Here is a 72,089-nt window from a genome sequence, read left to right as displayed (position 1 = left end):
TTAGCAAATTCACATATGTATAATGATAAATATTTAACATCTATCATGGATATTATAACATGTTTTTATAATAATTTGGATAATTCAACATGTGAGTCTAAACATCGTAACATAAAATTTTGGATAAAAAAGCATAAAATTTTAGGTAAATAAGCATCATTGATAACATGAAGAAGTAATAACCAAGTTAGTCAATGTTAGTAACTTTTGTTTATCTATGATTACACCTCTGGGTATAAAAATAATTCTTATCGTGAATGTTAGAGCATACTTCAGTATTCATTATGTTAATTGTATTTTTGTTGTACTACCTAAAGATTGGATAAGCACACCCAAGCGAAGGGTTTGTGTGCAAGGGCAAATTTAATTACAATCTCCTATGGTTGCATTTGTAGAAGTGTACTACTTTTAGGCAACCTCGACCTTTTTAACTCTGAGTGACTGATGCATTTGCTCCTTAATTCAAGTCTGTATTATATGTAGTTTAAACCTACATGCTCGGAGTTGTATCATCTTGGATGCAAGATGCAAGCTAATGTCTTCTCGATAAAATTGTAGAATAATCATTTCTTACATGAAAATGTGGAATGGTTTATCGGGCTTGCATCATGGTGAATTCCAATGAACGCCCAGCCTTATGATGCTGGGAAAGGATTGATCAATTTGTGTTGCAGTGTACTAGATGAGGCTTGATTTTTTTTTAGGAGGGGGACAATCAAGTTGGGGGCTGCCTCCCTTGTGAGATTTAAACTGGTTGTGATAGTGTGACCTAACCATTCATCTGTCTTTTCAATTGTATCTGACTTGATTTGTAACTCTTCAAAATCTTAACTTTGTAAACGTAAAAGTTTGACAAATTTTTTTATATTTTTTTGCTATAGACATAGCATAATCGTGATGGGTTAGAGAAATGAAATAATTGAATGAGGTTGGACTCCATTCTTACTGGAATCATGTTCATCCAAATGTAGAAACCAATTTTTATTTTATTTTTATATTATCGTTTAAAATATTTAAATACAAGTTTTGAGATAAAATTAAAATATTTAATTGGAATGAGGCATCCATGAGTTCTAGAATCATCATGATTATTAGGAAATGATGGTTCTCAGTCTCGTTGTCACATCATGCTTTTGCACTGCGTTTTTGCACCGCTTCTTCATTCATTACCTGCTTTTCATGAAATGGGTTTTAAACATATGCTTGTTGTTTAGCAAATTCACATATGTATAATGTTAAATATTAAACATTTATCATGGATATTATAATATGCTTTTATATAAATTTGGATAATTCAACATGTGAGTCTAAACATCGTAAGCATAAAATTTTAGGTAAATAAGCATAAAATTTTAGGTAAATAAGCATCATGGATAACATGAAGAAGTAATAACCAAGTTAGTCAGTGTTAGTAACTTTTGTTTATCTATGATTACACCTTTGGGTATATAAAGGTAATTGTTATCGTGACTGTTAGAGTATACTTCAGTATTCATTATGTCGAGTGTATTTTTGTTGTAGTACCTAAAGATCGGATAAACACACCCAAGCGAGGGGTTCGTGATCGAGAGATTTTCTATGCAAGGGCAAATTTAATTATAATCTCCTACTATTGCATTTGTTGAGGTGTACTATTTTTAGGCAACCTCGACCTTCTTAACTCTGAGTGATTGGAGGTTCACATACGCTTTTGCTCCTTAATTCAAGTCGTATTATATTTTGTTCAAACCTACATGCTCGGGGTTGTATCGTTCTACCCTCTTTAAGGTAGGCCATAGTGTGAATGTGTTGCATGGCAGTATAATCTTTATTAGGGTAGTTAGCATTTTATGCCCTTGCTTTACGCGGTAAATAGACTCAATGGCCTTTATACTCATTTTAGGGCAATATTGTGAAGAATCCTTACAAACAATCAAGTTTTCAAATAACTTGATACTTCAAATACTCAATACACAAAATAAATGCACAGTGTTTATAAGCTTTACACAACAAAAGAAGTGCAATAAATGCACAGTGTTTATAAGCTTTACACCAAAGAAAGTGCACAGTGTTTATAAGCTCAAGGAGACAACTCCTTACTCTAATACATGCATACAATGGGCTCGCATAACCCTTATTTATAAGCAAACTTAAGAGTCGTTGGGCTATTCCCAACAGCTCTTATTAGAGATGTTGGGAATCAGACCAACGTCTATATATTTAAAACTGTGTACACAGTCAGCCATCGACTGTGTACAAAAACATTATATAAAAAAAAACAAAAATAAGAAATAAAAAAATTTACAAAAATAAAAAAATAAAAAGGAGGAATTACAATCATATTAAAAAACATGAATATGCGTAAATGTAAAAATGACTAAAATACCCCTACAACCAATACAATAAAGAAATATATATTTTATATATACAAGTAGATGAATGCATAAACATATATGAAATATATATATGTATATGTATCTTCTTTTATATATATAAAATATATATAGAAAATACATTGTCTTATAAATTACAATTTAACACCCGCTCAAACTTAGGGCAAAATGACCGAAAGTTTGCAAAGGAGGAAATTGAACCGCGGAGCACACAAAGCTTTGGTGAAGAAATCTGCCAACTGATATTCTGAAGTTACATATGAGGGATCTATAACTCCTTTCAGATACGCTTCCCGAACATAGTGACAGTCCATCTCAATGTGTTTAGTCCACTCATGAAAAGTATGATTTTTGGCAATGTATATTGTACTCTTGTTATCACAGCATAGCTTGGTGGGCCCTTCTATTGAGATCCCCATATCTTCTAATAGCTGATAAATTTATACAATTTTCATGATAGTAGCTGCCATGATACAATATTCAGCTTCTGATGAGGATAGAGACACTTTTTGTTGCTTCTTACATCTTCATGAAATCAGCGAGTCTCCTAAAAACACACAAAAACCAGTGGTGGAGTGATGGTTATTTGGGTCACCTCCCCAGTCAGAGTCAGTATAAGCAATTAATTTTAATTCAAAAGAAGAGGATAAAAATACTCCCTTGTTTAGTGTCTTTTATGTATCTCACAATCTGCAAGATGACACTCATGTGAACTGATGTTGGTGCATGTTGAAACTGACTTGCAGTATGAACTGCATGAGAGATATCTGGTCTAGTAATACTCAGATACATCAAAGATCCCACAAGTTGTCTATAGGGGCTTGGATCAGAGAGAGAAATATCATCATCAATCTTCATTTTGGCTCCTACTATAGCAGGAGTTTCACAAACCTTATCATCTGTAATACCTGACCGGTCAATAATCTCAGAGGCAAGCTTAGTTTGAGATAAAAAATACCCTCTATGAGAGTAATCTACTTCAATACCCAAAAAATAAGTTAGAAATCCCAAATCAGACATTTCAAACCTATTCTTCAAAATTGATTTTATGCTTTTTACCCCTTTAGAATCACTTTCGGTTATAAGCATATCATCCACATATAAGAGCAAAATGACAATCCATGCATTGGTTTTTTAAACAAATAAGGCAGTGTCAGTGAAACAGGAAGAAAAATCATTTTCTAACATTACGAAGTTAAATCTATCATACCAAGCCGTAGGGGCTTGTTTTAAACCATAAAGTGTTTTTCGAAGACGAAGCACTTTCCCTTTGGGAGACTTCATTCCTAGTGGAGCATTCATATATACCTCTTCATTCATATCACCATTTAACATGACATTTTTAACATCCATTTGATAGATGTTTCATTTGTTGATTGAGGCAACGGTAATGAGACATCGGACAATGACCATTCGGGCCATAGGGGCAAAAGTTTCTTTATAGTCAATCTCGTATTCTTGATTATATTTCTTTGCAACTAATCGAGCCTTATATCTCTCAAGAGATCCATCGCTCTTAGTATTTACCTTAAATACCCATCTACACCCTATTGCTTTCTTACCCTTAGGAAGATCTTGGAACTCACAAGTCTTTGCCATGTTGAGAGCTGAAAGCTCACATTCCATTGCTTTCTGTCATTCATCATTCATTTTGGCTTCTTCAAAGTTTTTGGGTTCTATATTGGATTGAATGGCGCTAAGGCAGACTCTATGTTTAGGAGTAAACGAATCATATGAAATAAACCTAGAAGGCATCTTTTTACTTCTCTCAGTTCTTCGTAGGTTTTCATCATTTGTTGAATTGGACCCCACTAGTTTCACTGAATTTTTCAATTGCACTCCTAAAACTGTTTTTGTCTCTATGGGTATAAGTTATAGGATCTCTCAATGCTCCTTCACTTCTATGTTGGGAGATAGGTGGATGGGAAGAGTCATCTTCTTTATCATTGGCGTTATTATGAATGAAATCGTCATCACTATCATCATCATGTGCTAACATTTCAAATAAAAAGGAGTAATCCATATTTTCTTCAAAGGGTTCACTCATTTCAAAACTATTAACATTTTTCAGAAAACTCACATTTCTGGAAACATATAGCTTGTCATTCTCAATATCATAACAATGAAACCCTTTTTGGGTTTCAGAATATCCAAGAAAAGCACAGCCAATGGCTTTTGGCAAAAGCTTGTCATTCTTGTCAGTAAGAACGAAACATTTGCAACCAAAAATTCTCAACTGACTATAGTCGGGTTCTTTGGTATACAATTTTTCAAAAGGCGAAATATTGTTCAAGTTTTTAGAAGGTAGCCGATTTATCAGATAGACAGATGCTAAAGCCGTTTCAGCCCAAAAACCTTTTGGGATGTTTTGAGAAACAAGTAATGTTCGAGTTGTCTCTATTATATGTCTATGCTTCCTTTCGGCTAATCCATTTTGTTGAGGGGTTTTAGAACAAGATCTTTGGTGAAGAATACCATGACTTTCAAGATAATTTTTGAATTCACTTGAAAGGTATTCTCCACCAGAGTCAGTTGTAAAAAATTTTAGATTCTCATTAAATTGATTTTTAATCATCATATGATAGGTTTTAAAATTTGAGAAAACTTCATATTTGTGTTTAAGAAAATAAATCCAACAATATCTCGTGTAGTCAACAAAAATGACATAATAAGCAAAGCCTCTTTTTGATAGGACGGGTGCCGGTCCCCATACATCCGAATGGATAATTTTAAAAGGTCTTGTTGTAAACATATCTTTTACAAAAAAGATAATTTTTTCATTTTTCCAAGAATACAGTCATTACAAGTTAAATCACTTTTACATAAACTTATAACAAAAGGTTCAAGTCTCTTGTGCCACACATTAATATCCTTTTATTGGACAACATTACAAAACGGGTTCTTTGGAATTTGAAGGGAATTGACATAGTATAGATCGTCCTTCCTAGAGCCTTCACCAATCAATCTCTCGGGCCAGCGATCCTGTATCCAACATTTGTTAGATGAGAACTTTATATCACACCCATGATTCGAGAGTTGAGAAACAGAAAGCAAATTTAAGTTTAATTTGAGTATAAATCTAATTTTTGGAATAAAGAACCCTTGTTTTTCAAAATTTCCTATTCCTTTTACTTCAAGAGATGTTCCATCCGCAGTTGAAACAAAAGATGGAGATGGATTTTTTTAGTATTCGGAAAAAGAACTAAAACTTCGGGTCATGTGAAAAGAAGCATCCGAATCTAAAAGCCAAGAGGTCTTACCGGGAGGAGAAAAGGTTGACATGGTGGCTCCAAAAATCGCCCATTTTAAAAGAGGTTGAAGTGTATCTACGATTTGTTGCAATGAAAGAGCTTCATTTTAAGATGACGAGCACTCTTCCTTTTGAGGTTGGGATGTAGTAGCCATGACAAGTAACTTTTTCCACTTTGGGCAAATAGGCTTGATATACCTCGGTTCCTTACAAAAATGACATAAAAGCTTGCTATAATCCTTTTTCCCTCCTTGACCACTTGAGTTTTGATTCTTGAAGTGAGGAGGCTTGTAGGTCCTTAAGTTGCTCCCCGGTCTTGAGATGACACTAACTTCTTCATTTTCTTCATTATAGGAAGGTGTAGCTAGAACACTTGAGTTGTTCTTGCTTATACCCATACGAGTCTCTTCCCCACTTAGTTTAGTAATTACATCTTAATGAGAGGGGGAAGTGAAGGCGGATAAAAGAGAAGATCGGATTTGTTCGAATTCAGGCCTAAGCCCATTCAAAAAATTAAAAAATCTATCTTCTTTCAATTGTTTATGACGAAGCTCTATGGCTTCTCCACTCCACTTGGGTTCGAGCATAGCAAGCTCATCCCAAATAGAAGAGAGTTCGGCAAAATACTTACTTATAGTCATCTCTCCTTGACGAAGAGTTAGAGCTCTCTTTTGTAGGTAATATTTATGAGATAGGTCCCTAGAGGTGTACATCTTCTCAAGGTACTCCTACGCTTGAGAAGTCTTCTTAAACTTGATAATATTGGCGTTAATTCTTGTTTCTACGGATGAGAAAATTCATGAGGATTTTAAAATTCCTCATCTCTCATTCTTCATGCTTTTTGGTGTAGTCTTCAAGAGCCTTGGCTCTTTCTTCGCCTTCAAGGATTTTTATTTCTCCTTTCTCCATCAAGGTTATATATGACTCCGGTTCGGGAATTGAGCCTTGAACATAACCCTAAAGTCTTTTTCCTTTAATATGAGTCTCCATATTTCCGGTCCAGATGTGATAGTTGGACCCATTGAGTTTGAAGCCAAGAGAAAAATGAGTCTTTTTCACCCATTAGAGATGAGAGATGATGAAAAAGAATACGTACCACAAAGGATTTTTAGACCTTTCTTGATAGAAGAGTCTTCTAAAATATTGGATGAACAAGCGAATCCACTTTAATCACCAAAAAAATTGAGGGCACGCTTTTTGAGGCACCTGAAAAAGTGAGAATCCACACGATCCTTTTTTTTTCCTCCAACCTTGCTCTGTTACCATGTGAAGAATCTTTGCAAACAATCAAGTTTTCAAATAACTTGATACTTCAAATACTCAATACACAAAATAATTGCACATTGTTTATAAGCTTTACACCACAAAAGAAGTGCAATAAATGACAGAGTTTATAAGCTTTACACCAAAGAAAGTGCAATAAATGCACATTGTATATAAGCTCAAGGAGACAACTCCTTACTCTAATACATGCATACAATGGGCTCACATAGCCCTTATTTATAAGCAAACTTAAGAGACGTTGGGCTATTCCCAACAGCTCTTATTAGAGACGTTGGGAATCAGCCCAACATCTATATTTTTAAAACTGTGTACAGAGTCAATGGCTGACTGTTGTACACTCTACACAGTTAGCCACTGATTGTGTACAAAAACATTATATAAAAAATAAAAAAAATTACAAAAATAAAAAAATAAAAAGTAGGAATTACAATCATATTCAAAAACATGAATATGCGTAAAATGTAGAAATAACTAAAATACCCCTACAGCCAATACAATAAAGAAATATATATTTTATATATACAAGTAGATGAATACATATACATATATGAAATATATATATGTATATGTATCTTCTTTTATATATATAAAATATATATAGAAAATACATTGTCTTATAAATTACAATTTAACAAGTATATGTGTCATGACATGATTTTTGTCCAACCCAATTCTCGTGATTTAGCACCTTTAGCCCACATGAGCACATCATCGATGAAGATAATATTAAAGATCTTTAATGTGTGGATGAGACTCTCTTACAATTGTGGGGTCACAACCCACCCATAGTGACAAGTATCGCGAGATTTATGAAAATCTTGCGATAATATCGCGAGAAATTGCTTGAAAGATTAAAACGACAATTTCTTGTGAGATTTTCAAAATATCATGAGATTTATGAAAAAATATAAATATCATGATTTAAACACGATATTTACATTTTAAACGGTTATTTATGGTGAAAAAATATGTATTTTTATTTTTAAATATTTTTTATTAATAGTTTTGCATAAAAAATAATTTTTTTTAAAAATTTTTTGTTGTCGAGATTTTGTCGAAAAAAATGCAAGATTTATGAATTTTTTTAAATTTCTCGTGAGTTTTTGAAAAACAAGAAATTGACGTTTAAAACGTTTGTCGCTATGAACCCACTCATGCTCACAAGTGAGCATTATCCAACTATGTTTTTCAACAAGTAGGTCATATTTCAGATAATATCCACATAAGTTTAATGATGTTCACACATGCCTCAATTAGGGGTGGCAATCGGGTCGGGTTGACGGGTCTGCTTACCTCAACACGAACTCGACCCATTTATTAAACGGGTCAGCTATCGCAAATACAAACCTGACCCATTTATTAAACGGGTAACCCGACATGACACGGTTAACCCGTTTAATAAACGGGTCGGGTAAACGGGTTAGCAGGCGGGTTGGCGGGTCGGGTTTGAGTAAACGGGTTGGCGGGCGGGCGGGTCGGGTAAACAGGTTGGCGGGTCGGGTAAACGGGTTGACCCGCTTGCCTAACCCGTTTATTAAACGGGTCAGCCGAGTTGGCAGGTTGGCATACCCCTAACACGAACCCGACCCGTTTAATAAACGGGTTAGGCGGGTTGACCTGTTTACGACACGAACCCGTTTAAGCCAAACCCGGCTAAGAAGCTGGTTGGTGGGTCGTGTCAGGTTTTGCCACCCCTAACTTCAATATCTCATGTCATAGCATAACAAAACATAACTTTCAATTGCTTATAAATGTGTTTCTACAATATGATATGTACTTTATTCATATTTTGGCTTCATGGCCAAATCGTGAGGCAACATATTACATGAATAATTACCATCATTATCACATGATTTTATGCATCATATGCCATTAATGTAAGCTTATGCAATTTTTTTTCAAAGCAAGTATGACCTTCATGTCATCTGCACTTTATCTTATCGCATTGTCGCACAACTTTGGACATTTCGTATGCATAACTTAATATGTTGCATTTAGCATAAACATAGACATTTCATGTCATATGACATTCGACACTAGTATAGATATTTCTTATTCATTTTTGACATATTGTATTTGGCATAAGCGTAACATAAGTATTTTATGTGCTATGGTCATATTATATTTGTCATAAGCATATAAGCATAGATATTTCATAGGTAATTGTTATATTCGTATTTGTCGTAATTATAGACATTTTATATGTAATTATCACATTGCATTCGGCATAAACATAAGCATTTTCTATGGATTTTATCATGTTTACATTTGGCATACACCATGAGCAATTTGTCATAATTGCATTTGGCATAAAATATTTCATATGCACTTATTAGAATTTTCATTTGGCATAACCAAAATTCATGTGCATGAGCATTCTTTAGCATAGCTCACTATACGCCCGATACAAGAATGTTTCAGTAGTTCACGTATGTATTGTAAGTTTGCACCAATGCATAGTTTTTACAAGTATGTGCATCAGTCGATTTTGCTGAGACACTTGAGCATATCATGTATATGCTGACTTAGATTATTAATCACACAGGCATACTACGTATGCTCTGCTGTACCAATTTGCGACATGGGGATTAACCCTATGCATTGTGAATTTTTAGAACATATTTTTTTTTATTTTTTTTTCTAACGGATTCATTGCCTTTTTTTCAGTAGGGTCTGGACTGTTGGCTGGGCTGCACAACCAGCGTGGGTTGGTTTAGGCCATTCAGGCAGGCCTGGGTTTAGACCCGGGCTGAACTGAGCCAATTAGTTTGGCCTGTCTGACCCAGTTAGGCGCAGGCTGCTTTTGAATTGCTTGGCTCGGTTCAGGCCGGTCTGGCCGACCAACCTGGTCCAGGTCTGAGCCACAATCGTGTTCAGACCTGTCAGGTTTGAGCATGGAGTAGACCTAGGTTGGGTTTGTCCGGCCAGGGTGAATGCCCTACTGAAAATATATGAAACCCATTTTTTTTCTTTTTTTCTGAAAATGTTTCATACATGGTTGGTATGTATATGTGACTTTTAATCTATGAATAATAGATATCACGTGGTTTAAGAGAGTTAGGTTTCAAACAAACCATATGATGTCTATGGTTTGTGTTTAAATAATAAGCATCCTTCCACCCATGAGTGAGCTTGAATCTACTATTCATGTGTGAGTCAAGTTTATTCTCATGTTTTATAATCACTTCTCTTTTTAAAAATTCGATATTGGTTACAAATCACCTTTTTTATCATGGGTGAGTTGCAAAAATGCGTAACCGAATAAATTTTGAAATTGTATAACACATGAGTTACTAACCTTTCTATCCATAAAATTGTTATAAAAATCACTTGTTTTTGTGGAAAACACAAACCTCAAGTATCAACCATATTCTAACCACACTAATTTACTAGAATGCTTAACATGTGAAAAAATCTCATATTCATTTATGAAAGAGTTGTGAAAATGTCATCAATAATGAGAATTACATTTTCAATCTTGAATGTGTTAGAGGGAGAGATATTATTCATAAAATACAAAAAATAATTCTTTCAAGAATGAATAAGCAACCAAAATAACATGCAAATCACTTTTGTTAATATGAAGCATGGTTTGAAATAATGGAGCACCATTAGAATTGGTGAACACTATTTTGGACCATGATTTTTTTTAATCAAAATCGTATGTGGGTCAAAAGATTATGCATATAGATGAACAATCATGGTTTAATCAATAAAGATTCATTCTCCATACCCACATACACTATGAAATGCATGTTTGTACGGTTGGGAGAGAGAAGAAGATGAGCTTAAATAAAAATAAAAATGTTAAGATGAAGATTAACTTACAATTTTTCTTGAAAAGATGCTTTTAATCTTACCATAACTTTGCTTCAACCACAAATAGTGTATAATAGAGTTTTTCTATTGCACTCTACACTAAATTTGAGTTGAAAAAGAGAAAACTCTAAAATTGTGGGGAGAGAGAAGAGAGAAAATCTCTAGAATGCTTCTCTTATATTTTTTGAGAGCTATTTATATAAAAAAATTCTTGAGTAAGTGAAATGTGTGGCTTAGATTTCATCTAAGAAGATGGAGGGTTAAGATTGGTCTAACTTTTTTTTAGAAAAATTCTCAATTATGACATTTGATTTTTTTCGGTAACATGAAACTTCAATAAATTTGGTAAGTTACAAGAATGTTATTATTTTTAGTTTTTTTTAGTTTTTATTTTCTTAAAGCTTTGTAGAGTTTCCACCTTATGATCTATGTGGAATTCGAGTGGCTATGCTAGGCCAAAATCGCTCCTTTGGTTAGCTTTTAGTTGGTTTCATTTCAACTAGTTATTTTTTTTTATATATTTTATTATTTACTAGTTTCACTTTTTCTTAATATTACTTTTAGGAACTTTAAATTATAATTTTTTTATATTGGTTTTTATTTTATTTTTAGAAACTCTAAATCATAAAATTTTTTATTTTGGATCTGACCTTAATTGGATACAGTGGATACAGTTTAAATCCAAATTAGATTCAAACTTTAGAGCGATTCTAACAATTTTTTCTTATTTTAAATTTATAGTTTAATGAATAGTTCGAGTGTAATTATTTACTTAAGGTTAATTAAACATGTTTAATTAACAAATAAACACTAATTTAATTAGGCTGACTCATTAATGCCTTAATTTTTAGTTCTTATCAATACTAATAAATTTTAATTAGCCAGGATAAATATTAAGTCAATAATTTCACAACTTTCATTTTTACATCAAAAATTCTTTTTGTTTTGATTAAAATTTTGAAACATTTTGTGGGTCTTACTTAATTAGAATGTTTGACAAATTAGATTTAGAAAAGTTATCAAAAGCTAATATGCCTATGCCTATTCAACATTTATTCTGTTGTGTACTCTCATATTTGATTGGGAAAATGCTGATTAGTTAAGGGGTTATCAAGTATAGTTTCAACTTTGGTTCCACCACGTATACTTGTATTTTTTTTTTCAACAGAAATAGCTGGGATTAGGCAGACCCCTACCAGTTATACCACCGTACCATTTGGGGTTCCAACTTGCAACGTCCCAACACATGGTGACTTGCACTAACTGCTCCTGCCAGACAAGCGGAGCGCCGGTTAGTAGGTATACGAAAAACTGGAATGAAAAAATTCTTTTAAAAGTTTTGGTGTCAAATTGATTTGTGCCATGGTAACGTGCTTGTGCTAGCACGGAGAGAGAGAGGGAAGCAGATCAGGTCATTCTGAACATGAGCGTTTTTGCTCATGCATCGTGTCCGTCTGTTTGCATTTTGGATGAATGCCACGTGGTTTTGTTGACTTTTGATCTTTTTAAAATGCAAATCGGATGGCCACGATGTCAGCATGAGCAAAAACGCTCATGCTCAGCATTAGGGGTGGCAATCGGGTTGGCGTGTCAGCATACCTCAACCCGAACCCGACCCGTTTATTAAACGGGTCGGCTGTGGCAAACACGAACCCGACCCGTTTAATAAACGGGTAACCCGACACGACCCGCCAACCCATTTAATAAATGGGTTGGGTCGGGTAAACGGGTTTTCAGGTTCACGGGTCGGGTTGGCGGGTTGACGGATCGGGTTGGCAGGTTGGCGGGTTGACCCACCCGCCTAACCCGTTTATTAAACGGGTCAGCCGGGTTGGCGGGTTGGCATACCCCCAACCCGAACCCGACTTGTTTAATAAACGGGTTACGCGGGTCGACCCGTTTATTAAACGGGTTGTCTTAAGCCCAACCCGAACCCGCCTAAGAGGCGGGTTGGCGGGTCGTGTCAAAAATTGCCACCCCTACTCAGCATGACCTGATCTGCTTCCGAGAGAGAGAGAGAGAGAGAGAGGGCATATTTTCAAAAAGAGGTCTAAGTTATAATCTTTAATTTCCACGTGGTGGACTAACATATGATAAAGATGGCCAACTCCCTGTACAATGCTTAGAGATGTTGGTCGCTAACGCATCATTGTGCATTAATATAAATTATGGCCGACGTGGATTAGATTAAATTAGTTTGTGCACATTTAGTGTCCATAGCTATAACCTTCCATATAATTTTGTAGCTTTCACCACCAATTTTTTTTTGCAGTTTCACCACCGACCACCCTTTTTTACAATTTTCCAACCAGAGAATTCGGTATCTAAGATTAGCATTTGATTCTTCAACATGGCCAGCACCAACACCCACACGAATAAGAGCATTTTAACATTCAAATGTATTCCTTTCTTTAAAAAAAAAAAAAACCATTCAAATGAATTTCAACATACCTCACGAGCATCTTTGCCATTTTCTAAAACCGAATAGCGCCAAAGGATCTTCCTCTTTTTTTTATTTGAGAAAGAAAACTGGGTGAGGTTGACCCCTACCAGTTATACAACCCTACCATTGGGATTCAAACTTGCAGAACTTAATAGCGCCAAAGGATCCTATTTTGGTAGCAGTAATTTTGAGAAAAGGTAAAAAAAAAAAGTTACAACTAAAGGAATCTATGAGAAAAAACACAAATAAAAGTATATTCATTTTAGGTATATAGAGAAAAAAGTCGGAAGAGGGCAATTTTAGATGGGCAGTTAACTTCTGCTTTTGGGTGTTTGTAAAAGAAAAAAACATTTTCAAAAAATTTAAGATCTTCCTTTTTCCTTACGTCAAGCAGAATGACCCAAGTAAAGTCATATCGGACCCAAGCAAGAAATGCCTAAACTAGGTTCAATGTCCACAATTTATGAGGGCTACTATTCTACCAACCTCCCCAGCTAAGCCTGCAACAGGCTCATCCAGACTGCTTGGGTTGACGTTTTACCCTTGGAGCGCCGGAGCTATAGACATCTCTGTTAAACATGGTGATCAGTTCACCTAATATTCTGATAAACTTTCTATATTTATAAAATCTAATATTATATTTAAAGAAAATTTTCAAATACCCCTCAACCCCACCCCCCTCCCAAAAAAAAGGACGTTTGGGTCTAATATGTGCACACCAAAAGTTTGAGAGTTTGCAAATGTCCACAAAAGTTTTTTTTATTGTTTAATCAAATTATTCCAATCATAAATTAACATGGGATTATTGTTGGGTTAACACTAACTCATGTTTTGAAGTTATCATTTGACCCTATAACTGGTGAAATAGAATACTAGTTTAACCTGAAAGTATGAATAAAATATGTTTGACAGTAGATGTATGGGGCTGTCAACGGAATTTGTTTAATGTAAAAGGTTTATTTAACTATAATGATACTTGAACTCTTTACATCCCTAACAAGAAACAAGACACTAATTAAAAAAACCATCAAAATCTGCTGTTCCCATATATTTAAATATTTATATATATCATGAAAGGGAGAAACTTGCAGGTTTTGCCTATAAAATCTAATTTTCACGTCCTTCCTCTATAACATACACCAAAAAAAACTGAATTCTACCCAATTATGTTTATAAATCAGTGGTTCGTATTTGTTACCTTGAACTATTAGCAACCATTGCAAATTGAAGCTTAAATAATGTCTTTTTTGTATGCCGCAGAGGCTTCATCAGACCTTTGTATGAGTCCAATCTTGCTTCCCGATTTTTGTTTCCCTCAAAAAAAAACAAAAGGAAAAAAAAATCTTGCGTCCAGACTTTTTTTTTGAAAGGCAAACTGGGTTTAGGCAGACTCCTACCAGTTATACAACGATACCAATGAGATTCGAACTTGCAACTTCCCAACACAAGGTGACGTGCACTAGCAGCTCCTACCAGACAAGCGGATCCGTCCAGATTTTATTGGACCGTAAAGCTTGTTACCAAACTTGACCTGATTATGTGGTCATATTTGGCGTGGCCCATCAAACCGAACTGAGTAATTCTGATAGATAAGCTACCTAAACCAAACTTTGACCATTTACATCCTTACCCAAGTTAAAGTATTCTGAAAATGGAAAACTCGGTTATCTCTCTCTCTCTCTCAAAACGTAACAAAGCACTTATAACTTTACCAGATAAAGATATTTGTCAAGAAAGAATTCATATTTTATTATCACGAAAGAAAATTGATATGTAATTACATAAGAGCTGAACTTAGTGTTATATCCACATTTAAGTACTAATATTGTTGGGGAAATTCGGAGTCGTGTCAAAACGATGAATAGAATGATACTTGATGCAAATGATTGGAAGCTTATTTTGAAGATTGCATATTTAATACTAAAAGTCAAACTAAACTACTATAAATAATTACGAATTAACTATCTAATTATTATAGGCAAACCAATTAAATATTTAGGGAGAAGGAGGAACAATAACAGAGTAGGATTCAAACAGTCTAGACCTAATTATTTCCTTCTCTGTTTATATTGATGAAATTTATGATTTAATTAATCTACTTGATCTTGAACTCCTACATGTAGATTCATTATACTAAGGTCGCTGCCAACCTTGGTCTACATCAGTTGAAAACTAGAGATATCAGTTGTGTGTTCTTTGACCTTTATTGTGTCTAGTCAATGGGTCCACCTAGTTTGGCTTGTGTCCAAAACTATATTCAATTGGAAATTATATCACCATGACTACCATGGTCTAAATTACAATTCTGTGCCACTTCTCCCCAGTCTATCTATAAACTTTCCCTTAAATTTTACAAATTTAATTGTTTGGTAAAAATAAAATCTGAGTCATGGATCTGATGTGAAAACTCCAGGGCGTTTGATGGCAGAACACATCAATCCTCAGGGACTGTTGCATCCCTTTTTCTGTGGACCCTACACTGGAAGCATAGGCGTCCCACCAAAATGGTTGTGTTGTGTCCCCATTTTTTGGGGACAAGTGTCACACCCCTAGAGGTGCGAGTTTTTGTCCAGGACTCTTTCCTGACTGACACACACCTTAAAAATTAGTAATTTAACAAACATTGAATATTAACTTCCATTTGTGGCCTTTTGTAGAATTTGTAAACGAAGGAAGAAAAGAACCAAGCACAACTCTCTATCAGAGTCTTTTTCTGTTTGAAGAGATTTTTTTTGTCAATCTAACATGCCTCAACTGGATAAATTCACTTATTTTACACAATTCTCTCCTCTTTACTTTTTATGTTCTCCTATGCAATAATGGAAATGGAGTACTTGGGGTCAGCAGAATTCTCAAAATAAGGAATCATGAAGACAGGAGTTAGGTATGCATCACACACATTAAAAGTGAAAATGAACTAGTTATGCATTGGATTATATTGGTTTAGGAAATAATTGATTGAAACCCTTAATCATTGGATTACTCTCCTCTTTTTTGAAGTGTACTAACTTATATGACCAAAATTGCGATATATTTTACATTTTCCAGTAAGGTTCTCACGTATATTTTCATGCCAATGGGTGAATATCTAGTGCACACATCCTCACAGAGATTACGAGGCGATAGAGCTCATCTACTCTATGCATGAAGAACTCAACCCCCAATTCTAGCTCTTCACACAATCCGTCCAATGTTTCCACTATGGATCTCATCTCCACCTGATCACCTGTTCCTGCATATGGGCATGATCTTTTCTCTAGCTGTTGGAGAATCCCCTCTCGCAATCTCCGGCAGGCCTTCGAGACCGCACCTAGCTCATTCATGACGGCCGCACTGGATTTCCTTCTCCGGCATTCGATCTCCGACTTGATCCCCTTGTGCAGCTCTTGCAACGCATTGCACCAAGGTTTGGCTCGCGCATCCAGCACGTGCGACAGGCCGCGCTTGGATTTGAAGGACAGTGCAATTGCGAGTGCACCACACGTGAGTAGTGCCATGGACTTGGATGCGCACAATGCTTCATGAAGTTCGGACTCTCGAGGGTCAATTGGTGAGTTCTTTGAATCTTTAGCACTAGCTGTTGTGTTCTGAACCAGCTTCTCGCCTAGCCTTCTGAGCATTGAGCTGCATGAGCCTAGCTCGTCACACCTCCTCTCTATCATCAAGCACTGCTCAAGCTCGGCACTGGCACGCACCAGGGCGATCGAACTGGGCTCGGTGGGGCCTTCCAAGCAATGCAAGGCGATGCGCAATGACTCGGTGTACTTGTTCACTACGTCGAGCCTCTCGCGCAAATTGTTGCATATATCAAGCATGTCAATGGCATCTTGGAGGTGGCTTTCAATGGCTTCTGTTAAAGGGCCATAATAAGAAGGTGGCACACTTCCTCTTGCATTGTCTCTTAGGTGGGCAAGCAGTTCATGGGTCTTACTTTGGGCTGCCAAGGTCACATCTAGCGCATCAAGCAGCCAAGCGGTGCCCAGAAGTTCGGCGCGGGGATGCTGCAGCAAGGATTCAAGTTCGTCGCTGACCCACCGGCCGAACTCGCTTTGCACCGGCAAGGGAGCCACCGGTGCAGAGAATTTCCCGACCAGTCGTGCGGAGAAGCTCTGGAGGAGGTTTGAGGGCTTCATGTTTGTGCTTGGAAAGCAGCACTGCACCAACCTTGAGCTATTATAGGAAGCTCACCCTGAATTATTCGAAGTAGATGATCACAGTGATGGTTTGTTCATTATTATATTTTCATTTGGCCTTTTGCTTTTGCTGTACGAGCTACGTCAAGCCACGTAGTTCTACACTTGTAGAGCGTGGAATGATTGGTGACACACCGTGAGCTGTTATTGTCTACCTGTCTCTTTTTTGTATCGACACTTATATGAAAAAATTTAACGATGTGGGTCCCACCTCAAATGAATTAAAAAGGCAATGACTTAATCATGAGGGGACAACCCTCAACTCCTCAATCGAACGTTAATGGAGTCCTTTCAAAAGAAAGATTTGTGGAGTGTACCATTGTTGAGAAATTAAAAATGTTGAAGGGCATGATGATAACCATGGCTCCATGGTGGTACAACCAACGGCTCAGATTTCGTGAGCTAGGATCAGGTGCCATGGCACACTTGAGTGTGCCTCTGCACTTGGCTGCTCTTTTGGGCCTCACAACTGTCAGCCAAAGATGGAGGGCAGCCAGGTGCAGAAGAATTACACTCAAAGTGTGCCATGTGATGCACTGATCCTGATTCAGATTTCATAGTTTTACGAAGATGCCATTCTTGAAGACTAGAAAGAAACAGGGCACGGATCTCATCATATGAGATGCGATGCGATGGGACCATCCTACGTTCAATTTTAGCCGTCCAACCAATGATCAAGATTGCCCCAAGGAGAGTTGGCATAGTGGGGTGCGGCCTTAGCTCCTAGACGGGTGACCAAGGTTCAATTCCCTTTTGTGTATGTCAACACCGCCTCAGGAATAAGGGTCTTAGTTTTGGAGTTTTATGCTGTCGGCATGACAATCGTAGGTATGATAGGCTGAGCCAGCGTCAACCAAATCTTCATGTCGAATTCGGCCTTTTTTTAAATTACAAACAAAATAAAAACCAATGGTCAAGATTGATCCACATTTCACCAAAATGTCGACCTAGCTTGAACCCAAATGCATCAGTTGGACGGCTAGAACGGACATAGATTAGAGAGAGGATAGGTTCCTTTTCTCGAAAAGCAGCTTGGCAAAGGTGCCCATGTGCTTTTCTTACTGTAAAGTCATCTTTTAAGGTATGAGTGACACATCATGAGGCATCCGATTACTAGCATTTTTTCAAGCGGATCCCAAGGAACCAGCTCCAAGCTTATGTCATCATAGACTTACTGATATAAGAGAACGATTGGCATTGAGAAAACTTAAGCACATGAATCCCAATATTTCTCTTGTTTCTTAGAATAATTGAGCACCATTAGGACTGTATTTTATATCATTACTGAATGATATAAAATACAATCGTTGAGTTGTTTTTTGTTGGTGAAATGTTAGGCAGGAAAGGTGTTTGGTTAGGGTTCGTACATGCCGTGGTTCAGTGTGTACTCTGTGACACAGGCACAACGCTCATGTCCCCTTGTCTACCACATGACGGCCTATATAGATTTCAATAATCTACCTTGCATTGATATGAGAGGCAAAACCATCAATTATAAACATGACACGATGACTCCAGCCTATTTTAAAGTTCAAGACAACATTGAATTGCTGCAAATTTTGAAATGAACAAGCTTCAAGGTGGACACAATATTTTTAAACAAAAAAAATGGGTAATTTTATGTATTTTTGTTAACTAAATTAGTATATGTACATATGTTGACTTGATTTATAATTGTGATATATTTGTCTTACTACACAATGAATTGAACTTTATAAATATATGTGTTTCTTAAGCTTATTAAGTAGTAAAAAAATCAAGAAGCGTACTATTCAATTTTTATAAACTCAAGAAGGAGAAAACCGTTTCGGAGAAAATAAGCCTAGTCGTTCATGGCTTAGCCCATGTTTGGTTGGCAAATAGCATGTTCAAACTCATAAAAAAGGCTCAGTAAGCTGAATATGAACAATAGGTGTGAGGCTTGGCTAGACTCTTGTAAGCTCGTTAAGTAGTAAAAAATATATTTTAGATGTATTTTTTTTTTGGATCACTATTTCTTTCATCTTGATTTTAGCTCAAACTCAACTTGTCTCGGGCTGATTATGAGCATGAACTCAGCTTAGCTGGCCACAAGAATGAGACAAGTATTTAGCAGCTTAGCTTTAAGGAGAAAAAGCAAATGCATCATCACAGGTGGCAGCAAACTGTGAGAAGCTGGCATTTGAAACACGCAACTATGGGTAGACATTGTGCCAGCCCGGTCCGGCAGGGCGGGCACTATAAGGGCCCAACAGGTCCGATGCAAACCTAGGCCCGACATGATTCTGGCCTGGTTATAATCTGGCTTGGGCTGGGCCCTTTAAGCCCATTTACCTAATTGTGTCGGACCTTGTCGGGCCTATGTAATTTCGAATTGGACGGGCCTGGTTAGCTGATCAGCCGGGGGCCGAGCCCCATCTTGGGCTGGGTACCTGGCCCAATATTCACCCCTATGAAAAATTAGTAAAAAAAATTCAGTAGTTAGATGCATATCAGTATTTGTACATGGGGTGTGTTCATCCTTAAGTTATTTACTTTTTTTTTAATTTATAAACCGTAAAAACCGCACCCAGCACAAAGACCTGGTCGTGCTTGCTCAGATTGCCATACCTACGTTCATCGTGCCGGCAGCGTAAAACTCCAAAGCTAGGACTCCTGCCCCCAAGGCTTATGCTATACATTGGCTTGCGCAGAGGGGTGACGCACATGAAAATCAAACCTTGACTGCCGGTCTAACAGCCAAGGCCTCACCCCACTATGCCAACCCCCTTTGGGGCAAATTATTTACCTACCAAGATTAATGATTGTTTTGCACAAGATCTCTATTTTTAAGCAAAAAAGTGTGGATAATTTCAAGAAAAAAATTGAAAAACTTTTGGGAATATCCTGGGCAATCTGATAAAAAGTATTTATTAAAATCTGCAAAAATATCATCTTTATCCTATCACCGACTGTGCATTGGCTGGCCTCCCGTTGGTAAAACCCTTGAGCCCCCCTCTGCACACCAGGGATTACACCCAACTTCCACTTTGTCGCAAGGGGCGCTAACTGTGGATTTCGAACTTGTGACGTCCCGTCAACTTGGTGACATTCACAAGTCTGTCAGATGAGTTAAACCCTTATGGGCTAGATCGCTTTATTTTATTTCAACATATTTTACCTTCAAAGCTTGCAGGTTCTGTGTTCGGCAGGGGTGAAAATATCGGATTCGGTTTGATCTCCAATCCAAAACTGATATGTTATTTTTTGGATATGAATCTTAGCACCAAATCCAATTTTTTTTTTCCTGTTCGACTCTGCCTTATGTGGTCAGACCTTTTATGGATTCAGACTCTTTCAACATCCGTCAGGTATGCAATAGGATCAGGATCAAGTCCAATCAGCTTATGCTTTTTAGATGTACAATGCATGATTCAACCTACATCCGTCAGGTATGCAATAGGATCAGGATCAAGTCCAGTCAGCTTATGCTTTTTAGATGTACAATGCATGATTCAACCTACTTTACTGGGTCTCACAGTACCATAAAAAATTCAGGTCAAGATTCCAATCTACTTCACCTAATATATTTGGATTTGGATTCAGACTCACCACCATCCAAGTTTAACCACTGCATTGAAATTTAGAGATCCATATCCAGCCAAAAAAAGGGGGGTTCTGGTTGGTGAGCTGATCGACTCAGATCCTGCTGCTTGCCAGCCTAGCCTTGTTCCCAACTTTCTGAAGAACGTCAGCATCCAGGTCACCTTCCAACCGAACCATCCGTGGAACAGCGAAGGCCTACCTTCCAGAGATACTGTCTCTGCCAATGTTGTCAGTATCGTTGAGAATCGGTCAATCCGTATCGTATCGATAGAAAATCGGTACAAAACTGACCTGTACAGGCTTATTTTCAAATAATTCTTAAAAATTTATCAATTTCTAATATTCTTGTGATGTGTGTCTGTTTGTGGTTAAAAGTTGGCCGATTCAGTTTGATTCAGTCCTGCATGGGAATAGCCCGATTCCCTTAATAGATTTGGGGTCCGAGACGATTCGACATTGGTCTCTGCAACATATTTGAAACCCATCCTCTCCTACACATAACTAAGCATGCTCATGGCATGCTACCAATTGCTACGGATCAACATGCCAACATCAGGTGGGCCACGTAAGGCAGGGTGATCGTGGGGCCCAGATGCTTCGGTGAGTATTCCTTGTTATATAAAAAAAATGTCAACATCATATCTTCTGGTTGGTAAAGGCACAGTTATAATTATCTGTAACGCACGATTTTATCGTGATATTATATTGCAAAGTTAGTACTTGTTCAAGTTTTATGTATTGCATGCTTTGTGGGAAAATGGGTCCGTGCTAAACCCATTTGGTGCTAAACCGCATGCTAAATGGGTTTTTCGGGCTTCACCGATGCTTTTCATGCAGTTCGGCTCTATAAATGTGTTGGGCATGGTCAATTTACTAAGAATCCACAGCTGGATCATGTGTTTTACCAAAATTTACAAAGATTTTGGACAATTGATTTTTCAAACTTTATAAAAGCCCACCCATGTGTTGGAATCAAACTCTTCAAGAGCTGATCCCTATAAAATCAAGTACATAGATCACATCAGTATGGTCAGGATTTAAAAATAAAATGAAAAAAGCCCCAAAAACCCATTTAGCACGCAGTTTAGCACCAAATGGGTTTAGCACAGACCCATTACTCTACTTTAAGTTCTATATGTTTATTTATTTTATGGTACTTTACATATAGGATGGTGAATTCATGTCTGTTTTCAAACATTTAAGATAAACCACTGTTATCAGTATCAGCCGGCAGAAAAAACCCTGAATCGGCTACTTTTTAATAAATATAAAAAATACTAAAAATTAAAATTTTTAATTTTATTTCAATGGTTTTAATTGACACTTAATATTTTTTATTATTTTCTGGCTGATACAGAACGACTCACTTGAGTATCGGCATCGCCCATACAGCTGAATCGGTGGCCAAACTATTCAGGGCCCGATACCCATACTGACAACATCGAGATAAACCCATACTTTTTTTTAGAAGTGTCAGTTTCACATTCTCAAATTATTTGTTTTCCCTTAAATGTAGCTACAAAAGTAACATTCAATAATTAAAGAAAAAAAAGGCTAAAAGTGTCATGATAAAAAGTTAACCAGAGTTAACTAACTTAAAAAGTAACTAAGGCTATCATCCAAGCAGTGAAGGGTAGATGTTTATCATAAACTCTTTTAGCGACCCTTTACAGGAGGCGTGAGGCGAAAGAGGTGAGACACATCCAGGTGGGGCCTGATCCTGGACCAACTTTGAGGTGCTGGTACAGGATCTGGATAAGGCTGTCAATGGGTTGGGTACCTAAGCCATCCGGGTGGGACTAAACGTACCCAAATAACAAATTGTTGGGTTCGGGTTTTGCCAGATTTCGAGATGATATCGAAGGTTCCTGTTAACTCAGGCAGATCGACCCCAATGAATACCCGAAACTGGACTCCAAGTCTATCATGAAAACCTTAACAAACAGGCACCATGAAGAGCACCAGTCCAAAAACTATGATTGTGATTTTTCTTGAAAAGGGTGCAACACAAAGACTTTCCAAGAGGCCACCCATCTGAGTACTACATTTATCAAAGCATGCTTATCTTGAAGTTTTGATGAAATACAGTACATTATTGTTTGTTCTTCAGTTATAGTATTTGGTTTAGATTGAAAGGCTTTAATAAATATTCAACTAAATGATCATTACATGGATCAATGTCAAAAGCAAGGCCGCCCTAAATTTTGCCAACATTATTTTATCAAAGCTTTATCATAGCTCCTCTTTTTTTTTTTATGGGATTCATCTTGGCATGCCATTTCAATGGCTATAAGTTTATTTAGGCAATTTTGTACAGGAAAAGTATTAGCTGCCTACCACTTTTTGAGCCTATGACAAGCCTACCACCAGCTAATAGGGATTTTAAGGTTGTTTTTGGCACATCTGATCCTGCAGATGTGCTCAACATGAGAGAGTTGTTAGGAAATGATACTTGGATAATATTTTTTCAATAAAAAAGATAATTTTTTTAAGCATTGAATATTTTTGAAATTTGTAAACTGTTGATTTTTAAATCTTATAAAAACTTAACTGTGTACCAGAATTGAATGATCCAAGAGTTGATACAAAATCAAGCATGTAGATCACATCCGTATGGTCAGATTTTTTAAAAAATAGAAAAAACCCTTCTAAAGCCTGGTAGTCTAAAAAAGTGGTAGGCAGCTACCACCCACTCATTTTGCACCACAACTTTGATCAGAGCATGAATCCCGAATAGGCCTTGAGTACACAAACTTTTGACAGTGCAACCAGTCATCTTGGCTTAAACTAAAGGATTTAACAAAGTTAAGAAGGGTTAGCTGTCATCACACAAACAAATTACGGACTTACCCTAAAATTATAAGTTGAACATAACGAATATGATGATAATCAACAACACAAACATGTGATTGGTTGAATGAGATAGCTGGATGGTTAAGTTGCATTATCATAACCAAGGGTCTCGGGTTCGAATCCCAGAGAGTATATCCCCCTTATTGCCCATATTAAGAAAACAAGGAAGAGGGTTTGTGTGGTGTAACCATATGACCCTTAGTGATGGTAAACACAAATTGTAACCAATTGTTGCTTTTATTTTCAATTAGAAAATTTTCTGTTACTAGCTGTAAGAGTCATTTGCTTGATTTATACTATCAAATGTTATTTTTCATTGAAACTCTTATATCGGATCCCAGTTCTGATACAAGCTAATGAGATCAGCCCTTCACATTCATAAAAGGTACACTAGAAAACAATAAAATTGAAGTGATAAAAAAAACGTAAATACCCATTTATATGTAAAAAAATCATATATTAGATAAAGAAGAATGTGAAAATCTGCTACCCAATAAAATTAATTAACAGGCAAAAAATCATTCCATGTTTTGGAGTAACCTGAAGAGGCCTGCTGCTTCTCTAATCCTTGAAAACTCAATGCAGAAAGCTTGAACTTCAATGAGAAGATCATTCACTGCATTGGAAGCACAAGAATTATCAATTTAGATACCTACCATACACATAGCCTACTTAAAAACAATAACATTGAACCAAAGATTAATTACCGTTGATTATTTTGTTCCGAATGAGGCTCTGTAGAAAGACACACACTAGCCTAACTAATCTGTTTTGCATATATTTGTCCTGAAAAAAAAGGATAACAAATGTGTGAGACAATGGACTCTTAGCATCATTCACTCTCAGATTTTATAACAAAGAACAGGACACTAATATCTTCCAATATGCACAAAAAATATTTCCAAAACAAAGGTGTTTAAACTTTTTAAATTCATAAAAGAAAAAATAAATTATCCACAGAAAAAATACTTCGTCATAAATGCAACAGGATGCTCAACTACAACATTGACTTGACTGACATCACATGGCTTAGAAGATCTTGAAATGCAAAACCAGTGTTCAATGTTCCCTTTTCACTTCACATAAGCAAAAGAGCCCAAGGACTCGCATTCAGAGCAACTGTAGATGCATTTTGAGGTCACCAGGTCTGGCTCCAACCACAACCATGGTCTCCTTAATGAGGTTGATGGTCATGAGCCTTAAGGCAATTTGCCTCTTTCCAGCACAATACAACATCTGCGTCCTCTCCAACCATTCCAGCTAACAATCAATGGCTACTATATCTTTAATGACTACAAAATTACAACAGTTTCAATTGACAAGTAATTTATTCTCACAGTTATTGTGAAATAATAGAGGGGGAAAATATATTGGTGGTTTTGTACCATGATACCTTATGGTGGTACACACTCATGTTTGTATGAATCTAGCCATCAAATTGTAGATCTAACCATACAGATGTGTTTAGCATGGCTTACTTAACATGTTAGAATACTTTATCATGTCTAAATAAACCATAAGATTCATTTTTGAGATGGTAAAAATTCAACGGCGCACAATTCATGAAAATAAGGGTGGTTTAAAAATTGTATAAAACAACCTGTTTGAGTCAACTTTAACACATGAAAATAGTAAATAGAACATGCTAAACATCATCCAAAGGTTGGAATTTGCTTTTGGAGCCTAAATCTATGTAAATCAAATGTGTACCACAGTAAGTTATGGTGGTACAGTACCACCATAGAAACACCCATATCTGAGATCCCTTCTACCACTTCTTCGATAAGTCTTCTTTTCTTTCACTTTGATTTTTCTTATTGTATCATGATACTTCATGTTATTATTTAGTGTTAGAGCCAAACCTCATCCACGCCTTCTTTATATTAGTATGACAGAAACATTTGCTCATAAATTTTCATTGCAATTACATGTGAATTTGCATGACAATCCAAAGAAAGAACTATTGTTTTTGCAACAAAAAAACATTACTAGCCCATGACATGAAGGTTGAGGCTTTAAAGTCAAAGCTATACCGTAGCCGAAAATAGTGGACGTGCACATAATTGAAATGATGTGTTCATAGAGAAACAGAAACAAACCTTAATATTTTCACAAGATTGTATACAGTTTGATATATAAGTCTGTACAAAATCTGGCGGAAGATCAACTGTTGTTGTTGTAAGTCTGTTAACAACCTCCATTGAATGCAGGCTCATGTCCATAGTGACAAGAGCATGGAAATATCTGACACCAAAATCAGTTGAATAAAGCCATGAAATTAACTAATGTCATTGTCATCAAATTGAGTACACATAAAAATAAGAGTGATCTTACTCTGAAATTTCAGGAGAGTTCATCATTTTTCTCAGGACTTCAACTGCAATAATGGGATTGTTTTCCACAAGTTCCTGACAGAATATCAACCATATTAAGATCAGCAGAACTTGGATAGAACTGGAATGGAGGGTACAAGAAATCACATACAGGTAATCTTTGAGGGGTTAGACCACAGTGATATACAAGCTTTGGATTGTTTGCAAGCTCCACTAGCACTAGCTGCAAAGCAACATGTAAAGGACAGAAACAACAGAAACACTTTATATCAAGACACAACAAGCTTATAGTACTAAATAAATTTCCAAACATCAACATATGTATGTATCTATCATAGTCACCTATATCGCCTAATGTATTTTCTCGGCAAGGTTATTTCTCGGAGAGATTTTCAAAAGTTGGAAAATCTTGGGAGTTTAAAAAGATTGAAAAATATAAATAATAAGAAAAAAAATAATAGTTTTGCATGATTTTTCTTGCAAAATATAAAGAAACAAGTTTTAGAAGATTTTAAAATATAAAAGAAACAAAAAATATAGAAAATATATGCTTATAATATTTAAAAAATGAGATTTTTCCAAAAAAATATCATGATATATTTTAAGTATTGGAAATAATTTGAAAATATCGCGATAAATTGCAGTTAATATCAGCTGACTTGATATCACTGATATTATCATGATATTTTCAAAATATTGGTGATATAGGTGACACTAGAGAGAGTGTGCATATGAGTGTTCATTATTTATATTCACTGAAATTATGGAATTAGTGATAGATTAAAGTTTAAACAAAGACAACTGTCCTAATTCTGAAGAAAGGTCATCACAGAAACTGCTTTCCCAAAGTTCAACAGAGCATCACAGAGATAGAGTAAAGTGGTGGCACTCGAAGCTGACATTGTTCACTGTCACAAACGTTGCACACAAATATATGCATCCCCATGTGCTATCTTATGAACCATATGTCAAACTTTTACTAAACTCTTTTATCAACTAGAATTTGGTTTGTGTACTAAACAAACAGATTTTTATACTTACGTACAGCTAATTCAAGTAAACAAGCAAACTTAAAGTGAGTTCTTAACAAACCACATTTTGGCAGTTCATGAACTATCTGGTCCAATATCCACCCTTATTACCACCAGAGTTGCTTTAAACAAGGGAAGACATGGTACAAAAGTGTCGTATTTCATGTGCACCTAATAGGCCAGGATGATCAATGTCATTACAGGGACTAAGCAAGTTATTCTACATAAAATGCATTATCCAGGTTTGATGTATATAATAAGCCTAGATGATGAAAAAGGTGTCAAAAATAGGCATCATCCTGGTTTGATATTCATCTAAACACCCGGAAGGACCATTACACTTTGCCAACTTAATGGATTTTGTAGGCTATCTTTAGATTTTCATACTATGCTATTTTTTTGGATATTTTCCAGTACAGAATCCACCCAGTAACCTGCATAACTGCTTGAGGAACAAAATTATATATGATGCAGGAACTTCACAATGAATTTATACCAGGCACTATCTTTCCCTTCCAAACACTCAAACAATACCATTTGAGAGTTTGAAAGTAACATTTCAAATCAACAGAATACTGAGATACATTGCCTACATAAGGTCAAATGCAAGTTTGATTGTCTTCTTAATTAAGCTGTAAAAAGTAAAACAGAATGGATGGATTATTAATAACCTTGTAAGCACAGTAGTCTAAACATAAAATACCTCTTGCTCAAGAGGAGGAAGTGCTTTCTTGAGGGCCATTGCCATTAAATCCCTTACAGCAGCTCCTCGACTAGCATCAGCACACATGCCTTTGTCCCATAGCAACTCGTGGTTGTTCTCAGGGTTTAACCACACAAGCTGTCAGACATCAGCGAAAGGAGTAATAAGAAATATTTATTATATATTTAAGAAGTCATGCCCATACACCAAAAGCATATAACCATAAACAGAAGCCTTGCCTCTCCGTCAAGTATGGGAAGCCTAGGTGGACGGGGGCGGATCCAGGGGGGACATAATCCTTCCAGTGACAAATTGTGCAACAAACCAGCAATTGCCATGTCTTTGTTCCCCGAACCAATTTTTTGTTTAGCTTCAGCATGTAAGAATTCAAACCTGAAATACAGGATTATGAAGTATGAATGATGTACCATACATTCCACTGGAATGAAACTCACCTTATGCACAAACTTCCACCTAGTATCTTCCCTTTGTTAATTATCAATTGATTCAATTCTATTAATCAGAGAGAAGAAAGCCTGAATCATGTTGATTTTCCAGCTCTATTTAATGCCACCACTTTTTGCACATTTACATAGTAAAAATTATTTTTATATTGGTTTCCATGAACACAAGCAGAAAGTGCAAATACATGTTGAGAACGTGCATGTCATACAGATGGACACTATATCCGCCACAATTTATAAGTTAATAGGAAGAAACATTACTCTGAAGAATCCACATCACATCCACGTGGTATATCGGGATCTGGTATTAGATTTTTAACAGCAGACGATTTGAACAGAGATGTATATGGCTCCAAAGCAGCATTAGTGCAGTATTGCTTTTGTAACTGGTCATGCTGCGGGTAAACCTATCATCCATCAAGAATAATCAATCATTGGTTCAACAATATGAAGCTTAAGCATAATACAATAAATACCCAAAAGATTTACACACAAGCAATGTTGAATTGGTGCTAGCAATACAATGATGAACTTACATGTGATAAAGGGTCACATCCTTTAATAAAATTAATAGCAGATTGCTCAAGGATCTGCACTCATCCAGCCAAAATGAATGTAAATAAACCAAGAAAAGAGCAGAGACATGCATTAAATCGCAACAAGTGCATAACATTATATCATACTCACCAAAACAAGTCTCGTCTTACAGAAATCAACATCCAAAAGGGAAAAAGCAAGTTCAATTGTGATCACAAGGCCCAAAATGTAATGAGAATGAAGTGGATGTAAGCATCGCGAATCGGCATGCATCAGTCAACTAAGCTTACCACAACATAGAAAAAATAATGGCACAAAACAGGCAAAGGAAGAGGTACAGTGTGTCCCATTCATCAACTAAGTCATAGATCAGTGTGTCCCATTCGTCAACTAAGTCATAGATATTATACATCAAACAGTGGTATCAAGTTATTATATAGTCCCCTTATACTAAGTGTTGCTACATCCTTAAAGCTTTTTGAGCTGTATGAACTATATATTTTTGTGTGTAAAACATATGGTCACAGAAGCCACCTAAATTTATTCATGTGTCAGACATTGCACAGACATTAGCTATCAGTTCCGACCATCCAAAATCACCAACTTGGGCTTCCGAGCTTTTTCAGTGAGAGCATCACTCTTGAAACAATACTATAATTTACAATGTCTAAGGTGGCACGGCAGCAAGTGACTTTTCTTAAACAATCCAAGCAGTTGTGTTTATTGACTTCTTTCAAATCAGAATGTAATGGCTTTGGTTTATCAACGCATTTTTGTAGCAACTAAAACTTGTAACAAAAGAGTTGTTATCAAAATACTAAGGAACTCAGAAGTTTCTCCTCTAAATCACTGGACTAGCAAAGGAGGATGGTTCATTAGCTGCAGAACATCCATGAAAAAGAAAATAGAAATGAAGCTTGAACTGACCACCATAGCTACAATTGAATCATCTCAGATGTGACCATTTCAATGGAACAGATGACTCCTAAACTGCAAGCATCATAATTTACAAGTCACTGCCAGGAAGTGCTAGCTTCAAGTTCTCAACAAGTGAGAACTACCTTGGTTCTTAAACAAAAACCAAGCTTACATATATGTGGGAGCGTACTTCATCAAGTTCAATCTAAGAATGTGCATCAAAAAGAAATAAGTGCACTAACACCAAACATGTTTTGGCAACACTAAGCATAGTACCTCAACATAGTCAGGCCCCAACAACTTCAAGATGAAAGCCCTCTCAGCTTTTTCAGCAGTATCATCACCCGCAACCTGTGAAACAAAAAGAAAAGGAAAAAAATTTAAGGCATTCAAAGTATTAATAAACAATAAGCATAAGAAAATATGCCAAAGGTTGTTCTCGTAATTTTAGTAGCCACAAAGAAAAGTATGCCTACTTACACCTATTAGAATGGAAATGAAAGGATTTGAAGAGGGTTGTCGTGCAGCATAAGCCTGTTGGAGAATTGTGAATGCAACTAAACGCTGGGCAGTTTTAAGCATCTTTTTGTCCTGAGTTGGACAGAAATTTAGTAACAGTAGTCAGCATTCTTTGTAGCTTAATCAGCAATTTCCAACATAAGACAATGCTAGATTGATGAGATATCGATGCCAACAAAAATAGTTCTAAACAAACTCGACAAAACCATATTGCTTCACCATTGTGAACAAAAATGCAAAGTGGTTGGAGATTCTACCATTAAAAAAAAAAAAGTCCTTTCTTTCTGCTCGCATGTGCTTAATCTATTACTTTTATCTATACCACAGACGTTTATTCTCTAGAAGCTCTAGCATCAGACTCAGACCCATATGATAACATGATTGACACTATGTCAGGCTTGCATCCATTGACCATGATAGAAGATTCCTCTTTATCCTTCACAAGTGGTTGGTTGCAACAAGAAACAATATAAAATCAATACTTTACACCACAAGCTTCTCCTTTTGTGCTCCTCTTCCAATCATTTACTCGCAGAAATGCAGCGATCAATACCGGCAACAGATGAACGCTGGTGAGGCTTTGTTCTAAGAAGAAGAAGAAGAAGAATAAAAACCCATTTTCTCTACCAAACTGTGGACGTGTGAATTAAAATTTTGGTCATGACCAAGTTGGAACAAGTGCGCAGAGCAACGGCGGGGGTGAACGAAATTCCACCTTTGAACTAAAAGAGGCACAATGGATGTCATTCTGACCAATATGCTTCTCTCGTACACTGTGACCTTAAATAGAAGAATTTAGCCCTATGTTGAGATTTCTTCTGTTGTCTCATGTTTTAGAGTTCCTTGGGCTTTCCAAAATATTGAATTCCTTATATCTCCACATCTTTCTTTACTTCTTGACGAGGGGAAGGAGTTGCAGCGGGCGAAGGAAAAGATGGAGACAGATTTTCTCATCGAGAATAAGACCGACTCTATTTTTTTGCAGGTGATCGCAGGGTAGACAAAATCCATGGAACGCAGAAAATTCAACTTTGGTCACTACGAATGGCGACAAAAAAAATTACAAAAAAAAAACAGAAAAGGGAGGAGCGTCAAAGGACTAAAGTGAAGTAAAACAATGAATAGCTAGAAAACCATCAATACCAATATAAGAACCCAACTATACAGTTATAACTCTTACTATAATAACAAGGCAAACCAATATGTGATTTTGTTCATACCCATATTGAGCATTAACTCCATTGGTTTCCAAAAAATAATCGAAATTCAGACAGAAGAAAAAACAAACAAAAAAACAAACAAGGGGATGAATCCTCGCCGGACGGATGCCGGACCCCAGAGATAACCCAAGCCCTACTGCCCTCGCAATTGAGAGAGAGAGAGAGAGAGATTGCCTCTAGGAGCACGGCGAGGCTGCAGCAGACCCGGAAACGGTTCTCCGGAGAGAATATGGAGCCGAACTCCGTCGCTACCTCCCGGAGAGGACGATCCTCCCCCGCTAGCAGAGACAACAACGCCTTGGAATCCTGAACTCCGATCATGGTCGCCTGTCCTCGAATCGGAATTCCCTTAAGATTCTCCGGGTCTCTCCTTTCCCTTAACAATTGTGAGGGTACTTGTATTGTATGCGAAAAATCGGAAAACATCGCGGCCGCGAAATAACAGATATTTTACCGCACGTTTTAACCTTTAAAAAGACTAAGGCAAAATTTGATACATATGTAATTTATAAAAAAATAAAATGAAATAATGCCTATTATCCGTTCCTCTTCCTAATATTTCTACCGTCAAGTGCTCTCGCTCTCTCTCTCTATATATATATATATATAATTATATATTATTTAATAGTAACTTTTATTATAATTTTTGTAATTTTAAATAGAATTCCCTACTTTCTCTGTCTTTGTGATAATGTCCTCATGTGTATCTTCCAAACTATTTATATCCCAGATCCTCCCACACCTCTTTAAAAATATTTTCGCACAAGTTTTTTTTGTTTAATTCAAGCATATAATGTGTTTATCATTACTTAATTATTAAAAAATCATGCTTTAATTTTAACAAAAAATCTTCATTTTTAGTTAATCAAGTTTTTTTTTAGACGGAGAAAGCTGGGAACAGACCCCTACCAGTAATGCAATTATACCAATGGGATTCGTACTGGCAACGTCCCCAACACTTCCTGCCAGGCAAGCGGAGCCCCCGTTGGTTAGTTAATCAATGTATACCTTGATTTTTTATTGAGTTAAAAACACATCAAAACATGCTAAAACTCATACATATTTTTTACTAAATAAAGCATAGAGATCACATCTATGATTTTAGTTTAAATAAAAAATGCATGCAAATATATTTTCTAAAAAGGTATGGAGCGAACAAACTGATATATATATATATATATATTGGGTTTATAACAAATCGAGTCTTATCGGGCTAGATAGGCCATTCAAGCTCAGCTCAATAACTCGTCCAAGCTTCATACGTCAATTCAAGCTCAGCTCAATTAGGTGTGCATCCCTAGGGGTCTGCCTAACCCCAACTTGCCTTAACAAAAAAACCCACCTCATACGTTCTCTCTATTTAACGTCTTCATCTATATAAAAATACTCAATCTTTCTCTCTCTCAAGTTATTATGGTAACTTTGTTACGACCTTTCTTATCTCTAACGTCCTCGTATATTCTCCCTATCTAACGTCCTCATCAGCATATCTTTTTTTCTTCTCTCTTGTGTGCCTGATGAGGTATTATGGCTATCTTGAAATTTTGAAAATAACATTTAAAACTAACAAATGCTCAATCTAATGTATAAAAAGTTTATAAAATAAATTATGTTGTCACACTAATGATCATCTTCCATCTAAGATACTGTAAGATTGTGATATTTTAAACAACAAATGATAGTAATGTACAGCAAAAATGATGTATTTTAAAAAATGCTTCACAATTTGCCTAATATGCAATATCACAGGTTCTTGTTTTTTTTTTTGTGCTTTTTAATTACCCCTTGCAAATGCGAATTTTAAATTTTCCTGCATCATGATACTAAAATAACACACCCACGGAACTCGTTAATAAAATCACTGAGGTTGCGATATTTTAAAAAAGATTGCAAAATTTTAAACAATTTGCAAAACTCATGACAAGACTTGCAAAAATCATAAAAATTACAAAAGTTTAATAATTGGGGACGAATATTACATTAAGTATTGCAAAAATTAAAAGTATTTATGAAAGTCTAATATTTTTCATAAATTGTAAAAAAATGATGCTTAACAACGTATGGTGAGACGTCAGGTGCAGCGTCACACTCAAGGTGTGCAATGACATTGCACCTTATCTCAATTCTTACTCACCATTGATAGTTTTTCATTTGGCTTAAGCCTTGGGGTAAAAAGATATGTGCACCACAAGTATCAAACTCTCAACCTCCAACTCTGAGCCTTTGTAGTTGTAGGAAAGTCCATCAAGAGGCACGTTTGATTGCTCCTTTAAGAATGATTTAGAATCACGTGATTCAGAATCACGTGATTCAGAATCACATGGAGTACTCTCAACCAAACATAAAAAGGTAACCTATGAAAAACTGAATCTGGTTTGCCTATGCAAATGAGAGTCATTTTCTAATTTGCATGAGATTTAGGGTATGTTTGGAAGCGAGAAAGATGTAGAAAAAGTGATGTAAAATAGAAAATCCCTATGGATTTTCTAACCCTTCCAAATGAAATAAACTTTTTGATAGAAAACATTCCTTCATGAGAGGTGGTGGATGAATGTTTTCTACCAAAAAAAAAATATTTTTACGCTCACCAACACCCATCTCATCACATCTCACCACCACCCTCCTCATCTCTTTCATTTTTTCACTTTGTTTTTCTCATGCAATACAAACAAGCTAAAAACTTTTTTTGAAAAACTTCTCATATCAAAAGCTTTCATAGACAAAACTTTTTTTTTCTATGAGATATTTTTTTTCAATTTCAAGCACTTAGAATCACATGAGACCCAAAAGTTTATTCTTCATCATTCTTGAGCAACCAAAAGTGCACTAAGAGTTTAGGAAAACCAAAATCAACCAGAGGCCATTTCAAACCCAAGCTCAGTTCTCAGAATCTCAAATGGACCACCTGATCAAGTTATGTGTCAAATCACTCTAAGAAAAGTGATTTGGCATCCTCGCCTATCACAATGCACAAATGGACCATGAGGTCCTTGTAGGATGAAGCAATGGGATGGTGAAGATGTCAAATAACTTTATTAAAGTCATTTGACGGATCACCTGATCCACTCTCGCACCATAACCCCAGCTCACACTAGTCTAAGGTGAAGTCGGTGCTGCCACTGTAACCCACAAGGTTGTTAAATGCGATGAGGCGAAGCGAGGCGTTGAGCCTGCGAGTGGAAGTGAAGCGGTGGGAGGGGAGGCAGTAGGAGAAGGACCACGCGCCCAGCTGGTACGGAAGCGAGGGGGGCCGCATCCGGTGGTCGGAGAAGACTGAGCAGCCAACGTCGAAGTTCGCCACCGGGTATTTGTAACCGGGGAACTGTGATGAGGGGCAATTTGTGCATCACAGCAACGCATCAGTACCTTGAGCTTGCGCCTCGCCTCTGAGGCGTACCCCTCTCACAACACTCGTAACCCAAGGCTTTTGTAAGAATCTCACTGGACAAAAAAGAGCCCATACACTTGGACGGTCTCAATCCTCAACTCTCAGCCTATGTTAAATCCAAGCCGTTCATCATAAATCAGCCTTTTCTTGATGGAAGGTTATTTTGGTATTTCTCTTACAGGCTAGAAATCAAGGTTCTCTCGGCTCCCCCCGCTTTCCTTTTTTTTTCTTTTAAATTTTTGTGATATTTATACAAAGCGTATAAAACGCAAAAAACGTTCTAGAAGCTGCTTCCTTCCAAATCTACGAATCCGTTTGCGTAGAAACTCGTCGTTCACAAATTTCGCGAAGTTCTTGTAAGCCTCATTCTCTCTATCTCTCTCGGCATTTTTTTTTAAATTTAATCTCTCAAATTCCGTATTTTGCCGCTATTTAGATATATTTATAGGTCGTTTCTCATGAGGATCTCTGGTGTGACTGTTCCCGTTTGGTTCGTCAGAGCGATTTTCGTGGTTCGTTTTCAGGGTTTCGCTTCGAATTCCCCTAATTTGTGAACCGCACCACTCTGTTTTGGTTGATCATATTAGTTGCAGTTGTAATGGGATGTTTTACAGAAATCTACCCTAGAATGAAGTTTGATGCTAATGCTGGATGGTTTGTGGTTCAATTCGTTCATTTCCCTTTTGTGTGGTGTGGAGAAGATGGGAGATTGGAGCGACACGGTTTGAGACGTCAAAAGAAAAGAACGCAATGTGATGGATCCAAGGGGATTGGAAGAAATTGAGGAGAGAATGAATGAACAAGAACCATCGTTAGGGCTAATCATTGGGTTTTGTTATAGGATTTCAGGAAGAGATAGTCTTCGCTTTGGTAGAAGTTCGGGGTGGAGTTCATACCCACTTTGTGGTGAAGAGGGGAATGAAAGCAAGGTGCCAATCTCATTATCTCCTTAAACCCATTCACCTGTGTTCTTGAAAAGACCTCGCTGGTCTGATATAAAGTTCCAAGTGAATGAAGGACCAGACCGACGTTTGGTTTTTATCCATAAGTGATTTGTGCGCTAAAGAAAAGTGTCCCCTCGAGGAAGATGACCTTGTTTCACTATGCATGTCAAAACGGAACTTGTTCGTAGTTTTATTGGGCTGCAACGTGCTGCTGCTTGTTCATTTTGCTCTCCATATCATTAAAAAGCTCTATTAAATGGAATCTACTTGTTACCTTTCTGCACATTTTTTGTATACTTATGTTTACTGTGTGATTCCTTTTACCCTCTGTTTGGGAACCCGTGTTGGAGGGAGTTGCAAGGAGTCGGGGAGAGTAGAACTACCGGAATTCAAGGGAAATGGATTTGGGAGGAGTTGTGGACTCCCTCTTTTGTTTGGAAGCATAAACAATTCCTTCAAGGATTCGGGCTTGTAACTACTCCTGATTCCTCACCATGTTTGGGAACCTGTAGTATGGTATTTGGGCTGGTCTAGGGCTTATAAATTAGGCCTTAGCTCGGCCTATATATATATACCATAAAAATTTAGGATTTATTGAGGTAAAATCCTATTGTTTATTGATGTAAAATAGGTGAATATAAGATTTACTGAGGTAAATGGAATAAAAATTTTGAACCATCAGAAATTTAGGAACCCACCGGAATCCTTGTGATTCAAGGAGTTGCAAATACCTCCTCTTTTTAAGAGGAGTTCAAATGGGTATTTTGAAGGAGTTACAGTCGGCTGATTCTCAGCCTAAAATGTCAACTCCCTCCAACTCCTTCTCCCAAACGGCAGCCAAATCTGTGAGATGAGTGTGACGTCAGATAACCATCTCCGATTACACTACAAATACTCCGGTAACATGCTCCCAAACAGAGCCTTAATTGTGCGGCATACTTGAAAGCATATAAAACCAGGTGCAATCCTTAGAAGCCTCATCTAGATAGATAGTCGGTCTCTCCGTAACCATGAAAACCAGATTATTCTGCTTTGTGTCTGTTAGGCAATCACTCAACCCTTGAAAGGACATATCCGTTGCAATTGTCAGCTTGGCATCTATTGCCTCAAATAATCACTTAAGCTCTGAAATAGAGCTACATCGTCCCACCAAAGATGCAAATAAAAGTACTGGTTTAAAACAAAAGGGGGAACCTAGGCCTTTTGGGACCTGGCATGTTTTATGAAATTGCCATGCAAATTAATTTGGTGCAGGCCTGAGAGATAGTTCTTGCTCTTGTCGTGAGCTATTTACCAATTTTCCCACATCATGTGCATTTTTCGTGAAATGTATTATCTTTAGCAGCCGTGATCACTACTTCACTACCGATTGCAAGACACATGTATCTAAGAATGCTGTTTGTGCTAGATGCATATTGTTACGTTCTTGGGCCCACGGGGTAGGTCTAGGTTCAAGCCTAGGACTGGGTTAGGTTGGGTAGGCTAAGACAGGATTAGGTTCAGTTTGGGTTATGAAGAGTTTCAGAAAAAAAATCAGTTCTTTCAAAATACAACAGATAAAATGCTGCAATTTTAACGCTTGGCTTAGGACACGTGAAAGTAGGTCCTGGTAAAAAATCAAGGCCAACTCCATTGGGTTTGGGATTTATGAGCTCGGGTTCAGGTTTTAGGAAAGTGGGTTCAGACTGGGTCTGGACTCTGAACTGGGTTTTGGGTCCAATAGGGTTTAGTAGAAAATTCGGTTTTCTCTACTGGGTTAGGATCTGAGGCTGATTTTTTGGAGGGTTGGTTGGAGACACGTGGGATCATCTATGATTAAAACTTGAGGCTTAGATCAAGTCGGGATTGAGAGATATGACTAAGGGAAGTCAGGTCAAATTCTGAAGTTCACAACAAACATTATAGGTTGGGTTCTTGGGATCAGTTTGGGTTAAAAGGGTGCAAACGTAGGTTTGGATTTAGGTTAAAGTTGGTTTGACTTATTGGGTCCTAGAGAGGACTCTTGGGAGGGTCTGCAACATGTTTGAAGGTCCGGAGGGTCGTCTGGGTGTAGGATGGTACAACAGGGGTTCATCCATCGCGGAACTCGGGTCAACCGTTCACACTTGGCTTGAACCAAGTACCAAGGTGCAAACCTACTTGAGGTCTGATCTTGATACAACAGAGAAAAATGTGGGAGAGGGCCTAGAGGTCAAAGAGAGAGAAGTGAGGAAGGCCTAGGGGCTTAGAGAGAGAGAGAGGGAGCGGTGATTTTGAGAGAGGGAGAGATTCAAAGTTTATTTCATTTCATTTCATGATATTTGCATATGGGGTTTTACAAAGACTATATATAGGCACATGAGAGGTTATTTACATCCCTCACAAGTTACAAGATTCAACTTAAATAAAATCTAAATAGAGGTAAGCCTTCACTAGAATTAGGTATCACCTACTTGGCCTAAGTCTATTTCAAGTAAACACCTCATTGACTTAAGCTGTATTAGGTTAACGCCTCCTTGACTTGGCTAAACTTAGCCAAGCTAATTCTAGCCACTCTCTACCATTCTTAGACTCCCCTACACATCCTTCTATGCTAAAAAAATAAGGGAAGCTTCCCCCTAGGTTCGCCCTAAAAGGGTTGTCTGGTTTTGGGGTGGGTTGATCTGAATACCATTCATGCCTTTAATGCTTAAATGAGGTGGCGCCCTTGGAGCGGGCCCTGCTGATCCAATATGGTGCTTATGGTAATGTGGCTTGCATGGTTGATGTGGTGATACGACTTGGGTCCCACGTAGCTGGATGGTGCTTGGAGCGTGGATCTGGGTCAACATCGACTGGATCATTATTAAGTGCTTGGACCACTAAACTTGGATTTGGGTCCTTCACAACAAGGTCTTCACGATTTGGATATATATCATCAGTTGGATCCATCTAAGTCCCTTGATGAAATGAATATGGATCTGGATCAACATATGTCATACTTAGATCCATTTGGGCCAATGAGTGTGGTTTGGGGTCTTCAACACTGGGATCTGCTTTGCTTGACAGGGGCAATGGATTTGTAGTAGGGTCCTCTAGAATTTGGACCGTATCATCCCCTCCCTCTTGAGAATTGCCTAGTCCAGTTGGCGAGATCTCTCTAACGTTGGCGGGATCCTTCGTAATGCTTGGCAGGCTATGTCACATGGGTGTGGGTGCAGGTGCGGGTGCGACATGGGTGCGGCGCAATTTCAAAAATTTTGGACACGAGGACACAACTATATATATATATATTTAAATATATTAATATATATATAATAATAATAATATATCCAGTGTGTGCATATATATGGATATTGTCCTCTAAAGTTTGGCACCAGAATGAGTGTTTTTACAAACTTTGCAAATTGTACTTTTGCCCTTGTAGAAAAGGGGGTTCGGGGGCTCCCCCCGGTGCGGGTTCCGCTGATCGAGTCCAAAACGAGGATGGGCATTTTTGGACTCGGTCAATGGTCAACATTGACCGAGTCCAAAACGAGGATGGACTAGGCTTCGATTCGTTGACCGAGTCTGACTCGTCGTTGATTGAGTCACAGGTCGTGTCCTAAGCCGCACCAGTGTCCGCACCCGTGTCGGGGCGTGTTGACTCGGGTGCGGCGCCTCCCTAGCTGAGTCCGTGTGACTTAGTTGGCATACTGTTTTCCAGCCTTGAACACCACTCGACACCCGTGTGTCTTTCCAACACACGAGCCGTCTGCACTTGTGAGCCATGAGAAGAGATAACCCACTTCGTTGGTAGTGTATGAAAGTTTTTCTGAGAACCTGTTTTGTGAGAAGAGAAAGGAAGAGAGGAATAGAGGCTGCGACTGTCACTATTTCAAAAACATCGTGACCTAAACATTGTATTAATATACTTAAGTGTACAGTATGGGTCCGGGTCTGGTATAATGTCCAGACCCGAAAGAGAAAGAAATAAAAATTGTACATAAAATGGACTCGGGTCTTAATATTAGGACCCTAAACACACTTTTTCACCCCCCCCCTCAAGTTGATCATGGTTTTGAACCATGAACAACTTGCCTTTAAGCATTTGATGCAGAGCAGGACCCGATTGGGTCGGTACCGCGTGACCCACACACCACCCGATCCACTTCAAGGGACAGATGGTGGGATCTAGGAGCTGGATTCGATCCAGTCCATGGCACCATGACGCGGGGTTGACGTACCCCTGCGTACCTATTCAAGAAGAGCGTAGGCACAGATGACCCAGGCCCAACAACAGCAGGAAGATATCTCGGGTCCGGTACTGGACCCGAGACCCGAATCCATTTGACCTCTTTAAAAACCCTATTCTAGGGTCGCGTGAAGGACAGAGAACATTGAACTTTTACAGCAGCCGCCTGTTTCATTTTTTCAGCATTGTTACTTTTCCGTATTGCATTTTTCCCTTTTACATTGTTTTGTTCAATTTCAATTATTGTTCAACAATTGTTATTTGTTCATTGAAGTTCACTACTGCAATAAAAGAAAGATTGGCACAATCACCATCATTCTGGGTGACTGTTTCCCTTATTTCTGCCCACTGCACAATCATGAGGGTTGTATCTCTTCATCCAGCCAGCAAACACTTTGCAGCCGACCATCCCACTGCATCAACATCCAAAAACGATCTTTTGTCAAGCCTTTGTAAATATGTCAGCAACTTGTCTTTCAGTATTGACAAACTCAGGCTCAATCTCAATATGCTTAGCACGACTGTGATGTACTGGATTGAATGACATGTTGAGAGCACTTTGATTGTCACACAGTAAGGTAGAGTGAGAGATCGTTTCTCCCACTTCAGTTAGTAGATGTCTGACCTACGTGGCTTCGGCAATAGTGGCAACCATGAATCTATACTCAGTTGCAGTGCTTGATCTAGCGACAACCTTTTGTTTTCTACTACTCCAAGAGACTAAATTTCTTCCAATAAAGACGCAATATCCTGATGTAGATCTTCGTTCATCAGGATCCCCTGCCCGGTCTGCATTACAATATACAGTAAGTTCACGCTCATCCTTGTCAGACAACTGTGGTGAATATATCAACCCGTCCCCAATGGTCCCTTTTAGATATCTAAGAATCCTCTTAATCGCTTTCATATGTCCGGTACGTGGTGCATGTATAAACTGAGACACTTGATTGACTGAATAAACAATATCAGGACGAGTGAATGTGAGATACTGTAACATCCCTATTAGACTGCGATACCTGGTGGGGTCCTCACACAGATCTCCATCATGAGTGCTGAGTTTTTGGTGAAGCACACTTGGGGTTCCTAGAGGCTTGCAGTCTTTCATACCTGCCTTGCTGAGAACATTTATTGTATACTTGTGCTGAGTGAGGGTCAAGCCATGAGCCTGGTTGTCAATTTCTACACCAAGAAAATAGCGCAAGGCACCAAGATCTTTCATTTTTAACCTCTGACCTAGTAGGTTGTTTACTTCTTTGATGTGAGCTTCAGAGTTTCCTGTGATGACAATGTTGTCAACATAAATTAATAGTAAGGTAATCACATTCTGACTTCTAAAAATGAATAATGAGTGATCCAGTAGAGAACGTGAAAATCCATGCTTTTGAATCTCAAGCGAGAAGCTGTCAAACCAAGAACGAGATGCTTGTTTTAGACCTTAGATAGTTCTTTTTAGCCTGCACACATGGGTTTTACAATTTTGCTCTTGATATCCAAAGGGTTGTTCTATATAGACTTCCTCTTTCAAATCTCCATGCAGGAATGCATTTTTTACATCATGCTGACTCAACTTCCATCCATGTTCAATAGCCAAGGAAAGGATAATTCAATTGTTCCCATTCTCACCACCGGGTTGAAGGTCTCATCATAGTTTTGCCCTGCTTCTTGGGTAAACCCTTTTGCCACCAGTCTTGCCTTGTATCGTTCAATGGTTTCATCTGGTTTATACTTTATTTTGTAGACCCATTTGCATCCGACAACATTTTTGTCAGGTGGTCTGGGAACAATTTTCCAGGTTCCACATTCATGTAAGGCTTGCATTTTATCATTCATGACTTTTACCCATTTGGTATAAGTGGCTGCCTGATAGTACATAATAGGTTCATCTTCTTTATTGAGGGCAGTTAAAAAGAGCTGAAAATCCAAGAAGTTGTTATATATGACCCACCTATCAATAGGATGTCGTATGCGATTTGATCTTCTGGCGTCAAGAGTATGAGAGGAAGTAGGATCGGCTGCTCGGGCGCGATTTAGAAAGCTTGACGCTGTCGTTTTCTGTCTAGAATAGGAAATGCCCTTGTATCTGCCCGGTACCGATGATGGTACTTTTCCATTCTGTGATCCCGATGTCCCAGTGGTCTCAAACATTTCTTCTTCTTACTGCCCACAATCTGGAGGACATACTTCATTGGAACTAGCAAAAAGTTCTGAATTCAGCCAAGGATAATAAACTTCGGTTGTGTTAGAGGACTTGTCCGTTGTGCCAGCTCTATGATCAAAATTTTGCTCATCAAAGACAACATTTCTTGAGATTCTGATGCGTCTGTTGGCAGGGTCAGAACACCTATATCCTTTGTAGTCGTCTGCGTATCCCACAAATCTACACTTTTGAGCTTTGTCCTGAAACTTGTTTCTCAAGGACCGATCAATGTGCACATAACAAACACATCCGAAGGCACGCAAATCATGATAACTAGGATGAGCTCCAAAAAGACAATAATAAGGAGGCTTATTTTTCAGAACAACCATAGGCAGTCTATTTATCACATGTAGGACCGAATGAAAAGCTTTTGTCCACAGATTGATGAGAAGGTTACTGTCATGAAGCATACTCATGGCACTTTCAACGATATGCCTATGTTTTTCCTCAACAATCCTATTTTGTTGAAGGGTGTGTGGACATGACACCCTTCTTCCTATCCCATTATTTTGAAGAAAAGAAATAAAGTCACTAGATGAGAACTCCCCACCTTCATTACATTGAAAAAATTAGATGGACTCAGAAAATTGATTTTTTACCAAGGAAAGAAAATTTTGAAACAAAAGGAAAACTTCCGACTTATTTTTTATGAAATATATCCAGGTGTATCGAGAATAGCTATCAACAAAGATTAGGTAGTATCTACTAGGGCGGGTCCCCATACATCAGAACATATTATCTCAAAAGGTTTTGAAGCTCTCTTATCAATGGAATGAAAAAGCAATACATGACTTTTGCATAAAAGACAACTAGAACACTTCTGACTTTTCTCATCCCCATTGAGACTTTCTTTTGGAATGAGATTATTAGAAACAAGTTTCTCAATAAAATGACTCCCACAATGTCCTAATTGACTATGTCATAAGAAAGGCTTATTACATTCAGAAATACTAAAAACATTTGTAGAAGAGGAGGTACACAACTCTAATGAAGACTTCAAATCCAAGTGAGCAGGGCAGACGGAATGACATGGAGCTTCTTCAAAGCCATACATATTGCCTCGTCTTTTTCCTTCAGCGAATGTTTCTCTCGTGCGAAGGTCCTTGACTTACACAGTGAAGGGAGTGAATTCGACTGAAGCATGATTATCATCAACAAGTTTAGAAACAAAGATAATATTTATGTTGGGAGCATGAAGGACATCAGAAAGTTCAAGAGTAGAATGTGACATGGGAATGACAATTTTTCCAACATGGGAAACTGGATTGTGGGATCTATCGCCAGTGACAATTTTACTTTTGCCAAAATAAGGAATAGGGTTAGAAAGTTTACATGCATCACCGGTCACGTGAGTTGCTACCCCTGAGTCAACAAACCAAGTGCCTTGATCATTCTGCTTTAATTTTAATTCTAACAAGACGGATATCAGCAGATCTTTAATCTCTCCACTGTCTCTGATATTGGTGGGTTTTCTTTTGGGTTCTGTCTGTGGATTCTTTCCTTTATTTTCTGGATTGTGCCAACAATTCGCCTTGATATGCCCCCTTTTGCTACAAAGGAAGCAAGTGGGAATGAATCTTTGTCCCTGTGCATGAGTCAACAGATTTGGAGTGGGAAGCAATCCACGTCCTCCGTGTCCACTTCGCCCTTGTCCCCCTCGTCCTCGTCCTCGTCCTTGTCCTCGTCATCGACCGTAAGTCACCCTTGTGGCAAAAACTTCTTGGAAATTTGTATGAACATGAGTTTCTTCAGAAAAACCCTTCAGAGTCATTTCATATTGAATTAATTTAGCTCGTAACTCATCAAAGGTAGGAAGGGCAGGCATACACAATAGTGAAGTGACAATCATATTAGAGTTGGATCCCAATCCACTCAGAGTTTGTTGCACCATATCACTGTCACTCACCACACATCCTATAACTGCAAGTTGGTCTGTGATGGTCTTCATCTTGTTTAGATATTCAATGATGGTCATGAAATCTTTTCTCAGCAACTGAAATTCTCTTTTGAGAAAAACCATCTTTGCTTGTGAAACTTGTGAATACGTCTGAACCAATCTCTTCCAAATTTGCAGGGTTGTACAATTGTTGGGAATTGCAACAAGGACCTCTTGAGACATGGTAGAAGTGATATATGCAACTACTGACTGATCTTTCCTTTCCCAGTTGAGGTACTCTACATTTTTGACATACACAATTGAACTTGCCCCTTTGTTATCTTTCTCTTCTCTCGTAACAAATTCTAGTGGTACTGGAGTGGTTCCATTCAGGTGACCTAAGAGACCTTGGCTCCTTATAAAAGGGATGATTTGTTTCTTCCAAATCAAGAAGTTTGAGGTGATTAACTTTTCGAAAACAAGCTGATTGAGAAAACTCGAAGAAAGACTCGATTGAGAGAAATGAGAATCCATGAAGGAAATGAGAAGAGGGAAAAAAAAAAACAAGGATATTCACGAAGAGAAATGCTTAGTTTGTTGCTTGAGAAGAGTACTGGTCACCCTCTTTTTTTTTTTGCGGCTGAGCAACTTTCAAGAGACTGATGGTTTGAGACTCTCAGATCCAAAGAGGAATCATATCAGAATTTTTTGTTCCTCCTTTTATAAGGTTTGTGATTGAAGCAATAAGGATTTTTTTTTTACACATTGAACAAAAATTTTAAATTGATTGTGTTTTCAGATAAAACACAGATAAAATAATGTGGGCAGACAACTGCTATCTGAATGTCAGTTGCGACAGTGAGAAGAGGCAGACTAAAAATGGAGATGGAGACGCTGGATAGAAATGAAGTTATGCTTCAGTTGAAGAAAGAGAATACGCAGAAGGGAAATGCCCCAGATCTGCTGCAAAGACACGGTCAGATCTGGATATACCAGACAAAGAAGAAGAAGGACCGAATATTGGAAAATATTTGAGGTGATTTCCAATACCAGACACCAAGAGGGATCGACTTTAGGGATTCACGTGAAAAGTTCCTCCTTTTTTTTTTTGGATATTTCAGAGATCAATCAAATTCTAAAATGTGCATTTAATACTTAAAATTCATAATAACAAAGAGATATCATAATTATCACAAAATATTAAAAAAAAAAACCGATTCAGGCCGATTTTCAACAAATCAGTGAAGTGTCGATTTGACTAAAATTATGTTGATTTGATTTTGTTTTAACAAAAAAAAATGATCCCACCCATGTCAATGTCATCACAAGGATGGATGATGCTCAACAAGCTTCCCTCCTATACAGACAAACCGAAAAACAGACGTGAAGAGCATCGGTATGTCAAGGAAAACATATAATAGAATGTGATAATTCTTCATATATATAAACAAAATATGGTGCATTGAACATGGTTTTTATGTCGACCAAAACATCATATACAGAAATGTGCACTGTCAACAAAGTCTTAAGATTTGACATAGCCAATTAATTTGTATATTGTGCATTATGCTTCTGCCATCAACAAGTGTAATTGGGCTGAGAATCAGAAGAGGTAAGAAGAAGAAGAGGAGAACAAGAGAGAAAAGGGAAAACTAGAAACGAGAGAGAGAGCGTACTTGTTTTGGGGCTCCACCACGAGAGAGAGACTGTTGTGAGAGCCGAGAGAGACTGCTGTGAGAAAAAAAACAGAGAGAGAGAGTGGGGTGAGAAAAAAACGAGGGGCTTAAACATAAAGGCCCCCGACCCCTTTATGTTTAAGCCCTAATTTTTGGTCAATTAAGGGTTTTGACCCTCATTTGACCAAAATTATTAAGGCATATGCACCTTATTCTGAGGAGCGCCTCACCTCGAGGTGTGCGCCTCAAGGCGTATGAGGCGAACACCTCGGCATTTTTACGCTTTACCCATACGCCTCAAGGCATAAAGCCCCTCGCCTTGAGGTGAGGCGCGCTTTTTGCGCCTTGAGGCACATTTTTAATAACACTGCTTCCAGTCTTGCTTCCTAGGTGGGCAACATTGTTTCCATTGCCTACTTTGTATCCTTGACCTTCTGCAATAGGTCTAAGGAACCTTCTTACGGCCTCAGTGGGTGCAAGCTTAGGCCAAGAGGTCATGGCCTCAGTTTTCTTGGATTCCACACCTTTGTTTTGTTGGTCCCTCACATGACTATGGTAGGACACTGTAGGGTATCCTAAATTACAGGGGGTTCATAGGGCCATGAATACACGCTCCTTGAAGGGAATACAAGGATCTTGGGAACCATGGGAAGGGGAGGAAGTAAGTTTGGCGATCTTGTTTTCAAACTCGAAGAGAACCTTTTTTCTTGATTTGCGAACCTTTGACCAATTGTGGGGTCGACTAGGCCTCTTTACAAAGGCTGAAATTTCTAGTCGTTCCTCCTCTCCCCAACTTTGGCGACACGTCCTTCTAGGATTTGGGAATTTTGAGCAATGAGCTCATTCGTATTTCAACCCTAGACTTTTTTTAAGATGCGTTTATCGAGGTGGGTTTGGCCTTACGCATGTTATGCATGTCTTTGCACATCGAGGGTCCAAACTCTCTTATAAGCCACTTTTCTAAGGTGACCTTAGTTGGTGTCCCAAGGTAATTGCTCGTGCCACTGGACTCACTTTAAATCCTCGCCCTTGAGGCGTTCTAAGGCAAACCCTAAACTATCTTCGGGGAATTTCATTAGGATTATAGATCACGTTTTTACAACATAAAACTCATCATGCGAGTTCGTGAGAGAGAGGGAAGGAGTTTCTTCCACTTGCTGAAGTGGAACACCTTTTGTCGCTCTTGTGAGTCCGCTTGTGCCTCCTCGAACGGTTCTTTGGGAACCACATTGATCTCAAGAACAATGACAAGTTTGTTCTCATCGGTTTCGTCCACGATTTGCAACAATGAGGCTAATTCGCATGCTGAAACTTCAACACACCTCTGAAGCATATCTCCTCCTTGGCAAGCGGGTCAGAACAGTTGTTGTGTGACCTAGACTTCCTCCTGCATCTTTTGCACCAAACTTGCAATGTCGTCTACAACAACGGTCACACGCTTTTCAACCAAACATTTTTTAACAATACTGTGTTCGGTGTTGGGCTTTCTATTGGCGGTGTGGCTAGCGAAGGTGGAGCTTATGTTTAAAAATTTGAGGAACGAAAATCGTTCGCTCTGATACCAAGTTGTTACATTCTTGGGCCCACGAGGTAGGTCTAGGTTCAAGCCTAGTACTGGGTTAGGTTCAATTTGGGTTCTAAAGGGTTTCAAGAAAAAGATCAATACACCCAAAATACAACAGATAAAATGTTGCAATTTTAGGGGTAGGCTTAGTAGGTCCTGGTAAAAAATCAAGGCAAAACTGTATTGGGTTCGGGACTTATGAGCTCAGGATCAGGTTGCAGGAAAGTGGGTTCAGACCGGGTCTAGATTGGGTTTTGGGTTCGGTAGGGTTTAGTAGAAAATTTGGTTCTCTCTACTAGGCTTAGGATCTGAGGTTGATTTTTGGAGGGTTCTTTGGGGACACGTGGGATCACCTATGGTTAAAACTTGAGGCTTATATTAGGTCGGGATTGAGAGATATGATTAAGAGAAGTTGGGTTAAATTCTGCAGTTCACGACAAGCAAAATAGGTTGAGTTTTTTGGATTGATTTGGTTTCAAAGGGTGCAAACTTTGGTTTGAGCTTAGGTTAAGGTTGGTTTGACTTATTGGGACCTAAAGAGGACTCTTGGGAGGGTTTGACTTCCCCTATTTTTTGAGTGCAGACCTACTTGAGGTCTGATCTTAATGTAATAGAGAAATGTGAGAGAGGGCCTAGAAACCAAAGAGAGAGAAGTAAGGAAGGCCTAGGGGCTTAATGAGAGAGAGTGAGAGACGATTTTGAGAGGGAGAGATTCAAACTTTATTTCATTTCATGATATTTGCAAATGGGGTTTTACAAGGCTTATATATAGGCACACAAGAGGTTATTTACAACCCTCACAAGTTATAAGATCGACTTAAATAAAATCTAAATAGAGGTAAGCCTTCACTAGAATTAGGTACCACCTACTTGGCCTAAAGTCTATTTCAATTTAACACCTCATTGACTTAAGGCATATTTGGTTAACACCTTCTTGACTTGGCCAGACTTAGCCAAGCTAATTTTAGCCACTATCTACCATTCTTAGACTCCCCCACACATTCTTCTATGCTAAAAAAATAAGGGAAGTTTCCTCCTAGGTGGGCCCCATAAGGGCTGGCTGGTTCTGCCGGATCCCATTCGTGCCTTCAATGCTTAAATGTAGGGGTGGCAATCGTGTCGGGTTGGCGGGTCGACCCGACGGGTTGGCGGGTCAGCATACCTCAACCCGAACCCGAACCCGAACCCGACCCGTTTATTAAACGGGTCGGCTGTGGCAAACACGAACCCGACCCATTTAATAAACGGGTAACCCGACACGACCCGCCAACCCATTTAATAAATGGGTTGGGTCGGGTAAACGGGTTCTCAGGTTCGCGGGTCAGGTTGACGGGTTGACGGGTCGGGTTGGCGGGTTGACCCACCCGCCTAACCCGTTTATTAAACAGGTCAGCCGGGTTGGCGGGTTGGCATACCCCCAACCCGAACCCGACCTGTTTAATAAACGAGTTACGCGGGTCGACCCGTTTATTAAACGGGTTGGCTTAAGCCCAACCCGAACCCGCCTAAGAGGCGGGTTGGCGGGTCGTGTCAGAAATTGCCACCCCTACTTAAATGAGGTGGCGCCCTTGGAGCGGGTCCTGCTGATCCAATATGGTGCTTATGGTGATGTGGCTTGCATGGCTGATGTGGTGATACTTGGCTTGGGTCCCACTTAGCTGGATGGTGCTTGGAACTCGGATCTAGGTCAACGCCAACTCGATTATCAAGTGCTTGGATCACTGAACTTGGATTTCGGTCCTCCACAACAAGGTCTTCGAGATTTGGATACGTAGTATCAGTTGGATCCGTCTAAGTCCCTTGGTGTAATGAATATTGATCTGGATCAATGTATGCTATACTTAGATCCATTTGGGTCAATGAGTGTGGGTCGGGGTCTTCAACACTGGGATATGCTTTGCTTGACAGGAGCAATGGATCTAGAGCAGTGTCCTGCAGAATTTGGACCGTATCACATATGTAGAAGGCATATATATGGTCATTATCCTTTTGCTTAGGGTGGATTTGTTTGTTTGAGAAGTAAAAATCTAACTGTGGCTGCCTGATTGTGTGCTGGAGCAAAGTATAGGACAAGATGACAAGTCTTTGGTACTTGTTGACAATTACAGTTGAATACTATCCTTAAACATTGGAATTCACAATTTAGCTGTGAACTCTATGTTGTAATCAATTACGTGGCTCTCTGTATAGTCTTGTTATTTGTCTGTGACGAGAGGACTAAGCATACTAAATTAGATTACTCTTTCATAACACAAAGACAGGGGCCTTAAACCATTTCTCATCCCACCTCTAAAATCAGTCAGCCAGTGGATACCTTCACCAAGTTTGTGGGTAGAATGGAGAGTTCATTGGACTGTTAGCAAGTCAGGGATCTTCAGTGCATTCTCCCACACCTCAAAAAGGGGTTTTAATGTGTATGGCCGAATTTCTATTACTTATTTTCATAATTTATGTCTTTTTAAGCAGTCATTTTCACGAAGCTTGTGACGGAAAGAAAGGATTAGTAGCAGGTCATATGCTGGAGCATTATATGGGAAGTGTGTATATATATTTTAGTTATTATGGATAAAGCATCTATGTGCCTATAGGTGATTAGTTCATCTTTCTCAAATGTGGTTGTACCCTTTATTATTTTATCTTATATACTTTTCATGTTACTTCTTCTGCCAATCTCCTCTTAGTTCTCTCTTTGTGATGCTTGGCTTGATTTGGTCTCTCATCTCCTGTTCCTCTAGTCAATCTAGGGAGCCACTTTTTCTTAGTTCTGCTTTGTTTAAGTAGTTTTTTATAATTTATATTAGACAACTTTTGTTAATTTTGGATCTGAAAAAGGGGATCATGTTTGATAAGTTTGTTTTATTCCTTGTGTTCTTATACAGTTTCTGCTGGTCTACTTCTCAAATTCAAGCCACGTTGGTGCTTTTATTTGCTTGAGTATGTTGCCACTTGCCATTTATAATTGGTCGTCTCGTCATACTCTGCATAGCACTTTGTTATATTGAGTGAAGTGCATAAGAAACTTCTAGAAATTCTTTCATTCATTCAGTCGGACCTAGATATATGGTTTTGAATTGCTTTTGATAAAAGATTTTAGATGCTTGTTTCTTTAGCTAGATTTGATGTCTGTCAGTTGTTTATTATCAACGAAGTAAACATTTGATGTCAATTGGCTGTTCTCCATTTCTTTTGCTTTAATTGGTTTTGTTCCATATTTCTGTCCTATTTGCTCTCTCTGATTTGGATCTTTCTTGCTTCTTAGATTACTATTGTCACCTGTTGAATTTGTCATAAGTGCTGCCGCTGCTGTTGTTGGGCCATTGACATCATGTTTAAGAAGCCAGTAGAGGCAAAATCATTGCAACACTTATCTGGAGCAGATCGTAAGAAGCTCAAAAGAAGCATTAAAGAAAGGTTCATACATGCTACAGATGTTGATATTGATGCCATACTGCCTCCAAAGGTAAGCTTTCAGGCTATCATTTGTACATTAACTTCTGTTAAGTTTGGTGTGATTTTGGGAAAACTTATTTTTGCTCTCTTCTAATTGTCTCCATTTTATAGGATAACATTATCTATAGCTGGCACGAGTTAGCTCATATATCAAATGTCTTGAAGCTCCGAGTTCACCTTCTTTAGAGCTAGTTGTTCATTTGACAATGGAGCTTCTACATTGCCTGCTTCGTCCTTGGATTTTTCAAGCGCCACCGTGCAATTGTCAAAATTTAATTTGTATTATCATTTTGATGGTTGTCCTTTTGTGGCCAAGCCTTTCTCTTGGTTTCCCTTTTGAGATTCCTGATTCTTGCTTATATAATTTTCTTGCATGGTTGAGATTTCTTTCTTCTCTTGTAGTCTGAAATTTAATGGAGTTGATTTTTTTGGTCCTTAAATTCTGTGGTAGGCGGAAATAACTGTTGCAAAGTTCCCTAATCGGGCTCATGTATACTCCATAGAAGGTGGCCTTCCAATGCTTTTTGATGTTGATGGTCAAGGATCTGATTTATTTCCAACAGGTAATCATTGACTCCTTGCTTTATTTTCTTCTTTTTCGTTTGGGTATGAACTGCTCTTCTCTTATGTACCTTATCACCTTTAAGTTTTTCACATGTTATAACATGAGCAATAATAGATTAGCCTTTTTATTCACAAAAAGGGAAAACTCTTGTTTGTAGTAAACCTACGTCCTGTTTGTCCTCTTTAGCAACAAGGATGATGCTGTCAAGAATTTGTATGATATAGCTTTGGTTATAATAATGAATGAAATTTACCTTTTGCGTCGTGTTTTCTTGTTTTCATTTTCCATTTGTCCCTTTTATCAACTTTGGTAACAATAACAAGAACCTCTTTGCACGTTATTTGATAGAAGCAAGGTTGTAAGTATCGTATCGTTACTTGTATCGATCAGGCCCAAAATAAGATACGTATCATAAAAAATCATAATTTTTAATAAAAAATTCAAAAAAAATCCAAAAAAATTAGAAAAGCTAGCAAAAATTCTAAAAAATCATAACATGTGAAACAATGATGAATTGCACAAAATACAACCATAAAATCACATATGAAGCATTTATGTCTTTATGAGCTGCATAAGACATCATCAAACATCAACTATCTCACAAGAACAATGCAAAACATTAAATATCTTGCAATTAATAACATGTCACAAGACTCATGTTTTCATATTACATAAACAAAAATATTATGCCAATAGTTGCACTCGATTTTCAATCGGTTTTCACTCATTACTTGAGTGCCCCATTGCCATGCCGGATCATCTAATGTCATCTTTGTTGGAGTGTGAAGCCTGATTTCTACCCTGATATAAATTTTTAATTTTTGTGGATCCAATTTTGTTTTTGGAGGGTAGCTTTGTAATTGTACTCATAGTAAAGATTTTTTTACCTTAACTCATTTTCTTGAGTGGAAAAATAGTGAAAATGCACTTTTACTCTAGCAAACCGCAAAAGTCTTCTTCTCCCTTGCACATGGATCGGCCTCCAAATCGATCTCATGACTCCTATGGTGTGCATATACCTCTCTAATGGCTTCTACACAAATGAGGGAGTTGGCCCTCAACAAATCTTTAAAACCCAAAACTGAAAATTTATGATTCATCCCCCTTTTAAGTGTGCTGACCCTGTATCGTATGATACACTTCGTATCATATGATACGGGCTTGTATCATATGATACAAATACGATATGCACCTATGTCACACAAACTCGGCTAGGGGGTCGCCGCACCCACGTCGACACGCCCCAATACGGGTGAGGCTTCGGACACGGGGCAGACACGGTCAACGAAGAGTCGGACTCGGTCAATGCACCCTGGTAGAGTCCGTCCACGTTTTGGACTCGGTCAATGTTGATTGAGTCTATATTCATCCATTTTTAGGGTAAAAAACTAAAAAAAATGAATATATATATATATATATATATATATATATATATATATATATAACCAGACTGTGCTGTGCGCACAGTGACTGTGCTGTGCAGTCACAGACTGTGCTATATATATATATATATATATATATAGCTGAGTCCCCGTGTCCAAAATTTTTGAAATTGCGCCGCACCCGCACCCATGTGACATAGATATACACTTGTATTGCGATACGAGTGCAGATCGTATCAATATTCCTCATAGTAACAATACGTATCATATGATATGTACAACATCGGATAGAAGTGTGTAGCGTAAGCTCTTTAGAGGGACTTTTATGCCTGCGTGATAATGCCTATGCTGAATTCACATTGTATGATTTTTCATTGCAAAATTCTCTGTAATACATGCAATAAAACATTTGTAGTAGTGTAATGAAGAGACTTTAATGCTTTTGTGGTGTTCAACTCCCCTGTCAACGGCAGTTTTTGCACTCTGGAAAGTCCCTGAGCTGTTGCCAGCTTTTGTCCTTAAGGGTGGTGAAGTTTCTCGCTTCGTTCTTGGGGGTGCAGATTTGATGTTTCCTGGTATTTGCATACCTCCCAATGGTCTACATTCTTTCTTGGCTGGGCAGCCATGGTCAGTAAAAGTTCCTGGCAATAATGCTCCAATTGCTGTAAGGATTTCTGCAGACATTGTATCTGCAGGTTTGGCTATTTTTGCACATGATGCACAATTTGAATTCAGCTAATAATTACCTTTATTTGGATAGGTGGGGTCTACCATGATGAGTTCTGCTGAAGCAGTAAAAGCTGGTTTGCGTGGTAAGGCTTTGCACATATTGCACTGTTACCGTGATTCATTGTGGTAAGTGTGTAGATAATTGGACATTTGTCTTAACTTTATTAGATGTCCTAGAAGAAATTAATTTCATATTTTGCTTTCAGGGAATCTGTAGAGGGCGGCCGGCTGGTGCCTAATGCAGGGTTCTTGGAAGACGTAGTTATTGAAGATCCAGCTTTATTCGAGGTCAGCACTTCATGTGAAGATGTTCCCAATGATGCATATCATTTGCATGACTCTGGTGCTAATGAACCACATGAAGAAGCGATGGCTCTGGATGAGGCAGATTCAGAACAGAATGCTGGTGACTCTATACACTTGGATGTCAAGGGTGATATTTCCAGCCAGATGGCCGCAGATCTTGTCAGTTTAGGAGTTGCTGATGAAGTTCCTACAGCAGTTGCTGAAGAACACACTGATGATAAAGAGCAGCATGTGCTATCTTCGGAGGAAATAGATGCCCTTTTGGATAAGTGTCTTTTGCAAGCCCTGCACACTACCATTAAAGACAAAGACCTCCCTATGTCTGGAAGTGCATTATGGTACTCTTTCTTACGATTATTATTATAGATTTGGTTACTGGGTTTTTTCTAGGTTCTTCGTGAACTTAGATCTCTTTACAGTTGCCATAATCTAGTTATATATATGTATACATGTATGTATGTATGTTTAAAATGTAGGAAAGCTACAAACATAAAACTCTGGTTTATTCTGGATTCTGTGAAAACTGGTTTGGAAATGATGACACCTTGTTAACTAAATGTGGAGTTTACTTGTAGATACAGGATGTGCAATATTCAGTGTTAATGGTATTCGTGCCAGTCTTCTTGAACATTGATTTTTATCTTAACTGATTGAAGCAGTTTCTTTCTGTCTGACTCTTTTGTTGAGATAGTTAACAGTGTATTTTATGCACACACATGCGTGTGCAAGTGTGTGTGTGTGTGTGTGTGTGAGAGAGAGAGAGAGAGAGAGAGAGAGAGAGAGAGCATGTGTGTGGCTGTCTCTTGTTGAAGTAACTAAGAAGATGCAAGGGACATTGTTTTCAGAGCCTCACTTAGCACTCCTCTTGGAACTCTATACGGACCATATGCATGACAAAACAAAGTTGCTGACTTAGTAGGAAGATATAAAATTTAATCCTTAGATGCTTCATATACATCTTCTGCATATTTAATGCATTAAATGGATCACGAGCATGTTGAATTTCCCAGCATGCATGCCTTTGGTGTTTGATCTTGCAATGAATTAATGTTTATTATCTCAAATTAGTGTAAGTTTGATCTACTGTTGGGTCCCCATTTCCCTCATTTGCAGCGACTGTTACAGGAAATTGTCTACTAAATGGTATTCCAATTTCCCAACCCCCTTCTCTCTCTCACACACACCCACACCCACGTGCTCGCCTTTTTGTTTTATTTTTTTAACATATCTATTTTGTCTCACTTTAACCGTATTTCAAATTATTATATTTACTAAATTCCTCTTTTTTGTGGCTGTGTAGGTCTAGCCATGTCTTGCCTTGCAGGCCTGCAGGCATCACACTTGATATTAAGAGATCATCACACAAGAAACTCTCAAAGTGGTTGCAGTCCAAATCTTCTGCTGGTTTGGTATGTACCCAGTACATCTTGCTGCCTGATGTTTATCTCAATAAAGTTTATTTAATGTTTCAGACGCCCCTTTTCTTTTGTTGATTATTTGTTTGTCCCCTTTGCTTGCTGAAAAAGGAGAGGAAACACATCTTAATTATCCTAACCACATTCATAAGAAGCATGCCTTCATGCATGTTTTATGGGAATTTCTCCAGAAAAGCTATCCAGATCGTATCTCTTCTGGTTACAATTTAGATTCTTGCACTGCATTCTGTACTGGCGATGAAACTGTCACTTGTAAGTTGTAACCTTGGAAATTGCAGCAACTACAAATATAACATATATAATTGAAAATAATACAAGAATTTTACAATCGTTACAAACTTCTCACCACCCTTGGATTTCTATTTTCTCCATTTTAGATGTTCGTGGATGCTGGAAAAACTTGTTTTCTACTTTATTTTAGAAAAAAAATGACAGAACAAATGTCTACAAATGTCTTCCAACCAGTTATAGAATCGTTTATAACCATGCCTCTATGCCGATGCATAAATCTAGTACATGGGTCTTAATTAATGTGTTGGGTATTTTGCTTATTTAAATTAAGGTATCAACCACAAATCGTGGCATTTTTATCAAGGGAGAAATATCATATCTAAGGTAGCCTCACATCACATGAGTAATGACCATGCTCTTCCATTTTCTAAATGGTTGTGGGCTTCTCTTTGTTTCCTTTCATCTCCTCTTGGTTCATATTTGAATATTCATTATATGCTTGGGCAGATCTCTGCAAAGGAAGACAAGCATAAAAAACTGGTTGTATTGATAGCAGTTAACCGTACTCATCCAGATTATACATCGTTCAGGCCTGAGAAACGCCAAGCAGCTGTTGTAGATGATGCTTCAGAGAGTGCAAGTAATGGCCGGCAGATGAAGGTACAGCTTGAGGTGGTCGAGACTTACAAATCAACTACACATATCAATCCAATACTTGCTGCTGTTGGGGCTGACCTTGGAAAGTATTTTAGTGCATCAGAAGCCTCTGAGGTTGTATTCTCATATGTTGAAAAAGAGAAGTTGTTGAAGCCTACAGACAAGGCAATTGTAGTTCTTGATGCTGCTTTATGTGATGCACTGTACAAAGGAACGGTCAAGAAAGGTGCAAGTTATCCAACAGAAATTCACAAAAAGGATTTAGGGGCAGCATTCCTCAACAGGATGCAAGTTCACCACAGGGTAACCAGAGGAAATGAGTCTACAGTTCGAAAAGGTGCAGTTAAACCAGTTCAGATAATGACTGAACGTAGGCAAGGAAACAAAAAGGTGACAAGGGTGTCTGGGTTGGAATCTTTCTTGATGGATGCAGAATCTCTTGCTTCAGAGCTTCAGAAGAAGTTTGCTTGTAGTACATCAGTGGCTGAAGTTCCAGGTGCGTGAACACCGTCTGTTTTGTTTTTCTACATTTCATAATGCATGTACTTGTTTGTGTTTGTACTAAAAAAAGTGGTCTCCCATCCAAAGTCCTGTATTTGTGGTCTAATGAAGAACTTGGGAGATTGCTTCATAAAGCAGCCACATGGTTTTCAGATTCTGTAGGTGGTGGCAACAAATACTGTGCTGGTGTTTCAAATTATTGTGATACATTTGTCAAAAAGAAAAATGAAACCCCCGTGCTATTTTGGGGGAAGAAAAGATCTGATTGTTCACTGTCTTCTCTCTGAAACATTTCTGAGTATAAATGATTTCTTCTTTTAAAGTTTTCAGAACTAGTAAGCATAGGAAGAGAACTAGTAAGCAATAAGCATACGTAGTAAGCTTCATAAATCTCGTGCTTTTGATGAAAATTATTGGGAAAATCGGTGTTGATTTTGGAAAGTTTGAATATGATAATTACATATTTACAAGCATGCAATCGGAGTTATTTGATCTGTAATTTGCTAGTGGTTTTGCACTCTTCAAGATGAAAAAGGCAATTTGAATTAGCCATAAATGACTTTCAGTGTTTGGATGTATTTGCCATTCTGTTCGGTTTCTTCTAGTATGCTTGGAATGCTTGAATTGTTGTTGTTCAAAATAGTTACCGAAAGAAAGATGGGATTATCTATGTTTCCCTAGTTAATCCGGAAGGGAAGAACTGAAAAGTATTGCTAATCTTTCCTCTTTAACATTCTTCCCTGTTGTTACTCTTGCCAGGTAAGAAGGGGCAGCATGAGGTACTTGTCCAAGGTGGGGTAATTGACGACCTGGCGAAGCACCTTTTGGAGCATTATGGGATTCCCAAAAGGTACATTGAAGTTCTTGACAAGACCAAGAAATAGTGTTGGTGTTATCCTACAACCATGGTGTCTTATGAAAGAGTCATCCTTGTTTTTAAGCTCTTTTTCTACATGAGATCGGAAAACCTCATAAAATTATTCTCATCCGAGAAATTCTCTCCAATTTCTTCCTTTTCCTGGATAAAGTCAGAATAAATTGAAGGGAAGATAAGATGATTTCTTGAATCTATTTTGAAGGGATATGTATTTTTATAGTAGTGTAACTAAAGAAACAACTGTTCCGGAATGCAATTTTGTTTGTGGATAGAGATGAAAAGATCACGTGCTTTCTCTAGGCATTAGAACACAGGTTGTGCGCATCTTTTCTTTGAGGATTTGGACAATATGTTCAGAGGCCATCCTTAGTGCATGGCATTACTTAGTGTGCACGTTTTTATAACTAAACCAAGATGATCTGACACACTCCTAAGAATAGTGTTCACCTTGGTGAGTGGGATTTTTGGCAAGCCAAGCTGCATTCACCGAAACTCTGTCCAACTTTTTCTACACGAAAAGCTTGGCATCCCTAGTTGTTGTGCCATGCGTATCTCAGGGTGCCTAGGTCTGCTTCTGTTAGACCACATTCTAAAATGACCATTGAATCTTTAACTGTCTGGGTGACTGGAGCTCGATCCCCCTACGCTTCTCAGGGTATCACTTCGAGTTCCAGCCACCTAAAATAATCCAAGGAGCATCCCTTGGATGCTGACTTAGTAGATCCCACAAGTTTTCCTTTTCCTGCATCTCTGTCCATAAATACAGGAGATCATAAGGGTTTTCCCAGGATGATCCACAAGCACTGTCATCATCTGATCCGTTACTAGAGCAACTTCAATTGAGACCTACATTTTCCACTCCCACTTTAGTTTCCAGTAAGAAGATAACATGCTCTATTTTGAGATACGTTCTGCCCTACTCTTTGCGCCCAACTCCTACCGAACCCTTAACAATCCATGCTGGAACATGCATTGGAACCGATGGGGGACGGGTGCTGGTTGATCCAGCTTGAAGGCTGATCTTGCTATGCATTAGGCATCTCTACTGATTTCCTATTGGCCGAAGGTTCGAGAGCCTGTGCACTTGCTTGATCCTTCCTCTTCTTCACTTTGAGCTCTCTCTTCTTGCTATGGTCTGGTAGGTTACTGATCTCTCAGTACTTCCAAACTATTCAGATTCTTCCTATGTTCTAAGAGGAGTGTTGGAGATGGTCATTTCCAAAAGATGGAGTTGACTAAGTAGAGGCTTTGACTTTCTTTCCTTTAGGTTTCTCCGAGTTCTGGTCCAGGATTTTGTAGTCTGATGAGGATCAGGTAGCACTAAAGGTAAAACCTGGAGCGAGGTCTGGGAGATGTAGGTCCATTAGGTAGTGGTTCGGTGAAGGAGGGTTCTGTTACAAGTGAACTGAGTCGAGAGGTTGGTTTGTGGATCTGGTGTTTTGGTTGTCTAGCTTGCTTTCCGGGTACAGTAAATCTTTCTCTGAATCAATTTAAGCTAAATTTTAATGAATATCCAACTCACATATATTATTTGCACATTAATATAATAAGTTATATTGCCATTCCACCAGCATTTTTTATGCAGTCGTGGATCCGGAATCTGATCCAAGTCAAACAAACAAGAAGAAACAAAGAATAACAAAAGGTGATGAGATTGAGATCTCCAATTGGATTTTCAGTTAATATTTAGGATTTAGATTTTATTTGAGTTTGTATTAGGATCTTATCCAAGATCCACTGTAGACTTCTATAAATAGTTATGAGAATTTTGAGGTGGGATGAATTAGATTATTGATTAATTTTTTTGAGTTGATTTACTTTGTATTTTATATTGCTTGTTCTCTTCCTAGTTTCGTTCTAAGAGTATAGTAACAGAGAATTTCTTTACAAACAGGGCTTCTGTTTGCATCAGTTTTTCAAATAGACTATTTTCGTACTGTCCAAGGTACTAAAGGCATTATGTTTTGTACAAATTTCATCTGTTCATTTTTCAGCAATCGATGTCGTTCATCCAGGGTGTGTATTGACATAAAAAAAGAGGCAAGGTTAGGTGATCGGCATACAAAAAACGCATAAAAAAACAAAACATAGAAAATCGTTACACGCACGGCGACTTTCTGTGTTTTGTGCGACTGGAGCACTTTGTAAAGTACTCTGCTCGATGACTGGATCTGCTCTGCATACAGTTTGCCTTGGGCAGTTTTCTGTCGATGGTCCCTTCGAACGTTAAAAATCAATGACAACAATGTGCCAAAATTTCATGATTAAAAACACGTTTTAATACAAAAACACGAACAAATTCTTGATAAACAAAGCATGTTGAACACATATGTGGGGACAGATTGATTAGATGAAGCTTACATTGTTAAGTTCTGCAAGAGGATACTGTATAGTAAATTGTAGCTAATATTTTTCCCTATGTGTGAAAACACACACACACACACACACACACACACACACACACACACACTAAAAGGCCATCTTGTGCTAGGTTAGGCTAAGTTTGGCTTGCTATAGCTTGGTGAAGTCAGTCATGCCTGCCTGCCTTATCGGCGAGGCAGTCATTCCTTCACCACCTCTCTCTATCGTTTGTGTAGAGCTGCCCTGAACTTTGAAAAACTGATTATTTTTATATTTTAAAATTAAAAAATAATTTTTATTAAAATAATACTTAAAATCATTAAAAATATTAAATTATTAGCCGTGCGCGTCAGATACTGTGTCCACAGCAAAAGTGTGTAATCACATTGCTCCTGATCCTTCCTTGGCTTGGACGGAAAGTTCAGATCAGGGCAGTGCATGGCCCAAACTGTGGTCTTTAATAAGGTCCATCCTAAGGTAGCCTGGTTTTTTCCTTGATAATTAACGAAGGGACACCCTGGTTTAGATGGTGAAGCTCATATAAGAGAATGATGCCTTGCTGTGTGGATCACCTTCAAGCGGTTAAAACCCCTTGGCCACCCTTCTCGCCCACCACGGAGCTTGCTTCTTCAATGTAATGGCTATCCCTGCAGCTTGACTATCAAGAAAAAAAAATCAAGGTTCTTGTAATAAAAAATGCAAATAAAAAAATAAAAACCATAAAATGTGCTTACATAATGATGATCACCATGAACCATGTAGAACATTTCGTACATGGTGCTCGTTGACCTTACAAAGGGAAGACAGACCACTATCTCAGTCTTGCAGAGGATGTAGAAATCATTGGCCTTCTTCTTCAGGCCTCTCTAGCACTTGGAGAAGCAGACTTGATGCCTGTCTTTATTATGTATCTTCTTCAGCTCGATCATCTGAAAACTCATCCAGTTATTGTGGTGATTTGGGGATGAGATAAATAAAAGCAGAAAATCGAACTGAAGAAACAAAATATGGACATGTGCAAAGTTTACTTCTCCAAGCACCTGAGGAGCCTGACAAAGCCTTTAGAGAGAGAGAGAGAGAGAGGCAATAAGAAGAAGAAGACTGAGGAACCTGACAAAGCCTTTAGAGAGAGAGGAAAGAAGAAGAAGAAGATAGATAGTATTGAAGAGAAGATTGAAGAAATGGTGGAACTAAACAGAAAACGTTGCATATTTATAGACAAGAGAGAGGGAGAGAGGTGATAACCTTCCTATTTTGTGTAATAGTGAAATGACATTATAACCTGCACAATATTAATGTTGGACATATTGCACAAGCTCAGGATACCTGACATTGGTGAAGCTGATTGAACTTAGAAGGACTGAGCTAGCTAGCCGGTTCTTATCTTTTTCCTTTTTAACGCATGTGCTTTAGGGATGGGCATCCAGCCCACGGGCTTGGGCCTTCATTTTATGCCCAACCCCGGCCAGCCCAAGCTGAGCCAGGATCAGGTGTCATCACATGGCACAATTTGAGTGTGCCTCTACACCTGGCTGCCCTCCATCTGCTTTTGGGCCCCAGAACTGACAGACTGCCATAAAAAGATGGAGGGCATCAGGTGCAGCGGCACACTTCAAAGTGTGCCACGTGATGGCACCTGATCATGGCTCTTGCCCCCATGAAACGGGCTGATATGGACTGGACAGCTCAGCCTGTGTGTTTGTGTATATGTTCATATAGTTATATATAATATAAAATTATATATCTTTGTACATGTTCACGGGTTATCTCGACCCAGCTCAGCCCAATTAGGCTCATGGGCCTAATGGGTGGGCCGCATGCCGGACATTTCAGCAATGGGTCGACCCAACAAGGGCCTAGGCCCAGTACATCAATTAATGTCCGGGTTTACTAGTGAGTCGAGCCAACCCGTTGCCCATCCCTAATGTGCTTGACTCATTTTAGAGAGGCACACCGCAAGGGAAGGGAAGCAGATCAGGTCATGCTGAAAATGAGCATTTTTGCTCATGCTGGCATCGTGGCCATCTGATTTGCATTTTAAAAAGCTCAAAAGTCAACAAAACCACGTGGCATTCATCCAAAATGCAAACAGACGGCCATGATATCCGCATGAGCAAAAACGCTCATTTTCAGCATGACCTGATCTGCTTCCCAAGGAAAGTTGGGAAAGGGCTGGGCATCACAAGAAAGTCACTTTGACTAGGATCTTTTTTTTTTCTTATAGGAACGAGAAAACCACCCTGAGGGGTGTAAACCCGGGGCGCACCCGTTGACCCAAGGAGCCACCGGTTTCGACTTACACAAGGGGAATAACGCCCGTGGGAATCGAACCCCGATTACCCATCTAACAGTCAAGGCCCGTTCCAACTTGCTACCCCCTTGGGTCATCTTTGACTAGGATCTTTCTTCCAAATTTTTAAGAGAGATTCATGTGGATAAGTGTTTGTTTTCATATGGAAGTGAATCGTTTTCTCGCTTTCCAAATGTGGCCTAAATTGTAATGAACATACTACGTTTGTCATCTAAAATATATGGAAACTCAATCATTTGGGAAGCAAGTGTACGGAAGGTTACCTTGGCTTGCTTGTCTGACAACACAGAGTATCTCATGTAATCTCATTGGATAGTGGTAGCTGATAACGACTTCTCTCCCTAACCGCCAGTTAACTGGTTTTTTTTTAAGGTTTTTTAATGTATTCTTTAAATCTGGCCGTACAGATGTGTTTGACATGATCAATTACTAGGGAACTTTAATTTTTTGAATTAGAAACATGATTTTTTAAGCCTTAAATATTTATAAAAAATTTAGATAATCAATTTTAAACCTTATAAAAACCTAGTTGTGTATAAGGATTAGATGATCCTAGAATCGATTCCTATAAAATGAAGTGTGTAGAATACATATATATGGTTATAGTTAAGGAAAACATAGAAAAATCCTCAAAAAGCCTGGTTAGCAGCTACCACCTTAAGAAAGCAAAAGTTCACCCTCCTTTTCCTTTGTAAAATGCTAAGAAATATCATATAAAGGGCTGTTTGAATTCCTAAGAAAGAAATTGATTAGATAAACTTGTCAAGAAAAACACTAGGATCCACACTTTTCTCTCCAAGTATTCTCAAACATGTGCCTGCCTATTTTAAGGGAAATATATGAGAATGTGTTGAACGGGTGGGGAAGTCCAGCACTTTTTCACCGAAACCTGAAAAAACCATAGTGAGAAAGGAGGGGAAACGTCTTCATCCGAAAGGTGTGATCAGCCCGACCTTTGGTCACCCATTCTCTTTTTAAAGGCATTGTTGAGACATATATATCGTTCCCTTATGAAAGATAAATTTCCACCCGGGATCCAAGGATGGAAACTATTGCCCTTTCTTAACCCACCTCTCAACATGATGCAATCTGTTTGTTTCATGTAGTTTTTATGATAAAGTTTCATGCTGAGATGGTATCCCATTCTCACCATGGGTGAAACAAACATCCAAATATCATGGTGGAGAAGTGCCATGCTGGCACAAGTGCTGGTTGTTGAGGCTTGGGTCCCACCGTGGGCTCTTTTTTTTTTTTTTCTTTAAGGTAAGCTGGGGGTTAGGCAGACCCCTACCAGTTATACAACTGTACCATTGGGTTTTGAACCTGCAACGTTCCAACACAAGGTGATGTGCACTAGCTGCTCCTACCATACAAGCGGAGTCCCCGCTCTTATCATTCAGATCAAATGCTCTTTCATTTTTGCCCTCCATGTCTTTCTTCCCACACCCTTTACTCATTCCTTTTTACTCTTTGTGCTTTAAGCGAGACAATTCATGGTGATTGGTGCGGAGTTACTTGGTTTTACTTAATGCAAGATGTGGATCATAGACAAGGTTCCATTGTTTTCTAAAAGAGAAATTGCATTAAGAACTTGATCTTAAGTAGGGCAACTTTTGCTTCTAATGAAACATGCTTAATGCACACCAAGTGAACCTCATATTACCAACGGGGGGGCTTCACGTGGTTGGTAGGAGCTGTCTGTGCATGTCTCCTTGTGGTGGGACGTTGCAGGTTCAAAACCCAGTGGTATTGAATAATAACTGATGGGGTCTGCTTAACCCTAGCTTGCTTTTCAAAAAAAAAAAAGTGAAACCTTAAATTGAGATCAGTTAGCATTTAAACTTATCTTAGATATGGGTTTATTAAACCATGGCAACATAACTGAGTTGACATCCAATGAAAATAATTTTGTGTGGGATTTTTTTGTAATGTTTAAAAGAGATTGTTTAGGTAAGTATTAATATTCACATGAAAATGAATCTCACTTTTCACATATGTACTAACTTTAATGAGGTTGCTAACTTCGGTATCTCATATAGATGTCATGCTATCTCATATAGATGTCATGCCAATCATTTGTAAAGTTAGCATATCAACACATGTTGTGTCTTGCTCCTTTGACAGTTTGACGAAAGCAAATGATTAACTTCTTTTACCGGTTACTATTTGCATAAGGGGGTCGTTTATGAAAGTAGGCATATGGAATAAATTTCTTAGAAAGATGATTGGGTCCACACTTTTCCAAAGCTTAATAAAGATTCTTGTATATAAGTTTTCATATTCATATGAAAATAAATCAATTTTTCGCTTTCCAAGTGTGCCCTAATTATTTTTTTGATAGGCAAGCTGGGTTAGGCAGACCCCCACCGGTTATACATCATACCATTGGGATTTGAACTTGTAACGTCCCAACACTAGGTGACTTGCACTTACAGCTCCTACCAAACAAGTGGAGGTATCTAAAATAGATGGCATGACAATCATTTCAAAAGTTTGTGTATTAGGGGAACAGGGATCCCATCATTTGAAATAGGATAAGTTCCATCATACATTCAATCCTATCCATCCAGCAGAACTATCTAGCCATGAATTGGATGGCTAGGATTGAATGTATGATGGGGATCCGTGTTCGTATTAGGGTGTGCCATACTTTAACGAAAGCATATGATTGCCTTCCTTTTTCTAATGCTAAGTGCTTGGAAAAAATGCATAAGGGTAGTTTAAAAAGGTATACATATTGGATAAATTTGTTAGAGAAACGGTGGAATGCATCTTTTCTCCAAAGTTTTACAAAGATTCGTGTAGATAAGCGTTCATATTCATATAGAAATGAAGCACTTCCTCACTTTCCAATTGTGCCCTAATTTTAATGAGGATACTAACTGTGGTATCTAAACTAGACAACCATTTTGAAGTTAGCGTATTAAGTGTGCCATGTCTATCTTCTCTGACTGTTTACTGTGACAGAAGCATATGATTACCTTCCTTTTCCTACTGCTAAGGACTAAGAACAATTTCTCAAGGAATTATTTAAGGGGCTCTGTCTGTTTGGTATGAGCAATATGTGCTAGTCACCATGAGATATAGGACGTTGCAAGTTCAAACCCGACAGTATGGGTGGTTGAATAACTGTCTGGTTATAGAGCTACCAGTAGAGCTTGTCTACTGGAAAGGAGAGGGGCCTTAATCCCTCGGCTTGATCATAAAAAAAAAAGTTGATTTATTGGATATATTTGTTAGAGAAATGTCACACTTTTCTTCAAAGTTTAACATCGATTCGTGTAAATAAGTGTTCTCATATTCATATGGAAACCAAACACTTTCTCACTGTTCAAACGTGCTCTAATTTTAATGAGGATGCTAACTTTGGGAGAAGAGTGTATAGTCAAACACACAGCGTCAGATGAAAATCGGATGCTTTTTCGCTGCTGATCGTGCAAGATCAGCGGCCGAATGTCTTTTTTTGCTCGGACTTTTAGCGGCGGTTGTGACCGTTGCTAAAGCTCATAAAAGCGCGAAAAAAAGAATGGACGCGCGTCCAATGTTACGCCCTTTTGTGAGAGAAATAGTGACGGTCAAGTTTTCTCCATTTTTTATCAAATGATTGAATCAATTATCACAAAGAAAAGTATCAATTTAGACAAGTCAACCTCATGAGGTCGAAAACAAATGTTTTACAAATCAATTGTCCATGGAGAAGAATTCCACAGTAATACATATGGCCCCTCAAAAGGCCCTTAAGGGATTTTTACCCCAATTTGTGGGAAGGAGGCCCACTTTCCAGGCCTCTTTCATGCTTGGTAGGGTGTCAATGGGCCGGGTTTGGTTCAGATCAAGGTGAAACCAGACTCAGACCATGCTGGTACCGGGTCTGGATCCGGGTTCAATATCAGACCCCTCATGAGAGAAACCATACTCAGATCCTATAAGGATTACATGAACCAGATCCGGACTATACCTAGTAAATTTAAATTTTTTATCCCTTTTACAATATTGAAAATTTGTGGATCTTGATCAGAACTCGGTTCGGGCCTGGGTATGGTATGAAAGTTCATAAACCATACCAGCTCCATATATTAATTGGACCCTTGGGGTCCAACCCGGCGGGATTCTATTAAAGCCTTCTTATTTATCACCAAACCATAACCTTATAGGGTTTGGTACGGGTCAAACCCTAGCCATTGACACCCCGAATTCTTGGTGTGAACAAACACTTAAGCAGAAAAGGGCCATGGAGCCTGCAAATTAAATGCGTAGACCTGCCTTCATGTGAGGAGGGGGTTGCACCTCCCCTTGCACCTGAGGGAAGGACTTTCCCCATGGGCATGTATCGCATGAAAGGGAAATTCTACTCATGTGTTTGTAACAAATGCCCCCCTAAAGGGGGAAGGGTTGTGTATGTTCGCCTCCGATGATTCACTGAATCCCACGTCCGTGTTCGGGGGATCGAATGAGCACCACGTATTCATGCACATGGGGCTCGTATTCCCGTGTATGTTGACATAACTTTGCATCGGACTCTGGTGTTGTTGCAAAGACTTAAGTACCCTTTATTGCTATTCTTCTCATAAAGTGATGGTTTGAAAAAATGACAAAAATGCCCTTCATTTAAAAAAGAAAAAACAAATAGTTCAAAAAAAGGACAAACATGTCTTCCATCCAGAAAGTCGAGGATGATGTTGACTCTTCAAAGTCTTCTTCTTTTTCTGTTCAAAAAAAGGACAAACATGTCTTCTTCTTCTTTCTCCGTAAAACACTGTAAAACCCTTTCTCTCTCTAGAGAATAAATCAAGGGAAACAAAGAGTTCTTCCTGGAGAAGGCCATGAACATCAACCCTCTCACTCTCTCTCCCTTCTCTCTCTACTTTTGTGCACATCCAACAGACGATCCTACATTGCTCCATCGTCATCTTCTTCTTCTTCCTTCTTCGTAAAACACTGTAAAACCCTCTCTCTCTGTAGAGAAGAAATCAAGGGAGGTAAAGGGTTCCTCCTGGAGAAGGCCATGAACACCAACCCTCTCACTCTCTCTCCCTTCTCTCTCTACTTATGTGCCTGATTTAGAGTTTTTGCCCTTACAGGAGGGGGGTCCGGGGGCTCCCCCCCGGCGCGGATCCCCCTCCAGCAATTTGTATTTGTAGTGTCTTCCGTAAATCGTGAAACGCTATAGCGATTTGTAGTGTCTTCCGCAAATCGCTATAGCGTTTTGTAGTGTCTTCCGCTTTGTAGTGTCTTACGCAAATCGCTATAGCGATTTGTAGTGTCTTCCGCAAATCGCTATAGCGATTTGTAGTGTCTTCCGAAAATTAGGACCAACTTGTCAGAGTCATATCTCCCTAACCGAAGGTCATATTCCAAATCCGTAAAAAGTGGTGTCTTCGTTATTGAGTCTAGTTTATTTTTGTAAATTTTCAGCAATTTTTATTGTCATTTCATTCTCCATTTTAACTTCAACGATACATTACAACCACAATCATCAAAAGAAAGATTGCCCAAGCTAAGAGTCACCGTTCTCGCCCTCCTCCTCGACAGCAACCCAGTCGGTGCAGTCGCGCTGAGGATGGCCAGCAGAAGCTCCACCACGTCGTCTTTCTCTCCCTAGCGAGGAGGTCTCAGCGGAGCCGTCGTTCCGGTGATGGGTGTTCATCTCGTTCCGGTGACGGGTGTTCTACGAAATGTAAATCCCCCCTTCTGTAAGGGCAAAAGGCCATGAACACGCTGGAAGGAGCCCTCAGACCCCCCTTCTGTAATGGTAAAAGCTCTGAATCAGACTCCATAATTCTTCAAGTTGAATGATGCTACCCATACTGGGAGGAGCTCTCAGACCCCCATTTCTGTATGGGTAAAAACTCTAAATCAGACTCCACAACTCTTCAAGTTGAATGATGCAATGTATGATCTTCTAATGGATGTGCACAGAAGCAGAAATAGAAGGGAGAGAGAGAGAGAGTGAGAGTTGAATGATGCTACCCACGCTGGGATGAGCCCCCAAACCCTCCTCCTGTAAGGGTAAAAACTTTGAATCAGGCTCCACAACAGTCAATGTGCAGGTCAGTCGGTGCTTGATGGAGCAATGTATGATCTTTTAATGGATGTGCACAGAAGCAGAAATAGAAGGGAGAGAGAGAGAGTAAGAGGGTTGATGTTCATGGCCTCCTCCAGAGGAGATTTCTTTCTCGGATAATCCTGCAGTGCAGAGACTGGGTCTTAAATAATCATCTTCGGGGCACTTAAGTCTTTACAACCACTCTTTTTCAAGAACCGTCATTTTTTTTTGCACCAATGGAGGAGAGGGTACTTAAGTCTTTGCAATCGCATCAAATTCCAACGCTAATTAATGGTGACAAACATGGGGATACGAGACGCACATACTTACATACGTGGTGCTCTTTGGGACCCCGATCATGAGATGTAGCTAACTGCCCTGTTCGGGGGGGGGAACATATGACCTGCTTCGCCTAAAGGGTGTATGCAGGTGATATTTTAATATTCTATGGTTTGAGCCAAGCCCAAAGTTGAGACCCACTTAAAATTAGGTCAGCTGTTAGAAGGTTTAAACCGTGAACCATTTGTGCTCAGGCCACTTCATGCATTCAGCTCAACTGTTTCGTCATAAGGTGTACCTAAAGAGACACTCAAAGTTGTCTGCTCACAAGGGCTCCGCTCATCTGGTAGGGGCAACTAGTGAATGTCACCAAGTTGATAGGACGTCACAAGTTCGAAACCCATTGGTGGCATCCCTTGCCGCAAGATCCAAGCTGGTTGTACTCTCCGGTGGGCAGGGGAACCTCATCTTCTGTAGGGCAGTTAAGGTGTGGTCGGCGATGGGGTTTTTCCCTTGTATTATCCAAAAAAAGTTGTCTGTATTCAAACCCGCAATAATCGAAATAACCTCAGCCAATTTGAGCAAAATCTAGTAGACATATCAATTAATAAATATGCTAGTAATTAATCAGGGAGCTCGGTCATCTTTAGAAGCAATTCAACATAATCATAAAGTTAAGAACTCAAATACCATTTTTATTCATACATGGGATTTCACAAATCAAAATATCCCCATAAGCACTATAAGCAATCATCATGACACCCACCTAAGCAGAACAAGCAACAAAATCAACGACTCAATACCCAGCAGACCACAACCAACTTCCACTTTTTCCACATAGACACAACAGCATACATGAAGAAAGCGCCGGACATAGAACATGCAAAAACCCACACAAAAAATACTAGCTCACCCTAACACCACAGACAGACACATGCAGAAAGAAAAGAACACCAACCCTCACCATCACCACCAACAACAGCAAGAAGATCAAAAGAACACACGGGAAGACGCCATATGAAGGGTGGTGGCCTACAACAATCTCACTCACTGCTCCCCAGGCTAGGAGGAGGCATCGTGCTTGAAGAAGGGAGCAGTTTGATCATCAATAGGCTCATCACCGGCACCACCACTACGCTCGACCGCTTCAACACCGGCGTTGGAGTCGGTGGCACCACCACCAACTTCGTTGAGGTTGATGTGAAGGCGGGGGGTGGGATTGGCCGTGCCCGTCATGAGCTCTTGCTGGCGCTTGTTCAACGCGGACCTCATCTTCTGTAGCGCGACCACGAACTCCTGGAGCTGGTCACGGCTGAGCTCCTCGACGCCGGCGTTCCAGAAGAACCCGAGGCGGGTGTGGGCGAGCGCCTGGTGCAGCCGCTGCAGCTCCAGGCGCCGCTGCTTCTCGGCAGCGATCCGCTGCACCAGCGCCTCGTGGAGCTGGTGCAGGTGCTGGATGACGGCCGAACGGTGGGGGTCGGGGCGGTGCTGGCCGGAGGAGGAGGAGGGTTCTAGAAATCGGTCGATGACGGAGACGAGGGAGGGGTGGCCGTAGGAGAAGGCCTTGCCGCCGGGGGAGAAGATAATCATGGCCACCTCCGCGCCGCAGAGGATGCAGAGCTCACCGGCTTTCTTAATGAGCCCGTTCCGGCGCTTTGAGAAGCACACCTGGCGGGACTCCTCGCTGGTTATCTCCTTGATCTCTATCTTTTTCCTCCCCGCTCTCGGCTTGGCAGCCCTGCTACCAGCGGAGGTGGCGCTGTTATTCCTCTTCATGGTGTTGGCTGTGGGTAGGTGGGTGTGGGTTGTAGGGATGGTGGCATAGTGTCTCATTAAATAGAGGGAGAGGGGGAGGGTGGGGTTGCATGGGCTATTTGCATGCTTTCCCAGGTGGGGTGAAGCGTTTTATTTTGTGACCGTTTCTGGCTCCTCCCCGTAATCTCTCATACTCCTTTTTGTTTTAATTACACACCTGTTGGGGCGCCTCACTTGTGTCAGGGGGATGTTACCCTTTATGACCGCCTCTACTTCCTCAAGTCAGCCCTCTGGTGGGAGAGGAGATCAGGTCCAAAGGGTCTCTTTGTTGCCGACACCCAAAAGCTGTCAAAGAGGATCATAGTTCCACAAAAAATTTGGATGCCGTTCACTTTTAAGATGGGACAGCATCAATATCTGAAAATGGACGGCTGAAATTTGTCCAAAACCAGAAGCTTTGGATGGTTTTTGGGTGTTGTTAGTTTTGATGATGAACGAAATCCATGATCCCTTAGACCTGACATGCTCTCAACAAGGGTGCTCTAGATATCATCTCAAGCATACACACAATCTATCTCTTAGGGTGTTTTAACGCTGCCAGGATGGCGGTCTTCAGTCCCGCACATGGTTTTTTTTTTGATAAAATATGGAAACAACTATTACCTTATATATTTAGAGAGTACATATTTGACACATGCACACGAGTCATGATATATGTGTATAGTAACTAAAATATGTTAAAACTGGTATGTACCAATATTTTTATAGGTTTTTTTTTTTTCAATTTAACCAAACATAACCGATCTAAATGCATGACTCTTGGATCATCGCATTAAGATGTATAAGAAGGATCTTTTAAGACTTGAAAATCAATTATTCATAATTTTTGTAAATATGCAAGAATAAAAAATCACATTTCTTGATTATGATCTAATAGTCGATTTCAAGCAAATGAACCACATTGAATGCATATGTAGAGTTAGATATGCAAAAAATCCTATGAAAATCCAGGTTCATACCAATTTACATATTTCGATAGTATATATATATATAGTATATATATAGTATATATATATATATATATATATATATATATATATATATATATATATATATATTAGTTATACTTAAGGGTGTCAATGGGTCGGGTTTGACTCAGACCTAACATAAACCAAACCATCTAGGGTAAGGATTTGGTGATAAAGAAGAAGGTCCAATTAGAAACCGGGTTGGATTCCAAGGAAAAAAACATCTTTCTTATCAAAATAGCTCAACCATGAGAGTATTTTTCCTCTTGAACATCCCTTTCAAGGGAGAGTAGCTTTAGGTAGGGGTGTAACAAAAGCTCCCTTATAACAGAGAAATCGAGATTAACAAAAATTCCAAACTTATACTAGGCGTGTGATTGAGAACAAATAAGGAAAATAGGAAAAATAAAGCAAAATTGTCAGAGAGAACTAACGAACGAAAAGGCAGAAAGATGAGTTGGCATATGTTAATAACTTCTACAAATAGACGACTGAAAATTTCCAAATAAATCACATGTTTTGCTGAGATGAAATGAAAAATATTTCTTTCTCATGAAGGATAATTGATAAGGAAAAGGGTTACCCCTAACTTAGGGGTCATAAGCAAATGCACGGTCCCACCTGCTTTTTTCTTGACTCTTCCAACATTCCTCCTTGGGTTAACTCCTGTCTTAGATGTTAATGGAAACTGGCCTTCTAAAACTATTGTCACATTGAGCATACCAGTACAGATACTGATATGAAACTCATCTCTGAAACAATAAAAAAAAGCATCAAATGCTTAAGAAACTCATCTCAATTACCTATTGTGTTAGGTAGAAAGGTGTTTTTATTA

At 38.7% G+C, this 72,089-nt stretch overlaps 4 protein-coding genes across 4 annotated transcripts; 1 reads left to right on the top strand and 3 right to left on the bottom strand.

The window, feature by feature from the left end:
* Positions 1–16,236: 16,236 nt before the first annotated feature.
* Positions 16,237–17,301, bottom strand: LOC149847575 (protein BPS1, chloroplastic-like). The gene has a single exon (XM_089994238.1). It carries the CDS (start codon positions 17,299–17,301, stop codon positions 16,237–16,239), a length of 1,065 nt encoding a protein of 354 aa, XP_089850364.1.
* Positions 17,302–24,064: 6,763 nt separating this feature from the next.
* LOC149847574 (uncharacterized) lies at positions 24,065–31,868 on the bottom strand. The gene is made up of 12 exons (XM_089998462.1): positions 31,678–31,868; positions 30,245–30,355; positions 30,041–30,115; positions 28,846–28,899; positions 28,571–28,716; positions 28,085–28,238; positions 27,846–27,983; positions 26,263–26,334; positions 26,113–26,186; positions 25,878–26,022; positions 24,486–24,564; positions 24,065–24,394 (listed from the first exon to the last, which is right to left on the bottom strand). Exons 1-12 carry the CDS (start codon positions 31,822–31,824, stop codon positions 24,297–24,299), a joined length of 1,293 nt encoding a protein of 430 aa, XP_089854588.1. The 5' UTR covers positions 31,825–31,868; the 3' UTR covers positions 24,065–24,296.
* Positions 31,869–35,454: 3,586 nt separating this feature from the next.
* LOC149847573 (uncharacterized) lies at positions 35,455–57,735 on the top strand. Its single transcript, XM_089998461.1, has 10 exons — positions 35,455–35,820; positions 50,220–50,274; positions 50,600–50,800; positions 51,242–51,353; positions 53,211–53,401; positions 53,498–53,592; positions 53,673–54,110; positions 55,073–55,181; positions 55,947–56,592; positions 57,357–57,735. The coding sequence occupies exons 3-10, from the start codon at positions 50,666–50,668 to the stop codon at positions 57,479–57,481; spliced, it is 1,851 nt and encodes a 616-aa protein (XP_089854587.1). The 5' UTR covers positions 35,455–35,820; positions 50,220–50,274; positions 50,600–50,665; the 3' UTR covers positions 57,482–57,735.
* An 11,798-nt stretch (positions 57,736–69,533) lies between these two features.
* LOC149847572 (agamous-like MADS-box protein AGL29) lies at positions 69,534–70,247 on the bottom strand. Its single transcript, XM_089994236.1, has one exon. It carries the CDS (start codon positions 70,245–70,247, stop codon positions 69,534–69,536), a length of 714 nt encoding a protein of 237 aa, XP_089850362.1.
* Positions 70,248–72,089: the final 1,842 nt, after the last annotated feature.

Source organism: Nuphar pumila, chromosome 2 (assembly GCF_984573655.1).
Source record: "Nuphar pumila chromosome 2, dmNupPumi1.hap1.1, whole genome shotgun sequence".
In the NCBI taxonomy this organism is placed as follows: Eukaryota; Viridiplantae; Streptophyta; class Magnoliopsida; order Nymphaeales; family Nymphaeaceae; genus Nuphar; species Nuphar pumila.
Note: the sequence above shows the minus strand (reverse complement) of the source record. Positions and strands in the feature narration are given on the sequence as shown.

Excerpts from the sequence above, each read along its gene's own strand:
- LOC149847575 (XM_089994238.1), bottom strand. The coding sequence starts at position 17,301 with ATGAAGCCCTCAAACCTCCTCCAGAGCTTCTCCGCACGACTGGTCGGG.
- LOC149847574 (XM_089998462.1), bottom strand. The coding sequence starts at position 31,824 with ATGATCGGAGTTCAGGATTCCAAGGCGTTGTTGTCTCTGCTAGCGGGG. Across the intron at positions 28,900-30,040 it reads TGGGGCCTGACTATGTTGAG|ATCCTTGAGCAATCTGCTAT; the intron begins GTACTATGCTTA and ends GGATGAGTGCAG. Across the intron at positions 27,984-28,084 it reads TTCCCATACTTGACGGAGAG|CTTGTGTGGTTAAACCCTGA; the intron begins GCAAGGCTTCTG and ends GATGTCTGACAG.
- LOC149847573 (XM_089998461.1), top strand. The coding sequence starts at position 50,666 with ATGTTTAAGAAGCCAGTAGAGGCAAAATCATTGCAACACTTATCTGGA. Across the intron at positions 51,354-53,210 it reads ATCTGATTTATTTCCAACAG|TTTTTGCACTCTGGAAAGTC; the intron begins GTAATCATTGAC and ends TGTCAACGGCAG. Across the intron at positions 53,402-53,497 it reads GCAATAATGCTCCAATTGCT|GTGGGGTCTACCATGATGAG; the intron begins GTAAGGATTTCT and ends TTATTTGGATAG.
- LOC149847572 (XM_089994236.1), bottom strand. The coding sequence starts at position 70,247 with ATGAAGAGGAATAACAGCGCCACCTCCGCTGGTAGCAGGGCTGCCAAG.